The 72,089-nt window shown below is 45.8% G+C and overlaps 1 long non-coding RNA gene across 1 annotated transcript; it reads right to left on the bottom strand.

Moving 5' to 3' along the window:
• Nucleotides 1-13,276: 13,276 nt before the first annotated feature.
• Nucleotides 13,277-58,966, bottom strand: LOC140216487 (uncharacterized). Its single transcript, XR_011893175.1, has 2 exons — nt 58,806-58,966; nt 13,277-13,504 (listed from the first exon to the last, which is right to left on the bottom strand). It is a non-coding gene; the product is annotated as an uncharacterized lncRNA (long non-coding RNA).
• Nucleotides 58,967-72,089: the final 13,123 nt, after the last annotated feature.

Below are 72,089 nucleotides of genomic sequence, written 5' to 3'. Positions count from 1 at the left end.
ATACCAAGAGCCTCCAGCTTTTTGGCACATGTGTTTTTGGGAGCCCTAGCTGCCCTGATGATGGAGCTCACTTTAGACATTTCAGCCTTATTTAGTTTTTGAAAGGGGAGGCTATAGGCCACCCTGCTAATAATTAATGCTCGCACAAGTCTGACTGCCTCCGCTTCTTTGAAGCCTCTTTTTTGTTTTGTGACTCTGTGGATCATTTGTGCCACATTCCTTGTTCTTTGTCTTAATGTTTCTAGCATGTGTGATGCCCTGCTGTTGTCTTGGTACAAAAACTCAGAATACATTCAGGTATGTGGACACCAAGGGCAAGAAACAAGGAAGGAAATTGAGATTGGCTGGGTGGTTTCTTTTGATGCAGTGAAACGTAACTAAATCCAAGTATGCATTCACACGACATCTGCACATGAACACGTTACTAAAATACATAAAAGCCTGACCAAGCAAACAAATTCGCAGGCCTATTTGAATTTATTCCATTTGTCCTTTTCAGCACTGGTCAAACTTGCAATACATATGACTATGAAAACACATGTAGTTAGTGTCTGTATACAAAAAAAAGAAATTGTAGGCTGTAACTGCCTGAAACTGTGATTTCTAATGCACAAACCTTTGTGCATAGACAACTTGATACAAGGAAGTGCTGGTACAGATTTCCCAGTGAAAATGCATGCAGTTTGAAGCTTATTTCACAAAACTGACAAAATGAACATAATTGTGTGCACACACTGCGTGAATCCATTTAACACAGAAACAGGCTGGCTGTTCGCATTGTTCATGCTGCATAACAGTAATTTGCCGCCTTAAAAATAATGTTGCTGTGACGCAAATCGCTCCCAGTTGAAAAAGACAACAGGAATTCCTGTCGCAACTACGGAAATTTCTGTTGTACGACAGAAGTTCCTGATGTTTCTGTAGTTGCGACAGACATTTCTGACATTAATCCTGATGTCCCAGTAGAATCATCCTGTCGTGAAGACCAAGAGTTCTGAAGTCGCAACAACTTTCTATCGCAACAGCGATTCTGACGTCGCAACAGGAACTCTCTGTCGGGACTACACATTTTCGGTCGTGGCGTTAGAAATGTGCCACTTTCTGTCGCAGCGACATAATTTCTGATGCCGCGACAGAAGCGCTTTCAGTCGCGACGCTTTAAAATTGTATGTCAATTTCGCATCGGTGGTGTACCCTGTACTTTTCTCTTGCGCGGTATTCAATCGTGCTTCTCTGAAGCCGGCAATGCTGATAGCACGGACACCGGTATTAAAGTCGACGTGGCCAATTGTTATAATTGCGCCGTGACGACGAAGCACCATAAATGCCCTACCGGCCTCCTCAAAATCGGCCGCTGATGAAAATCATATCATCTGCGGGAATGGCTGCGTATCCGTTTTGTGTTACTTGGTAAGATGTGGCACACAGGCCTGTGGACTTGCATGTGCCGCTACACTGACACAGTTAACTTCCCAGAAATATTGCATAAGCTTTTACAAAGCGAAAAAGAAGTTTTGGGTTGTTCCACAAAGTTGCGTGAAAAGCTGTCTCGCTCGGGTCTCATTATTCTGGTACAGCGCTGCCGAGAGATGCCAGTATGCTGTCAGAATGAACAATCATCCACGAATGTTTATGCAGCTATCTTGCATTGAACACAGAATTATATGCGCGCTCAAAAGTGCAGAGCGAGAGACAACTGTCGAAATTAGCAGTAACAACCTAACAGTGTCCCCGGTCACCGTTGTCTATTTCTGTATTTCTTATTTAATATGGATATCCTACAGCAAAATCGATGTTCTAGCACTACACAATGTACCTGTCGATGGTAAGAACACTTTTACTTTTCTAGAGATGTGGCAGTTGACGCGGTGGAATAAAAGCGCATGTCGACTCTTAAAATGCAAATATAAACATAAACGCAAAGTGTTTGTATAGCTAAAATAAGCACCAAGACGCATATTCGGCGTGGCGTAGTGGTAAGATGCTGGGCTCGGCATACCTCGGTCCGAAGTTCGAATCCCGTGCGGGGAGATCTTTCTTCCCTCTATTTTTTCTTTTTTTCTACAAACAAATTTACATAGCCTTAAAGAGGTCTCTGTCAGTTTTTAATTGAATATTGATCAAGAACTACAGGACGTCACACTACGGACAACAGAACGACAGACTAAAATTTCCTGTTCTGTTTTTCACGTGGGCTGTCACAACCTATATCGACACTTAAGGCGAAGTGGTTATCAAACACACCTGATGACGAAACTCCAATACTCTTTGACCCGCCGTGGTTGCTACAAGCGTCCTTGGAGTTGTGCTTAGTATTAAGCACGAGGTCACAGGAACAGATCATGGTTCTGACACGTAAAACACGACAATTAAATTGAAAAAGAGAAAGAAAAAAGTTGAAACGTCTCTTTTTTGTGCGGCACTGGCTTCTTGAGTTTTATTGAGAGGACCGGTAAGTCTCAACACCGCGACATAAAAGGTGTGAGCATTATGCGCATAGCGCAATGCTTCCGCGCCGTACTCATCACCGCAGCTTGAAAAGGCCGCGTCAAACATGAGGCAACTGGGCAAGCGGTAATCTGAAACGCGCCGTTTCCAAAGCAGTCGACACCGTACGCGGTCCCATTTTGTGAGGACTGTGGGTGAGGTTTCACTAGCCGCTGTCACATCGTGGCACAGGAGGGAATACCCGAGCACGGCCGCGCGAACCACAAAAGTGTATTGTAGTACACAGATCACGTCAAAGCGATGACTACGCGGTGGCCGATCACAGCCGAGCTGCGCAGTGGGGCATGTAGCTTTCTTGTGAGGTTCCACACTACACGAAACACTCTCCGACGGCCGCCAAAATTACCTCGTAAGCACGCATATAGACACACACGCAGAACTACGATGAGCAAAACAGGTGCCGTCACCGGCGCCGACGACAGTGGCGCTTTGCGGGCTTTGCCTTCAGTTTCACTTTTAGTTGATGGGAAGACGAACAGAAGCGAGGACATTCTGCGGCCTAAGCCGTCGAAGTTTTGCATGGTCTCGCTTCCGAAGACAGCTCGTCAGATGCCGACCGGGGGTTCTGGCAGCGCGACAGGAGATTGTGGTCGACGAGACGAACAAAGCGTCTATTATATCGCCCTAAATAAGTTGGCTTGCACTCCGGAAATGTATAAATTTGCAGAAAGAAAAAAAAAAGAAACAGAACCACTTGGACAATATATCTCTCCTTTCTCGTTTCCTTCTCACAGATGTGTAAAAGAAAAGAAAATAACGCATAAAATAAGAAACAGAACTCCGTTTACGCTAAAGGGAGGCCTGTATCTTCTAAACTCCCTCTTAAAAAGGATGTAGAATTGAGGTACTGTCTCCTTCTTTCATCCGCATTTTGCGAGGGAGAGAAATGGAGGACGCTGAGCATTTCTACACCACTCTAAGGGAGCACGGTTTTCAGGCACGTAGCCTCAAGGGAGGTCACATCCCTTAAGATGCCTTTTTCGGCTCATTTCCGTTTACAGTGTAGCGCTACACGGTAGCTACAGAAGTTTTGAGGAAGATAACAAGATTAAAGGCATGTATAAAAAAGTAACAACAAAAAGTATGCATAGTATGCCTGATGAACTCGAGCAGCCTAGATGAACGTTTGTCAGCAATCCGTCTCAAAGGAGATGCCAATAAGTCATTAGCATCATCATGATGAAATGCGAAAGGAGAGCGTGGCTGCCCCATGACGCATTTCGTAGCCTTCTCACGCACCGGCACAGAATGCACGTTCGAGGCCACGCGCAGCTTTCGTGGTGGTGGCGCTAGATGACGCCAAGTGCCCTCAAGGAAGTAACAAAAAGAACGGTCACTCCAGTTCACTCATCATACATAACTCCTTTCGACGGTGGTAATACGCTGTGTCGCTATATTGATTGAATGTTAGTCATTACCGTCGCCAGTGGTCGTGAGATTGGTTCCGCCGATTCTTTTTCCACGTAAAGAAATAACGAGACAAGCGTCTGGCCATAGTTTATACCTTCACAATAACCCCAATATCGTGAACTAAAAAATCCTACTGAAAATGATTTTGCAGTACCCCATAGGCGGTAATTTAGCGCCGCCATCCGACCGAGTTTCTCCATCAGAGAGGTAAGCGCATTTTGCATACAAGTATCTCAATATTGTAGTGCTGTTGTGCCCTATGCCCAGCAAATTGATGAAGTTCTGTGATGTTCCAGAGGCTAGCACATTTAAATAAATCCTACACAATGCAAGTACATTTATTGCGATATTTTCACTTAAAAACACGTTTGACGAAATCTGCGTAAATCTGGTGGCAAAATGCCGCTGCTTGATTCTTTGAAATTATTTCCATCTTGGACCATTCACGAGGGACGCTGTGATTTATCCCTGGTCTAAGCAACACACATTGTGCTGGCAGCACGACATATTCGTAATACAGTGTTTTAGAGATTCTGTAGGAAGTATAGAAGAGCATTGGACGTTTATTGCGACATCACTCTCGCTAATCATCTAACCAGTGCCAGCAGTGCATGTTATACGGAAATTGTTTGAGAAGGAATGGGCAGCGGCACGTTACAGGGACTGACAACTGTACAGAATGTGCTGTGAGACGTCGAACCAAGCGGTCTGCACGCACCAAACATTCTTAAGCAGATGCCCGATTTCATTTCTTTCATCATTTCCGCACTTCCATGACAAAAAGAAGCTACAACCAAACTTGCCTTTATTATGTGTAGGCTTTATAATGGTTGTGGTCAACAAAAACAACAAAAAAGGCACCTTTCGATTCTTCTCGTCTGCACTCGTGGGCACGCAACAAATCGCGAGCGGCAACGATAGCAGCCACGTTTACACTGCTACATTAGAAGTGCACCCTATTCATACGCCGACGTTTGTAACACAGCTAAGATATTCACCCGCCCTTACCGGAAACGTGCCGTATTAGGATAGCAGTGAAGACAAATGCCGCAGTTTCCGCAGCATGCCCGCCATGTGTTCCTATATCACTGGCAGCTCAGCGCGCCCATCTCTTTCTGTCCCCTCAAAGTGGACATGACTATGTTATTGCCGCAAACTTGCCGATATTATTCATTACTGACAAGGAAGAAACTGTTTGAATGCCCGTAATGTACTCACGAGAAGAAAAAAAAATCGCGTTCGGCTTGCTCCCCCGGCCGCCATATCTTTTGGTGTCCCACACTGCATACAGCGGCAGCCGCCTATTTGTTGGCCTGTTGTCAGCCCGTAGCAAATGCCAGATATTTTTTTTCTTTTTGCAGAAAACTTAACCCACGCAATGATCGCACCCCTGAATTTGAGTCTTTTTTTTTTACAAAAAGTGCGATCATTATGCGAGTAAATAGGGTAATACACAGAATGTCTAGCCTATAAAGCGGTTGTATACAAATGGGGGCAGCCAACTCTAGTGTGACAATAAACAAATATTTGTTCTCGCAATAATAAAACGAGTCATAAAATATATCCTCACAAATCTGGAAATTATTGCACAAAGAACCTTGCTAATTGTCACATTAGTGTCCTAAACAAGATCTTTTGATGTTTATAATTTCTAGTTTAATTCACTTCCTCTAGTAAATGGGCTCTGACCTAGAATACTCAGTGTAGGAGACTAACCCAGACCTGGATCATCATCATCATCATCATCATCATCATCATCATCATCATCATCATCAGCCTGGTTACGCCCACTGCAGGGCAAAGGCCTCTCCCATACTTCTCCAACTGCCCCGGTCATGTGCTAATTGTGGCCCTGTTGACCCTCCAGACCTGGATGCCAATATTTAAATCTGGTATAAAGACATTCATCCCATAACCATGTCAATGCTATGTCATCAGAAGCGTGCATCCATGGACATATAGTTTGTAAAATTATTTTTACATTATGTGTACCGTTACTCTTGCACTAATAAATTAGGAAATGCATTTTCTATTTAAAGCACTGCTGTAAACCTTTGTGTTTGAGAAATGCAATACTCAAAAGTGTAACGCAACCGATGTGTGCATGAAACCTACGATGCCTTTGACATTCGTCAGTTTGGCAAAGAGGCACTGAGAACTGCCAAGGGCATCATAGCTTTCATGTCTCAAACCTTGTATGCGAGTACCACCGGTATCTTTGCAGTGAAAGGAAGTCACATTATTATCACACTGATGAGGGAAACTCATGTTTCTCTAGTTTAATATTTTCTTTTTTGTGCTCCTATATTCTTCACTCTTAAATTTATCCTACACCAGAGCCCATGTTAGGTTACATTCCTTGAACACTTTGCAGTGCTGTAGATTATCAAAAGGAAGAAAAAAATGCCCTATGTTTGCATTTTAGCCTTCTGTATAACAAGAATTATGAACCTATCAATTACATACACAAGTACAAAAGAACTACGAAGAACTGGGCATAAAGACGGACATACTTCATAATAGCAGGAATCGATGGCGAGAATTCTAATAGAAAGGAACCATTAAAAACTAGGCACTAAAGACACATATTAATTATAATAACAAAAGCATTTGCCAGGAAATTGAAGACACAAATAGAATGCCTATTCAAATCACTCCACCCCAAGATTCATCCATGGTTCGATAAGTGACCACAGCTGGTGATGCTGTGGGATAGATGGGAGCTGAGGTACAGCTGTGCAATAGGCGGAACATGTAGAGGGGTCACCAAAGGTTGCGCGCTGGTTGCACAGCAGGTTGCCTTGGTCTCAGGACTCGCTCGACACTCATGCGTTGAGCCTGGTTATACGTCGTTTGCAGGAGGCCTGGCCAGAGTGTGTGGCATGGCTTGGGTAAAATTTCGTGGCAACCTCAAAAACACAGATCCATATCTATAAGCACCAAAATATTCTTCACCATAGGGCAAACCTGAAGTGCCATCTGCACATAGCAGATAATGAAAACAGACACAAGTCACCAGACTCGAGGTATACAAATGTGCGAAGGTGTAAATGAATGTGAAGAGCTGCTTATAGGATGGGATGTTTCATTTTTATCTTTTGTCGATCAATGATAATATCTGAACATAAAGGCAAGTGTACACGGCCCTCCCTATTTGTGTAAGTAGGCTATTCCATGCGAGCTGTCCTAACCTGGCACACGACCACTTGGAATTTATTTTTGAAAAACTGGAGGCCCTTCAACATAGGACAAATGGTAATTTCAAGAAATACATAACTCAAAAAGTTTTTTTACTGGCGCAAGCACTAAGTGAGACTTTGTGTAAAGCGCCAAACTATGCCTTATAAAAGGCATAGCGAAAAAATTGGTTCCTTCATCAAGAGGGCCAAAATTTTCAGGACAATAAAGAGAGGCCTTACACCAAAAATTGACCTGCTTATTAGCCACTGCTCAGTTTATTATGGGTAATTAAAGATGGACAAAATGGCCTATTAACTTTATTTTCATAGAACTGGCTTACAGCAAATGCTGCAAATTTTTGTAATCTATGTGTTTAGGACATGTGCTGTATGCAAAAACTGGTTTCAGAAAGATAAATTATGCATCAGTGCACAGATGAGCATGAACTTGCAAAAAAAGTCAATATTGGTGTATGTTAATCAGCATACTTACTACTGAGACAGTCCTAGTAAATTTATGCCCACTACCATGTATGAGACTACATCGAATTGTTTAAATTGCTAAAGCTTTATCAAAGCAGTTTTTGTGTTAAGCAAGAAAAAAAATTGTACAAGTGGTCTCCCACTAGTTTCAAAATTTGCATCGCGTTTCATCTAATCCACATAGCCTCTTGGCGGCTAAGACAAAATGCATGGACTTGAGCATTCCTGCACCGATAGCAGAGAGTCTAAACTGCTTCGAAGTTCATTCTTTCATTGCTGAGTGGCTACAAGCCACTTCACTCAAAAAGTTGCCACTTAATTACATGTACTTACCTTAATCTTTCTGTCGGCTCCAGCCTGCTTGGCATCATCACTAAGGCTGCCTACTCCCTAGTGGACGTAGTCGGGACACGCTGGTGGCAGGACGCAGTGGCAGGAGCCGCCAAAGGCTTCGAACTCCCTAGTGGACGTAGTCAGGACACGGTGGTGGTAGGACGCAGGGGCGGGAGCCACCAAAGTGTACCTGCAGCAAATTTGCACAAATGTTCTTAGTCCTACCTTGTCACAATTTACAAGAAAAATTCAGCTGTCTGTGTAACATGGATACGAATACGAATAAAGGTAAACAGTTAGGTCCTACAACACAAGTAGAAGGTCGACAAAGAAGAAATGGTACTTATGTTTATGGAAATCCAAGCAATGACAAAAAAGAATGCATCCGATTTGTGCATGGAAACCTGAGCTCACACCATCAAGTGATCTGCTAGTGAACCGCAAGCCTCTTAAAATGTCATTGTATATTTTTTACATGCATTATGTTAAGCTGCTATAAAACAAGTTCAAGATGTCTAAACATCAGTAAATCACGAAGCTAATTCAATTAACGACTTCCAGTGGTCGTTAATGCAACAAAGTGCAAGCTCTGAATGAAGCTGGCCAAACTGGGTAGTGAAAAATAACAATGTGCTTCTCTACATCTTGTTTTTCTGGCTTTCGCTGTAGCATTAGAATACACAAGAAATTTCACATTCCTGACATTTCACCCTTCTAATTTTTATTCATATAATGCATATGCTTCAGCAAGAGCAATAATGCTGTATTTTAATCGTAAATATTGATAGAACAAGAAATTTTACTGGAGCCAACGTGTTGACAAGAAAACTTATCTTCTTCTCTTTCTTTGAAACATTGGCTCCAGCGATGCTCCTTGTTCTATGGCTCTTCATCGTTTCAAGTCTCTGTCTTCCTGTGTACCCCTGTACTTTCAATGTTGTATCAATGAAATTGTAATAACGGTGAATTAGTAAATGTAGCTGATGAAGAACTTGGGCTTGTTGGTAGATAACGACAGAGTAACTGCACAAAATTGAGATACGCACAAAGGAGGCTTATGTGTGTCGTCTACTCCAGCCATGTCTCGCCTTTGGGCAATTACTCTATCTCGATGTAAAACCCTTTGCACAATAATGCTAAAATCAATATAGGCGCAGAAAGTGGACACGAAAATTACAACAAATAGCATCACATGATAATGAGATAGGCGAAAGTGCCTGCTACGATCTGTCTCACCCATAACGTGCTGGATAAGACGGCGACTTCTTCTGGCTTTTGCCATTTCTTGAATACCTAAAATAAGGTAAATTTCAAAATTACAAAAATACACAGAACAACAGCAGTAGCAGAGGGGATAACGCATTGTTTAGCAAAAGAAAGTAATCTAATCTCTGATACACGGCAGACGAAATTTCCTTTATTACATTAGTAGAAAAATACACCACACTTCATTTCATTCAATGCTGTGAGCATTTCCTGGTACAAGAAGAAAGGTATTTCTGCATGAAAACAGTAAAATAATCATAGCCTTCGACTTTTACAAAATACGCTACAGCGACTAAGCCAACTACAGCTGTATATACCTAATATTGTTATATGCACATTACAATAGCCAAGACAGGATAGACTTGGGTTCATATGCAGCTCACTGGGAGGTATAACTTTGCAATCAACTCATTTGTGCTTGCCAAATACAAGCACTAACATAAGACTACAACTAAAAAGGCCCTTTTTTTTCATAAAACGCCGGACTCAAAATCGAAAATCCACTAGCAATACTACAAATTCTCCACATAACACAGCCAGGTTTTTAAGCCTAGTAGGATTTACTATACAAAGGTTGCAGCAAATTCATGCTTTTAAATATTTACAACTGTGAAAATAAAGATTACATAATAAATAATAACATTGTACATCGGCTTAGAATGTGAGCTAATGTGTTTCCTACTTGCAGCCAAATGCACAATAAATTTGTTCTGTTTCAGCGCTTTTAAAGCGTTGTGTCTGTTCGCTTTTGCATGCAGCCGCCTTACTGCTACGAACATATCTGTGCTGCCACGTCACCAGACGCTCAATAGAGCATTGCAGCACTTTTATTATTCGCGGTAACATACCTAAAGCGCTAGTAAATCTTCAGAATACACAAGCTGTCTTCAATGTTTTCGACGACCTGTCTTCGCCAGCGAAAGCCACACTGGTGCTACTATTGTATCTAGACTTCAAGCTACGCAGTACTTGATATGCTATGGATTTTTCGATGCGACAGGCCACTCGTCACTAGAGTCGTTAAGAACGGTGTCTCTCCTGGCAGTACAGCTTTGCAATAATTTCAGAAGCTCTCCTGAGGCTTCCGTCTGCCAGTAGTATTTTCGCATGCATACGCGCACGCATGCCTACGAAACGTCTGTGAACTGACAAGATACACATGGCGCAAAATGTAGCCATGCCGGAAGGGCCGAGTACGCGCCGTTTGTAAACTCGGAACAAAAGCTGATATGCTTACCTGAGAGGTGAAGAGAAATATCGACCAGGTCACTCCCCGCTGGTAGTCTTTCCTATGCATCTGGCCCTCTATGTGCGTTGCGATCTCTCATATCACAATGAAAGACGCAGTGCAAACCGCAACACTTGGGTGCTTGTGACGCCCCGCAAGCTCCACTTGCTCGATGTCGGCAAAGACGAAATCGACGACACGCCGCTGCTGGCGACGGTCCTCTTCGTCGCAATCACACAGCACAGACAGAAGTTCACACCGTAACTTGCCGCAACGCCTGGTTGCAGTCGCCCCTAACGCAGCGATTTCAGAACCACTCAAATACAACGTACTCGCGCGTGATGCAGTGCAACTGCAAAATGGCATCATGCTATTGACGGCTTCGGCTTTGGATCATTTTGTATCTGCACAACTGAGCAAAACAGTTGCGCTAGTTTCGGTTTTCTTCCCTCGCGTTGAAATAAAAACTGTTTTGCTCCCTAATAATTTTACGTCACTTAAGTAATGTTCACGAATGAAACAGACATGAATTTAACACGCGTCTTGAAATACTCGCTACGTTCACTTCGCAGAAGCAAAATTTGCTCGTCCGAGTGTGGTTACGTTTGAAATATCTATCTTTGGGCTGTCGGAGCGTGCTCAAAGTGCGAAGACGCGGCGTAATTGTGCTCAATTTGCTTAGCTATAAGGGTGCGGCTGCCCTTGATCTCTGTCGAGTGCAGTTTGCTCTGATGTAAGGTGGAACTATAAAGCCGCCGATGTTACTGAATAATCTAGTGCACCTGAAGCTGCCAGAACTCCGGTATTTCCTCGACAATTTCTTGCGACTGTGTGCCGCTGTCGCCAAATGCGAGCGTAGTCATTTGGCGGAGATTTAGCAACACATTTTCCAGAAATATCGTTCACCGCTGTATCACGACATGGAGAAGCAGCGTTGTTCGTCCTTCATAAAATTTCCTGTTTGTTGCGAATTTTGCGATAGCTATTATATGGACACAACCGTCGATATATATCTGTCGGTGTTGCCGTGAGCTAACCTATAAAGTCCGATAAGATCCTGTCCGGCGCCGTTGGCTGTGAGCGTTAAAATAAGTGTTCGAGGGTGAGCCGGGCTGGATGGGCGCCCCAAGTCAAGCATGTATGAGATAAAATGCGCGCAAGTCAGGGAAGGGAGGGGCTAGTTTAGCGCGCTTCTCCTCTGGCCGTTGCTCTAGCCCGGTCTTGCGCCACCCTCGCTCTGTCTTGGAGATAATTTCCGGTGGATGCATAGCTGGGGGGCGCTCAGATTTGAAGGAAGAGGCAGCAGAGGCGTTCGGTCCGCTGTTAGCGCCCTTCATCACGCCAACCCTGTGACAGCGAGTGTTCGCGGTCATTGAGTGAGATCTGTTCATGTTTGCACGTGCGCGCGTGACACAGTGCTTGCTAATTTAAGGAGTAAGCGAATGTTTACTGCAGTTTATTCAGCCGACGAAACTACGAACCTTGGTTAGTGCAATTGTTCGTGCAGTGGTTCATGCAGCATTGGAGTGAAACTGCTATATTTTTGTTTTTATATTTCTAGGGGGTTCCAAAGCAGTGTTGCGGACGCTAATATCTGTTTCTGGTCACGGAACGAAACGCACTGCGGTAGCCCAGTGGCTTTGGTGTTAAGCTGCTGAGCTCGAGGTAACGGGTCCAATCACAACCACGGCAGTCGCATGCAACGGGGTCAGAATGCCAAAACGCGCGTATACCGTGCATTCCGTACACGTTAAATAGCCCGAGCTGCTGAAAATAAATCTGCAGCTTTCCATTACCATGCGCCTCATAACAAGATCTTGATTTTGATACTGAAATCTTCAAGATTTAATTTTACGTCGCGGAATTACATTTACAATCGACACTGTTAAGTGCGCCTACTGAACTTGTTATCTCGTTGCTGTGTTTTCTTTAGTAGCCAGTACTTTCTTTTAGATTTACTTATGGTCAGAATCCAGTGTGACAAGTCCAGGTATTCCTCAGCATAGGAAACTAGCTATCGCTTAAGCGTGTGGGGTATCAACAAACATGGTCAAGGGAAATTAATATATAGAGTTCGAAGTAATTGCAGAACATGACAAGGATGAAAGAATGAAACACCGCATTACAACCTGGACAGGAACCCGAGGGCCTGCCTAAAACAGAAGACGTTATTTGGTGTTTCTTCTCCTGCATTATAATCTTTCTCTCGCCAGACTCATCTCGAATATCTGAGGATTCGCGATCTTCCACGACGACTCTTCGCGTGCCATTGAGAGTCAAACGACCCACGCGCAAATGTTGACTCTTGTTTTGTTACTCTACTCGCGCAATAGTGGGTCTTCGGAAGAAAAAAAGAGTCAAGTTGCCGTGACTCACTTTTTACTCTCTTTTTTTCTTAGAGTGTATGTCGCTCACATGCATTGCCTGCAAGATTCTCGAGCACCTTATTTACTCGCAGGCTGCCGATCACCTTGAAAGTAATTGCTTCTTCTTTAAGAATCAACACGGCTGCCTACCGGGTTTGTCTTGTGAGACAGCTTTTCGATTTCATCGCTGACCTCCAACTAAACTTAGACTCCTCGTTTCAAACTGACGTCATACACATAGATATCTCAAAAGCCTATCACCGCGTTGCACACAAACGCATATTAAATAAACTCTTGTCTTAATCTTTGGCCTTCAACTCTGTCATGCAATAAATCCTAGTAAAGCTAGTTTTTACATCTTGTGCATAGCTATTTGCTGGGCTATTAATTTTAAGGTCCGTTTGAAGGTACTTGTAGGTAGTCCACCTCAAGCTAGAACATGCTATTATTGCGCGAGATTGATGTTTGCAGATTTTACATGCAAAATTCGTTACCATAAAAAGTAAAAGAATGAATTTTGATGTTTATTTCTTTCATGTACATTCTTATTGTGTGCTTTATACTACGAAGGTAATCTTTTATTTCAGTACCTTGCTTTCTTTTTTACCGACAATATCAATCTTTCTCCGGTTCCACCAAATCCGGCCCGCCTCGTGCAATACTTCGTATTCGTCCATCGCTCAGGCTCTCCCGTTTTCTTTTTGCGAGGCCAGCCTGGCGTTGCCGATTCACTGCAAGGAAAGCCGGAAATAATGAACCCTTTCAGCTAGATACTGTTGACTTTCGAGACATCAAAACCTTTGTCACATTTATTGTCATCACCAAGTTCTGAAACTCTCGGTTATGGAAGAACTGCACCAGTCACTGACAAGTACAAGTATCAGCACTGTAATCGCACGCAGCAGCCGCTTTCTGTTGTCCCCGTCTCGCCTCAGGGATGGAACGTCATTTCCAAACAGTGCGCATTCAATGGAATGGCTGCGCGTACCATAGGAGTATATTTCAAAGCAGTTGTGAAACCAGGAAGCATAGTCGGAGAAGGCGTACACGCTCTTCATACATTAAATCAGGAATAAAATAGTCGAAAGTCAGAGATACAATATATACCGTAATAATGACAATACACATCAGATAAACAATTGCTCGAGTGAAAGCTTAAAAAAATGAACGCTGAGTAGGCCTCGAGCCAAGTTTTTAAAATATCCCACACATTCAGCGTTGCGATTTGCGCCAGAGTGCATGTCATCTGCCTAAGTGCCTACATGGTTGTCTCGTGTCTCCTTCCTTCGTCTGTTGTTTTATTTGGCGCCTTCTTGGTAATCATGTCATCACGAGGACTTTTTGTTGTAGCACGATTAGCACAATGACTCATAAAGACAACAATAGCACTTTGTGTGTGTCTTGTTTTTATAACTGAGTACGGTATTGGTTTGGAGGAGTTGATATGTGTATAGCATGATACCAGATTTTGCGCAGAAAGCAGGTGACGAGTGGTGGTACAGACACAAGCGCGAACTTCTAACAGAAGTTTTATTGCCATGCAAGGTGAAGTTTATACAACGGCAAGACAGTGAGAAAGAACGATGCTAATAGGAGTTATTATTGGTTAATTATGCGGATAATTATTCCGTCGCATACGTAGGCGTCTATTTACTACTTTGCATAGAGAAGGGGATCAGGAACAGAAACGCTGAGGATGTTGAAGTTAAGAAAGGAAGAAGGGTAGAATTTTTATGACCACGGTACTTGCAGGGGAGGCAAAGGGGATGGTATTCATCTAAACAACTGGAACTTGCTAATTAAGCCTATGCCTTCACGGAATATGCAAAATTCTAAACATTGCCATTGCTTTAAAGGATAACGCATAGAACCCAGTATTTTCCCTATATATTGTGTTTCGTACGGAGCAGAGCCAATCCTTCTGAAATAGCAGGATTTCTCCTCTCTGTGGCCCGGACAGACCCAACAAAATGTATTCTATAGTTTCTCAGGCACCAGATTCATCACGATAAGTTTTGGTGGACAGTCCAAGGCGGAGCCGGTATAGGCGTTGAATGCTGCGAGCAGATGAAGTCGATGATGTATCGCCTGAAGGTGACGCGAAAACTGATCTAAAAGTCTTGATATTAGGACAAAGACAAGGTATGACGTGCATCCAGTTAATGACAAAACAAAAAGAACCTATGACGCTTGACCAAAGAATTCAGTTTTAGGCAAAAGTGACATGTGCAGCACGCACTTGGAAACCTTGCGACGGCCAACACGACAAGCCGAGGGTTACCAGCATGTATCCGCAGACCTGGTGATAGATAATCTAGCTCATTTCGTCTTAACCCTGTGTTGATTCTGCAAACACACATTTCATCCCGAAGCGATTAATCTCTTTCGCCTCAATGACCTTCGGTGATTTCTGATTAGAATGCCTAGCGGCAGCCACAGCACCCTCATACACAGGTTTGCAACTGTAATGCTGCCAGTAAACTTCTAGGTGCCCTTGTACTGTATTATGAACATTGTATTCCCGTTCGCGGACTCTTATTTAGGTGGCTTCCTGCATGTCTTACGTACCCTTTGCCAAGCAAAAACAGAATAACGTATAGAGGCTTCTTGGCTCATGGCGCATGCTGCTTTATGTGCTTTCGGTGCGCACTTTTTAACCTCTTTATCACCATTCCTGCGTATATTTCATAAAGATACCAGCTTGTGAGGCGATGAAAAAAAAATTAAATTATGGGGTTTTACGTTGCAAAAACACTTTCTGATTATGAGGCACACCGTAGTGGAGGATTCCGGAAATTTTGACCACCTGGGGTTCTTTACCGTGCACCTAAATCTAAGTACACGGGTGTTTACGTCCCCATCGAAATGCGGCCGCCGTGACCGGGATACGATCCCGCTACCTCGTGCTCAGCAGCCCAACACCATAGCCACTGAGAAACCACGGCGACTGAAAGAAAGAGAAGCTGCGGACCAAACTGTATCCGGTAATTACTCAACAGAGCTCGCCTGAAATGTTTGTGCACCTAGTAGAAGAAACATTACTCTGGCTAAACCCACAATAAATATTTTTCCTGATATGACGTCCTTTTTGTATTGATAACTTTTATCAGTGTGTACTGTTACATATTATTCTGCATGTATATTAAGCGCCTAATTCTACCACTTGTGTTATGTACGTACGTTGATACGCAATAAGAATTCTACTGCTTGCCTATGTTTGTGTGAGTATCCTCGGACTTGCACTGTAAATATTTTGAGCACTTGATTGTGGCCCTCTGTCTCCTGGTATATCTGTTTGATCCAAACTCTCTGCTAACACGTTATAGTAGCCACCCCTGTTACAATCCCATCAGGGATTCACAGTACCTTGAAATAAACAAAATAAAAATAAATGAATTTTTATGGTTGATATGTGAAGACGGCGATGCATAGAAAATAAAGTGCTTTGTTGTGTGCTCGGAACCAGTTTACGCCATTTTACTTTGCTTGTCAAGTGTAATCTCGGTGCTTCTGCTTTTCTAGTCCATTAAACTTCAAATCTTGTTTGTCTACATATTCACAACAAGGCTTTTTTGATGTCTGCAATGCTACGTCGCTAAAGTGCAAAGTGAAATTGGCGAAGAAAAATTTCTCAACTGATTACGTAGTGACCTTGAGAACTTGTCTTTAAAAATACGCCCGCTTTTCCATCTCGGAAGGCTATCTTCCTTATAGGTGCGCGAATTTTCGAAGTCTAGATATGAATTAAGTAGTCTTTGTTATTCTTTTAGTGCTCGATTTCAGAATTCGCTTTTTGATGCATTCGATTATTTGTTTCGTTTGCTCCCGGACGCACATTTCCTGCTGTCCTCAGCGAGAAATAGTGAGGACAGCCAATGCATACTGGTGGGAATGCTGTGGTTTGGCAGGATCTTTGTGCAGATGATGGAGTTCCTGAACAAACGCATTATGCGCAGTAGTTAACAGACATTGCATATGCACGTCTTGTCTTGGGCAGCCAATAAATTTGGTGTGTCTATTTAGCCAAGCCAATTTCTTATGTAACCAATCTCACAACGTTTGGATTACTGCAAAGCGTTACGCATTGCTGTGGACTTACTCTTAGCTCTTTCAACAAGCGCTACACTCTATTACTCGCATGGTGAGCGTGTCTATTGCTGTCCTTTTATTACTTTCGTTCTCATTGTGCACCAGCTGGGATCGTACTGTCACGGTGAACACGTATCGAATAATTAAAAAAAACATGTTTCTGAACAGACCCCAAAATTTATAATTTGAATTTTCTATAAAATAGAACTATTTGATACTGGTTTCATTACTCAACGCTAGTTTTTCTCTGACACTTCTATTTCATTCGATTCAGAAAAGTAGCAACTCGAGCACGAATATAAATTTCTACTGCATCGCTCATATTCAGTATGGACGAAAAAAAAAAGACGATACACGTGAAAATGAAAGCACAGGAATAGAAGTGTCAAGGTGCAGCACCGCACAGTATTTTACGACACTAAGTTGGCACACTTAATGTTTATGGCTGTTGTACCAGTGCAACATAAATTTTATCGATATTGTGACACGCTGACAAAGATGTTTTAATCATCGTCGGAAGAACACGATGTTCTGGGCTTCGCGCGCTGGCTACCATCTTGTCAGCTGATATAATTATTGTAAATATTCTGTAAATACACGTCTGACTGTTTTTAATCCCGTAACACTTTTGGTGGAGGTTACGGGATCATTATCAAGATGGATTTACGCAGCGGGCGCTGCTTGGCTGCATCTACAATGCCAGCTCAAGGCGAGGAAGCTTCGGGCCCGTCGGCACACACGATCACCGTCATTCTAGCACAACCCCGCGACCCAGGAAACGTTTCTGGTACCGATGGCACTGATGTTGAAGACTGGCTTCAACTATATGAGCGGGTGAGCACCAGCAACCACTGGGACCAGACCATCATGCTCGTGAATCTGATATTTTACCTCGTGGGCACGGCACGCGACTGGTTTCAGACCCACGAGGAGGAACTTACCAGCAGGGACATCTTTAAACAGAAACTCAAAGATTTGTTTGGCAAGCCAGTTGGACGTCAGCGCGCCACCCAAAAAGACCTCGCTGCGCGTGTCCAGACGTGCACAGTCTCACTGCCATCCAGGACGTGCTCGCTCTGTGCCGCAAAGTGGATCCGAAGATGTCCGAACCAGATAAGGTTGCAAATGTCATTAAGGGCATAGCAGATGATGCCTTCCATCTCCTTCCTTGTCTTCAAGAATTATTCCACTGTGCAAGCCATCATTACCGAATACAGGCGGCTTGAAGAAGCCAAGAGTCGCCGCATTGCCCAGTCATTTGCCCACCTTCCCAACAAGGCTGCTACGTCCACCTGCGAAGACCTCCGCAGTCCGCCCACACCTAATCGCTCTGATGACATCCTCTATGTCATCTGACGTGAAATACAAGCCGCATCTCCTGTCACGACCCCAACCCATGGTCCCGACAACTGCCAGGCGACCGTCTCATTGATACAATCCGTCGTGCGCAAAGAATTGGCCAACGTTAGCTTGACCAGCGTCTGCTCAGTTAATCGGCCTGCCTACACTCCGTCCAACACTGTCATACGCAGCCGCAGCCTGAATGCCCCAACGCGGTATCGCAACCCGGCCCAATGGCGTACTCCAGACGACAGGCCTGTATGCTTCACTTGTGGCCGTATCGGCCATATTTCCCGTCACTGCCGGTCTTCGTGGATTTCGACCCCCTGGTCCTACCACCCATCCCACGGCCCTCATGCTGCTCCCCGGTTCACCCCGCAAACGCAGCAAGTTCTGGCGACACTTCTCGTCCTACCCGCTCTAGCCACTCTCCTTCGCCACGTCGCCGCTTCTCCCGATCTCCCCCATCTCGCCGATCACCGTCCCCTAGTTCCTTCCGGCGCACCCTTTCGGAAAACTAATGGGTACAGCACCTGGCGATGATGCTGCCAAACCGACCCGACGCAAAAATCCTCTTTTGACCTTGCCCACACATGGGAACCTCATTACCATTAACGTGGATGGCGTACCTGTTACGGTTCTGATTGACACTGGCGCACACGTATCTGTGATGAATGCTCAGCTTCGGAATCGTCTCAAGAAAGTCCTCACTCCTGCCCCTTCGCCTGTGGTCCAAGTTGCCGACGGTGGAACATCAGCCGTTATTGCCATGTGTCCGGCTCGCGTGAGTGTCGCCGGACATCATACTTCTGTTTTATTTTATGTACTAGAGCACTGCCCTCACGGCCTCATCCCGGGCCTTGACTTTCTGTCTACACATTCCGCTTTGATAGACTGTTTAGCTGGTGTTGTGCAACTCGCGCTACCTTCTGCTATCGACCCGCCCGATAGTGCTCCGATACGGCTATGTTCCACAGAGCATATTCGCCTCCCTCACCGTGTCGTTACCTATATAGGTGTCTCCCCCATTCCACCTGTCCCAGACGGTGACTACATCGTATCTCCTAATTCGGATGTCCTGCTCTCGCATAACGTCGCTTTCCCTCACACCGTCGTTACCATTTCAGACAACACATCCTGCCTTCCGCTTCTGAACTTAGGACTCTGTACACAAGTACTTCCGCGCGCAATATCCCTGGCCCAAATAACGCCAGCCAGAGACTCACATTTTAGCTTTGACTTGCGAGAGCTCCTCGTGTTCAACGCTTGCTTCGCCCCCTGTCTCTTCAGATTTGAATGCCTGTACTGAAGGCACTGGGCAGTGGGCATGGTGCTAGTTAATGCGAAGAAGACGGCGAGGAGTGCTTGCTTCCCCGTTTCGATATAGCACCGACCTATTTAAGCCTACCGCTGCAACCTAGAACTAGTGCTGCTAGGCGAACACCCCCGTTGCATTTGGTGGAGCTGCTCGCTTTCTCTTAAACACCCTGAAACTCCGCAGTCGGACGCTACCACCAGCTGTCCCAATGGATGAACCGGGACCGTCCCAGGCTGCTGCTCCTGTGCCCCCGGCCATCGTCTGCTCTGGCGTTATCCGCCAGCGCGATCCGGCTATATTTAGCGGCACAGACGACCACGACGTGGAAGACTGGCTCGCCGAATATGACCGTGTAAGCGCCTATAATAAGTGTGACGACCGCGCCAAGCTCACAAATGTCATGTTTTACTTGATTGATGTGGCCAACCTATGGTTCCGCAATCATGAAGCCGATTTTACCACCTGGTCGGCTTTCACGACGACCTTGGGTGAGGTCTTTGGCCGTCCCGCTGTTCGCCGGCTTCGCGCTGAGCAGCGCTTGCGTGGTCGAGCTCAACGCCAGGACGAAACCTTCACCAGTTGTATTGAAGATGTGCTCTCGCTTTGCAAGCGCGTCAATTCATCTATGGACGAAGCTATGGACAATTCATCTATGGACAAGATCAAACACGTCATGAAAGGCATCGATGACCATGCCTTCCAGATGCTCGTCGCGAAGAGTCCCCGGACGATTGCCGAGGTCATACAGCTTTGCCAGCAGTACGACGAGCTGCGCAAGCAACGCGCACTGCTCTGCAGGAGACTGCGGATCTATCCCCATTGAATTTCAGACGCGACGCTACCGACATCTCTGCTTTAGTGCCGGAGATAAAGCAGTTCATCCGCCAGGAAGTCGCACGCCAACTCTCTCTGGCGAATAGAGCACCCGAGCCGTCGACAACTCTGGCTCCTTCTCTTCGTCACGTCTTTCAGACGCAAGTTGCCGCAGCGCTGCCATCTGCCCCTCCTCCGCAGCCTGCAGCTGGATGGCTAACGTATGCTGACGTTGTCGCCCGGTCTTACGCTCCTCCGGCACCTGATGCCTACCGGGCCACCGTCACCTTCCATGTACCGCCGCCACCTTCGCGTCCGATTTTCGTTCCTTACTCGGCTGCTGGAGCCCCTGTAGTCAACCCGTGGCGAACACCTGATAACCGGCCAATAGGTTATTCCTGCCATTTTCCGGGCCACATAGCACGATTCTGCCGCCGTCGCAGCCCCCGTTTACCTGACAGGGGGGGTGCCTCATGCTACAGGCCTGCTCGACTTCCGCGTCAGGACCAATCTAACCTTCCTCCGGACTCGTCTTACAGTCGCCTCCCCTTCGATTCACGCCGGTCGCCTTCCCCACGTCACCGATCCATTTCCCCGATGGTTCGCCGACCCAGCCCAGCCTTAGAGGAGAACTAACAGTCGCAGTTCCAGAGGAAAGAACTGCGTTTACGTCGAACATTTCAAGGCCTCATTCTGCACCGGCGAACGAAATTGAACTGTCCGTAGACGGCGTCACCGTACACGAACTTATCGACACCGGAGCCGCCGTTTCTATTATTAGTGAGCAGCTCTGCCGCAATTTGAACAAAGTGACCATTCCCCTTACCTCTCTTTCTCTGCGTACAGCAACCTCGCATTGCCTTCAGCCTTCAGCGTCGTGCACAGCCCGGGTTGTCATTCAAAGCGTTATGCATGCTATCAAATTTGTCGTCCTACCTCGTTCCTCGCACGACGTTATTCTTGGATGGAATTTCCTATCTGTCAATCAAGCTCTTATCGACTGCGCTCGTTGCGAACTTACGTTATCAGTACCGTGTTTTGACCCTGACAACCATTATTCTCCCAAAATTGTTGCCGCCTCTGACATCTATATCGCACCTTTCTCCGCCGCTCTGGTCCCTGTGCTATGTAGCTCTGCTGCGAACTCATCTGTTCTGTTTACGCTGTCGGCCACTTGTGCGCGCCGCCGGAACTTGCTGCTTCCGTTTGCTGCCGTCACGTTTTGCGAAGGTTCTGCTGCCCTTTACCTGTGGAATGCGTTCGCCTGCCCATCATTCCATCTCCGCGGCGAGTGTCTGGGTACCGCTGAAGCTTTCGATAGCATTCTCCCGGCCATCATGTTTGGTGATACGGCATCACTTCCGATTTGTGCCGTAACTCTTCCCGCCGCGACCGACGCCCCTGTAGACGTCTTCGCTCGTGCCGTCGATGCAGAACTCACACCTGCGCAGCAAACTGAAATCATCAAGCTCCTCCAGCGTTTTCGTGCCTCATTTTTCATTGGCCAACCATCCTTGGGCCGGGCGTCCGCAGTCGTTCACCGTATCGGCACCGGCCAACAAACACCATTGCGCCAGCGTCCGTATCGTGTGTCGGCCGCTGAACGCCGTGTCATCGACCAGCACGTTGACGACATGCTGGAGCGTGGCATCATCCAGCCCTCTAACAGTCCCTGGGCCTCTCCGGTTGTCCTTAAAAAAAAAGATGGCTCCATTCGGCTCTGCGTCGACTATGGCCGCCTTAACCGAATAACTCGCAAAGATGTCTATCCTCTGCCGCACATCGACGATGCCTTGGACAGTCTGTAGGGAGCGGAATTCTTTTCCTCGCTGGATCTACGCTCCGGGTACTGGCAAGTGCCAATGGCAGAGGCCGAACGCCAAAAGACCGCCTTTGTCACTCCTGATGGGCTATATGAATTCACCGTCATGCCGTTCGGCCTCTGCAACGCGCCTGACACTTTCGAGCGAATGATGGATAGCATTGTTCGAGGGCTGTAGTGGAAAATGTGCCTTTGTTATTTTGATCACATTGTGGTTTCTTTCCACCGACTTTGCGTCGCACCTCAGCCGCCTCAAGCAAGTCCTTGCGTGCCTCTCCACTGCAGGACTGCAACTAAATTTGAAGAAATGCCACTTCGGCGCTCGCACGCTTACTATTCTCGGCCATGTAGTTTCCAAAGACGGTATCCTCCCCGACCCCACGAAACTTAGCGCCGTAACCGAGTTCCCTAAACCAACCACCATGAAAGAGCTTCGCAGTTTCATCGGCTTGTGCTCATATTTCCGGCACTTCATCCGTAACTTTGCCTCTATCATCGCCCCCTTGACGCAGCTTCTCACCGGCAGTTCCGACCTATCAGCCTGGTCCCCGGCGTGCGACGACACATTCCAAGAACTGCGACGCGTTGTCACCTCTCCTCCAGTACTGCGACACTTCGATCCCTCTGCACCAACTGAGATCCATACGGACGCTACCGGTGTCGGGCTCGGCGCTGTTCTTGCACAAGGCAAGGATGGCTTCGAAGAGTACGTCGTCGCGCATGCCAGCCGCACCCTTACCAAAGTCGAGGCGAACTACTCGGTTACTGACAAGGAATGTCTGGCCATCATTTGGGCAATCGGAAAATTTCTTCCTTATGTGTACGGGCGTCCATTTGACATCGTGACCGACCATCATGCCCTATGCTGGTTATCTTCATTAAAAGATCCAACTGGTCGGCTCGCCCGTTGGGCATTGTGCCTAGAAGAGTACGACATCCGCGTTGTTTATCGCTCCGGCCGAAAACATTCAGACGCAGACGCTCTATCCCGGTCACCCCTACCCTCCGGTCCTGTCCACTCGTCTATTTCCACATATGGAGCCTTCGCCCTGAACATTACCGACATGCCATCAGAGCAGCGCAAGGACCCATGGATCACTTCGCTTATTGACTTCCTTTCTAGCCAGTCGCCAGCGCTAATTTTTCGGACGCTCCGTCGTCAAGCCACGCACTTCCTCATTCGAGATAACCTGCTGTACCTCCGCAACTACAATTCGAGCGGTCGCAAGTGGTCGCAAGTACCCCGACACCTGCGCACTGACATCTGCGCCACGTTCCACGAAGATCCCCAATGCGGCCACGCTGGTGTCTTAAAGACATACTCTCACCTCCAGCTTCGGTACTACTGGCGCGGTATGTACCGCTTCGTTAGCCAGTACGTCCAGTCCTGCCTCATATTCCAACCACGCAAGACGCCACCTCAACATGCCACCGGCCCCTTGCAACCTTTACCATGCCCCGCGCGCGTTCGACAGCGTCGGCATTGACCTATACGGTCCGCTTCCCAACAGTCCAAGCGGCAACCGCTGGGTTATTGTTGCTATCGACCACCTCCCTAGGTACGCCGAAACTTCAGCCCTAGCATCTGCCACAGCAAAATACGTCACCAGTTTTATCCTTAAAAACCAGATTTTACACCATGGAGCATCTCGAGAATTACTGAGCGACCGCGGTCGCGTTTTTCTCTCAGACGTCATTACAGCATTGCTAAAGGAGTGTCGCATCATTCACCGCACTACCACGGCATATCATCCGCAAACTAATGGGATGACAGAGCGTTTTAACCGCACCCTTGGCGACATGTTGGCCATGTATGTTTCCTCTGACCACTTGAATTGGGATCGCATTCTGCCTTTCGTCACCTATGCTTACAATACCGCCACGCAAAGCACCACTGGGTTCTCCCCTTTCTCCTTTACGGACACGAACCTTCATGCACTATGGACACGATTCTGCCCTACCGACCAGATGCTTCGTAGTGCACGACTGTTTCTAGAGCAGTTGCTTACGCCGAAGAATGTCGCCAGCTCGCTCGTTCGTTGACATCCCAGGATCAGTGGCTCCAAAAGCATTGCGACGATTTACCTACTGCGGCTACGTGCTTTGCTCCTGGCTCGCTGGTCTGGTTGTGGGTGCCCTCTACTCCTCCAGGCCTTTCCTCTAAGCTGCTCTCCAAGTACGACGGTCCTTATCGGGTACTGAAACAAACACCCGCGGTCAACTACCTCATCGAGCCAACGAAAGCGCCTTCCGACCAGCGTCGTCGCGGCCAGGAAATTGTCAGCGTCTCCCGGCTCAAGCAGTGCCATGACCCCCCTGTGTTTTCCTGTCCTTAGGTCGCCAGGATGGCTACTCTTTCGGAGGGGAGTGATTGTACTGAAGGCACTGGGCAGTGAGCATGGTGCTAGTGAATGAGAAGAAGACGACGAGGAGTGCTAGCTTCCCCGTTTCGATATAGCACCGACCTGTTTAAGCCTACCGCTGCAACCTAGAACTAGTGCTGCTAGGCGAACACCCCCGTTGCAGCCCTAACAAAAATGATTGCTCCCGACCTTCCTCCCCAGCGTGCTCAAGAACTACGTTGCCTCTTTGCCCCATACTGGGACATATTCGAACTTGGAAAACGCGCTCTAGGGCAAATATCTGTCGTAAAACATCGAATAAACACCGGTGATGCGAGCCCGATCAATCGGCGACCCTACCGCGTCTCGCCTACTGAGCAATATATCATCCAACATGAAGTTGACAAGATGCTTTCACGAGACATCATCGAACCTTCTTGCAGCCCATGGCCATCCCCTGTTGTACCAGTTAAAAAGAAAGACAACAGTTGGCGATTTTGCGTCGATTATCGACACCTCAACAAGGTAACAATGAAAGACGTCTATGCGCTACCATGCATTGACGATGCCCTGGATTGCCTGCATGGAGCACAATATTTTTCGTCCATCGACCTTCGCTCCGGCTATTGACAAATTGCCGTCGATGACATGGACCGCGAGAAGACAGCTTTTATTACTCCCGATGGCCTGTATCAGTTCAAAGTGATGCCTTTCGGTTTATGTAATGCCCCGGCCACATTTGAACGAATGATGGACGCCTTCCTAGACGGTTTCAAGTGGTCCATCTGCCTCTGTTACGTGGACGACGTGATCGTTTTTTCTTCGACTTTTGCGACACACCCCGAGCGCCTGTCGACAATCCTATCTGTTTTCCGCCAGGCGGGGATACAACTACATTCGTCCAAGTGCCACTTCGGTCGACGTGAAATTTCTGTGCTTGGGCATCTCGTTGATTCTTCTGGTGACGAAGCCTGCTTCGTCGAACTCGGCTCCAGTGACGGAGAGTTGAGTAGTGGTTTGCGGCGACGTTCTAGGAAAAGTTGTCGCCCGCGGTCGCAACTGGTTGGCAAAACTTGCACGTCAGCGGGCCGTTCATAACAACGGGCAGTCAAAGACTTTCCCGTGCCAACATATCCCAAGGATGTTCGCAGCTTCTTGGGCCTTTGCCCCTACTACCATCGGTTTTTCCAAAATATTGCGAACGTTGCGCGCCCTCTCAATCAGCTTCTCAAGAAAGACGCTGCATTCATTTGGGGCCCTGAGCAAGCGGGTGCTTTCACCGAGCTGTTTGGGCTGCTTACGTCCTCGCCCATTCTCGCTCACTTTGACGCGTCAGCACCAACAGAAGTTCGTACCGATACCAGTGGACACGGTTTTGGAGCTATCTTGGCCCAGAAACAACAAGGGCGAGAACGTGCTTTTGCCTACGCCAGGCGCCTTCTTTCCTCTGCGGAGAGCAATTATTCTATCACCGAGCGCGAGTGTCTGGCTCTCGTTTGGCAAGTGGGTAAATTCCGTCCCTATTTGTACGGCCGCCAATTCACAGTCATCACTGATCACCACGCTCCCTGTTGGCTTTCGTCCCTCAAAGATCCTTCAGGGCGCCTTGGCCGCTGGGCTCTGTGCCTCCAAGAATACAACTATTCCGTTGTATACGTCAGACTTTTCTCGCCCAGCTTCACGATGTACCGAATGCAGGTCACCTTAGCGTGTAACGGACTTATGACCATGTTGGTCGGCACTTCTTTTGGCCTGGTCTATAGCGTGACGTCTGCCGTTATGTCGCTGCGTGTGATCTCTATCAATGACGCAAAAAGGCGACCACACTTCCTGCTGGTCGCCTTCAACCACTTGACGTACCATCAGAACCATTCTTCCGTGTAGGTGTTGATCTGTTAGGCCCTTTCCCTACGTCTGCTTCGGGAAACAAGTGGATTGCTGTAGCAACAGACTACGCCACCCGATATGCGATCACACGGGCTCTTCCAACATGCTGTGCAACCGATGTCGCCGACTTCCTCCTAGAAAACGTCATCCTTCACCACGGCGCCCCTCGACAGCTCCTCACCGACCGAGGCCGCTACTTTCTTTCTGAAGTTGTCAGTGACATTCTACACTCGTGCGCGACTAAACAGAAACTTGCTACTGCTTACCATCCACAAACGAATGGTCTAAGTGAGCGCCTTTACCACACCCTTACTGACATGCTGTCCATGTATGTCTCAGATGACCATCGCGATTGGGACGTTGCGCTGCCGTTCGTTACTTTCGCCTATAATTCGTCTCGCCATGATACCGCAGGCTTCTCTCCATTCTTCCTCTTGTTTGGCCGTGATCCTACGTTACCTTTCGACACCGTTCTGCCTGCTAGTCTGAATTCCACATCCGAGTACGCTAGTGAAGCCATGCTGAAAGCACAAGAAGCACGCCATATTGCTCGACGTTGACTTGTGGAGTCTCAGGACAATCAGCGGCGCTTAGATGACGCCCGCCATCGTGACGGCCATTACACACCGGGCGCCATGGTTCTCCTTTGGTCACAGTGGCGACGCGTTGGCTTCTCGGAGAAATTACTTTCACGCTACTCCGGCCCTTAGCGTGTCTTCCGTCAAGTAACTGCCGTCACGCACCAAATCGCCCCTCTTGAGCCAACCGTGGCTCAGCATCACTCCGACGTGGTCCACGTCGCGCGTCTTAAGTTGTATCACTCGCCCGCCTCCTAACCAGCACCGAGCCGGTGCTTCAGCCGCCTGGGGTCATGTGACACGCTGACGAAGATGTTTTAATCATCGTCGGACGAAGACGATGTTCTGGGCTTCGCGCGCTGTCTACCATCTTGCCAGCTGATATATTTATTGTAAATATTCTGTAAATACACGTCTGGCTGTTTTCAACCCAGTAACAATATTCTTGTAAATAAAATTAATCCCTGTCTCACATGTGCAACGGAACACATTTCTGCCACTTCCTGAGAAACCTTGTGCATGCACCATTCGGACAAGTCAATAACAGAGTGTAGCATGTCGTCATAGAGCAACAAAAGCTTCACTGTACTCAATTGAATCCCGAAACAGTTCAGAGTTGCGACCCGGTTGACGAACCATGATAATTATTTAGTTCTCCGAACGGGAAGTAAAGCTGACCGAAAAGTGGACCGAGGCGGTATATTTGTACGTTTAACGCGCACTGAAGCAGTCAATGGAAAAGAACATGGCGAACCCTTTTAGGATAAGAAGAAAGTTCTTCTGGCGGAATACATTACAAGGGGTCAAGCTAGCAATGCAGAGTATTACTGTGGTATATTGACAAAGTGGATCAAAAACGTCAAGGAATGTTCTCCAAATGTGTCGTGCAGTTGCATGGCAGTGACTCGTTAGACACTGGTGTTGAAATAATTGTGGAACTTACCGCCTTAGGCTTTCCAGTGATGTCCTATTGTTTCTATTTTCCCAAACTAGCTATGACTACCATCTTATCACGAATATCAGAAAACACTAGAAGAAACAACAATGTTTTAGTGTTCTGAAGGCTACTAATGCTGCAAATGAGTGGATATACAAGCAGACAGAAGAATTTTAATTGCAGTCTCTTCAGAAGCTGAATGGCAGATGTTGCGAGTGCATTGATTTCTGGCGGGAATATGAAGAGAAATTTAATTGTTAGAGATAACTCGCTAAATTTGTCTACGTAATGCTGAATATGTATCCGCATCGCTCATAATATTTGTCCGTTTTCACGATCTCTTTCCAGTGAACAAAGTACCAAACATGATGCACGTGTAAATGTAACGCTGATTCATTCACTCCATGTTCAACTATTGAAAACGCTCACGGCATCCTTCGACAGTGTATTAAAACCTACAGAGTAGCTTTTTTTTAAGCTTCACAGTCAATAGCTGCTATCAGATGAAGTAGGCCGATGTCACTCAAAGCTTCGCTTGTCGTGCAAAGGCTAAGCGAGAAATTCCGTTTACTCCGGGGCCATTGTTCAAGTGGCTATGTGCTCCAAACGTTGCAGAATTTTGTCCGAATCTTCAAGTATGTCCCTAAACGGCGTTATCCTTTTATGTGGACGCTACAATGCCGCGCCAATCTCGTGGAGAGCAACTTAGGAACAGTCTGCCGTTGTCGGTGGGCCCATGGTCAAACGCTCTTGCAAATGTATACGCAGATGGAATGAGCTCCTTTGGCTGCTTATATCAGGCAGCCTTCTTTATCTGTTTCCTTAAAGACTTCGCCCTTATACAGGCGCTTGTCTCGCTGCCGCAGGCATTCATCTCAGTGTGGCGCGCATTGAATGATCACTCAATCTTCTAATTCTTACCTTAAAAGAACAAGCTCCATCCCGAGCGAACCAAGTTTTTCTAAGTTGATATTTCGGTCTCCATTATGCACAATCAGCAAAACGAAATGTGTGCGAATACTGGCGGGCTTATCAACCTTCTTTAGTTTGACTATGGTAAACTAGGTGAATGTAGAAGACCAACGAAGCTGTAGCACATCACACAGAGTTAGACAAGGGTACATGTATTTATTTCCATCATTTGCTAAGTGGTAGTGACGATACCTTTGTGATCACTGTGATAGATACTGGTTGCTTCGTTTACAACTTAGACATAATCTTGGCCAAAGCTAAATCTGTACCTCACCATTGTTTGCTATTTGAGGGACTTAGATTGGTGTGGCACTGTAAACCAAACTCTTCTAGCACAAGCTGAGTGAACAATTTCTTGTCTGGATTTGGAATGTCCAGATTGAAGCCTCCAAGGTTGAGCGCAGGGGTAGTGTCATCACGGCTAACCCTAAAACTCGACTAAGCGCCTAGTTTTTTGACCATGAACTTGCCGATATCACACTTGAGTTGCCTGGAGGTATATACACAGTGAATATCATAATTCTGTCTTTCGTCTACAGTGAGTGGCATGGTCCTGTGGTGAGTCAAGTCATCTGTTTTGTACTTTTCGCATATGGCCTCCTGCTCGTGAGTCTATGTGCTATTCAGAAACGATTTCAGTATACTAATAGACTTCAAAAAATGCATCTTGATTTAGTTTTACTGTTTTGTAATATAATTTATCACTATTATTATTAGAGACGGAGTGCTTGAAGCCAGCTTCATCTCCGCCGCGGGGCGGCCCGGTATTGCAGTATCCCCGATATCGGCACACGCGCACCTTTCATTATTGTTGATGCATGGACACGAAAAATACATGGAAGCCTAGCCATATACAGCTTTGCTGTAAAACGCAGGCGACAAGTACTGTAGGCAGGCGACTGATAGTATATGTTGACAAGGACGCAGTTGGCATGCTGTCCGTAGGGATTTCAAAATAAAGAAAGAAAAATTTACCGGGAAGATATAGTGTAGCATAGAAATGCCGTGTACACAAACATTAGAGATGTACATGCCTGCTAAAAAAAGGCGTCAAAGGACTTCTTCTTGCGTACTTAAGAAAAATGAAAACGTGTTGATTATTTGAGGCTATGACGGAGTTCTTGGCGAATAAATTTGCGTGCAGAAGGTGTGCAATGTACGTGTTCGTTGCCGGTACTGAATGCCAGGTCGAAGGAACATTGAACAGATTTCAGCAGTCTGTTATAATTATCACTTCAAGTAGTTGAGGCGAACGCAAATATCAAGGAAATACAGATATTTACAATAAGCAAAGATTATGCGAAAATGAGAAATAAGTATCTGGAAATAGCATTATTCGTGAGATCGTGCCACAGTTAATTAAAGGCTGTTAAGGCTAGAAGAAAACCGATGTTATCCGAATGTTGTTTCGTGGCCAGTAGACATCCATGTATGCATGATTCGTAACGCGCGTCGCAGTGTTTGCCACGCGCCTACGGCGTCACTGGTATGGATAATTCATCAATGTACATGTCCTTCCAAAAGTTCGTAAATCCATCGCTTAACCTTTCAGAGCACCGCCAGCCTCCAACAGTAGATAGCAAACTCAAAAATTATATTTACTCTGAGGCAAGTTGTGCTATAACCAACGAGATGGTTATAGGTGCTCAAGAAAAACAAATTGCTTAGGTGAAACGGGCGTAAAGGTAACGTAGCGCACGTTGGGACACAACACGCATGTCACATCCATTTAACTTCTGAACACGGTAGCAAGGGCTGACTGAACAGACCACTGCGGTGCAAAAATGAATAATGAGCTCAACTATACTAGCCCAAAGATGCGTTTTGACCACGCTTTTGTGGGCCACAAGTGTCATTGGAAATTCATGCAGAATTTTTGCCTGCTTCCCTATAAAATGCGAGTTCCAAACCAAAAATGTTAGCACGTCCAAGCCTTATTAGCATGTGTCAAGCATGTGGAGCGGTACGTTATTGTCTGCAGAAGGATCGAGCTTTGCTAAAATTGCCGTAAATTGCTCCGCCCGAGCGCTACCTGTCAGCAGAATTAAAAAGAAGCATAAGATCTACGTAATTCACTGCATTTTCATTGAAAAGCTCGTGCTACACCGGAGAACTTGGTGGCACCCACAATGACCCAGCGATCCAACGCACGATGCTGTGCTAGCCCGCCCAACCCCCAACACAATGCCCCGAAATGAGTCTGCTGCTCGTTAGCAAATGCAATATAAGTCCGCAACACTAATGAACTTCAGTAGGAACCGGAAATGCTCCCGCCTGGATGTCCAGTATCCTCGTTGATAGTGGACATCCTAGCTTTTTTTCTAGTCGTACTCAATATGGTAACTATTAATGACAATGACTCACCAGAGGCAGCAGTAGAATAGGGTCTACCTCAAGTCTCTTTTTGAGCCTTTATTTTTCCTCATTTCTATTATTCACCTGCCTATTCATGTCATCAGTTGTGTTTCTTTATTTACCGATGATTGTGTAATTAACCTGAATGTAACTAACGATTCTGACAAGGGTACATTACAATCAGGTTTCCATAACGTTACAACCTGGTGCTCCCGCTGGCACATGAATCTGAACGCCTGAAAATGTAAAGAAACAGAGAGAGAGAGAGAGATTTATTTACAGAAAAGCAGAGAGGTCGGCCTGAGCTCTAACTTGCTCTGGCCTTCTATTCTATACTGGGGAAAAGGGACGGGGAGGAAAAGGGCTGATGAATAGTGATGATGGTATGAGGAAGAGATGCATATATACAAGTTCACGGGAGTTGTCGCATCTCTAATGCCATGCGTCTAGCCCAGTGGCTTGGAGAAAGGCTGTAGCGGCACTTGTTATAAGGGCTGCGCTGTTTGCATTAGGCGAAGGACCTAAAGAAAACTCGTCTGATAGCAGCCTCATATCGACGTTTGCAATGAAAGACACCAGTTGCTGTCGTTTTTGTGCGTACGCGGGAGGCATGCAAAATACATGATCAACTGTTTCTGGTACCTCGCAGTATTCACAGTTTGGCCGAGCATCACTGCAACCTATGAAATACCTATAACGCTTGGCGAATGCGGCACCAAGGTGAATCCGGCGCGCATGCTCGTTTGGCTTCTTTTGAGCTTCCAATTTGAGGTCGTATTTGTGTAAAAAATGTAAATTGTAAATGTAAATTGATGAAAACGTAACCTAGTAACTTTTCCTAATTACTACCTTAACAACGCCAGTATCATGTAATAAGTACCTGGGAGTGCACCTTACAAATGATCTCTCATGGAAGCGACATATTGAACACAATACATGCAAAGCTAATCGCATGTTGGGCTACCTGAAGCTCAATCTTCCGCTGGCACCTGGTTTAAAGCAACAGCTATATGTCACCTACATTCGACCTAATCTGGAATAAGCATTTTTAATATGGGATCTTCATCAATTACCATTAATTAACGCCTTCTAAACTGTCAGGAATCGTTCCGTTCTTTGTATTCTTAATTACCAGCACACAGCCAGCGTAATAAGCATGAAACTTTCCCTCAGCATATATGCCCTTACCAAACGCAGAGAAATTGCTCGCCTTTGTTTGTTCTATAAAATATACCATGCTGTTCCCATGCTCAAACCAACCTCTTTTACTTGTGCTCGCTGGAACTATCTTCATAAAGTGAACATTCCTTTCCATAGAACGTCTACCTATGGTAATTCGATTCATCCAAAAACGAGCCAGGAATGGAATCACCTACCGGATTCACTAGTCTGTATTACTAACACTGATGACTTCCGTAAGGCACTGAATAACGTTATCTAGTGTAACTTGACTTCCATATATTGACACGCGTACAGCAGCTACGTTTTCTTCTGACCAGTAATATTTGTAAGTTATTTCCCTTGTACTACCTACATAATCTACAAACAGTATGCTTGCAATAATATTTATTTTCTGTCAATATGTGCTTACATTCTCCCTCTAACTTTCACTATATCTATGCCACGCATTTATATTTCGTCTGTATTGCACGTCTGTATTATTATGATATGATTATTGTGTCGTACTAAGTTTCGCCATTTGCACATTGGACTATGCACTGTTACCTGATTATTTTGTTTTTTGTATGATTATCTCCATCTGTTAGCCCCTCCCCTCTGTAATGCTTATCCTAAGCCCTGAGGGTGCTATAAATAAATAAATAAATAAATAAATAAATAAATATATATATATATATATATATAAATAAATAAATCATACACTTAATCATGGCAGGAAGGGGTCGGGGGAGGTGCCTAGGCGCAACGCGCTTCAATTGCGCTCCGTAGCGAGGTTAGAACACTGCAAAATGTAACATTCAACATCTCCTTGAGTATAACAGGTCACACACAAGATCGATGCAGACAGTGCGATGTTTGTCCATGCACAATGAGGCGCTGACCCCATTCGGAGGCCCAGATGGGAGGCTTCTGGACTGCTCAGTGCCTTCGTCGCACGGGAGTGGTGAGGTGCTGACAATAAAGGCTGTAAATGACTGGTGGTTGGCTTGTTTTAGAAGATGTCGAGTGCCTCTAAGAGCCATCCTTGTTGGCTTGACTTCTCATGCATAGCAAGTAAGTCTATCAACAGTTTCGTTTCCCGCTAAGCCTACATGCGGAGGGAGGAGGTACTAATGACTTTTACTGTTAATTTAGGAGCTGCGGGGCTTTCCCATTTCGTGCGGGACTAAAAGAAGCGTGCATAACTTCCATTAGATTGCCAATGGAAGACCCGACGTTCGCAATTGGAGTTTCTGCAGCGCCTTGATGGACAAATTTTAGGTAAGTAAAACACACACAAGCACGCCAGAGGCTCGAAATTTCCTGATCGCTAGGGAAATGCGTTCTCTTTGGCGATACTCTAGAATTATGTTCGAGTGTGCTTTGCCAGCTCATCGCAGCGTATTTCTGCAGTCTTTCACTTTAGCTTCGAACTTAGCCTATAAAAAATGACTTTAGAGCAAATTTATTAACTCTACTTCTCGAAGCAGTCTTCCGCGACTCATTCTCTGCACAAGCACCCTCTCTTTACAAGATCGGTGGCCTGAAGTGAAAGACGCTCGCAATATTTAAGGATCCTTCTTGCACACACGTGCACTCATGATAGTAGTGTGTCTGGGTATGAAGACTGCTTAGTTGCATTTTTGATTGAGACAGGAGAAATATAATCTTTGAAGCCACGTAACCTGGCCAAACCTGCTACTTCGCACCAAAAGAAACTATCATCAGCCAAGCTATTAAATGCAGTATGCAACAGCAATGTTTCTTCGTTGCCTTCTCTTATTGAACATGCTATATCAACTCGCATGGATCGTTGTTCACTTGTGTGACATTGTCATTTTCGAAACGGCACCGTTGAGCGCGCCTGTCAGTTTCGTACGCAGGGCGAACACTTCAGCTGTCAGGAGCACCTGCTTTGTAGTTAACGTCGGTGCAAGCGGACTCTAAACTGGTCTGAAACCACCGATAACATGAGCGGACTGCAGATCGTTTATTGCAGTACGGGTGGTAGAGAGGTTGCAGTATTTCTTGTTCGAAACCGCTGCTGGGGCTAGAAAACGTTTACGTTTAAACTCGCCTCTGGGCTTTTGCCTTTTGGCGCTTTCCTCTGCAAGAAAACTCTTGTTTGTCTGTATGGTCTGTACAATAAGCAGTTCTTCAACAAGAAAAATACAAGGAAAGCAATGCAGCGGCGTAAGTGTACTTAGGAAGTTGGACACATTACACCCATAATCATTCCCAAGAAAATGAATGTTATGCCGATGTGAAAAGGCTTACTTCATAAGTGGCTTCGTTCTTACCCTTTCCTCACGTTTGTGCGTCTCCTTTTGCTCGTGAAACGGGTTAAGATGCACGAAATAGCTGACATTCAAATCACAGGGCTCCTAATTTTCCGTTCACTGGAAATTTTTCTTTATTTTCTTGGTTCTGGTAGACTGCGCCAAAAGTTGTGAGCCTTGGAGTCTTTATGATCACTAACACCCGTATTCTAGAACGATACTCCACCGACGCTTGTCCTCGACTGGATAATGATGTTGGTTTATGGGCACCCCCATAGAAGCGAGGTGGCGACAAATATTCACCTAGCCTGTTTGAGCTACTCACGTTTGCCATACGTTATTTTTCATCTAGCGTTTTGTCTACATCTCCGTTATATTTGTGGCGACACACTCCACGCATATTTCCGCACAGCCTGCGCCTTGTTATCATCCGGCCCAGCGTAACACGGCTACACGCTGCCCTGCGTTACCGATAAAGCACAGCGCCACCGCTGCGTCACCCGAGGTATGCGTCACCGACGGTGGCTACAAAAACAGGCTGCCCGGCTGGGAAGAGTTGCATTTTTCCTTCCGCTACCGCGACGAGCGTAGCACTGGTATGCTCGCCCACTGCCATCGCTAATCGAATAAACAGTTGTTACGTTTTTATGTTGGGATTCGTCCTTCAGCAGGCAAGACATTCCACATCTGGTGACTCGGACACCGGACAGTAATGCATCTCCATGGACGAGCGAGACGCCCTTTAACGAGAGCTGTAGCTTCTCCAGAGGCATCTTCACACGCAGCAGGAGGTGATCCAGAAGGAAGAAGAGCAGCTTCAGGAACGGCACGGCCAACTCAATCGTTGCGTGTAGCAGCATCCTGCCGGCTCCGCCGAGGACGTCAGAACCCCGGCAGACGGCATCCCGCATGTTGCCCCGCACGGCGTCTGGCGTGTCAAGCTTCCACCGTTTTGGGCCGACTCGCCCGAGGATGGTTCGCGCAAGTCGAGTCCCAGTTCTCCCTCGCGCATATCACACAACACCGGACCCGCTAAGATTACGTCGTCACCCACCTCGATGTCAGATACGCCAACGAGATCCGGGATATCCTTCCCTACCCACCAACGGCCAAGCTTTACGAACACATGAAGACTGAACTCATCCGCCACCTTTCACTCTCGGAAGACCAGAAGGTGCGACAACTTCAGTCCGCGGAACTTGCCGAGCGCAAGCCTTCGCAACTCCTCCGCCACACGCGTGCTCTCGCAGGCAACATGGAAGTCCAGGATTCCTTACGGCGAGCACTTTGGCTTCAACGACTTCCACCGCACGTCCAGGCAATTCTGCAGTCTCAGCTTACGCTACCTCTCGACCAACTTGCCGGGATCACTGATCGCATCATGGGGGTCTCTTTGCCGCAGTTGTGGCCCACCGTCCAGGCTGTCGTCGCCCCGCTGAACACCACAGAGCTTGCGCGCCGTGTCGACGATATCAATCGACGGTTCAGCTCCATTCAACGACTGGTGGATCAACACTTGCCGACGCGCCACTCGCAAAGCCGTGACCGTAACACCACCCCGTCGCAGCAGCCTGGTGACGACGACCGGTGCTACTACCATCGACGTTTCGGGGATAGAGCACGACAATGTCGATCACCGTGCTCCACTGGACATAAGGTAAACGCCAACGGCACCTCGTAGACACGGCTGCGAGCTGCCAACTGGAGGCCGTCGCATCTTCGTCACCGACCAGATTACAAAGCAGAGGTTCCTTGTCGACAGCAGTTCCGACAGTCGCTGCTAGCCACGAGCCCACCTTCAAGGTACCCGTACTCCTACGTCTTTCGAGCACAGCGCGGCATACTAGTCCACAATCAAGACTTACGGCTCGCTCCGCCTGCACGTCCAGCTTAAAAACCTACACCGTGGCCTTCACTGGAATTTTGTTACCGACGTCATCGAGCCAATCATCGACTCAAGTTTTCTGGTGCACTACAACCCCCTTCAGGACTGTCACCACGACCGTCCCATCGACGCGACAACGGGACATTCTTCGCCAGGACAGCGAACGACTGACCACCAGTCAAGCATCGAAGTACTCAGTGTTGAAAATCATTCACCGTACCTCGCCGCATTTCCCGGTTTGACGCGCTCTAGCGGGTTGCCCTTTGATGTGCAGCACAACACTGTGCACTACATCCGGACAGCCCCCCCCCCCCCCCCCCCCCCCCCGGTTTTCTGCCGCGCCCGTCACCTTGCCCCGGACCGCATGCGCATAGCCAAATCAGAGTTCAAAGGCACGCTCAGTGAGAGAATCGGCCGCCGCTCCGACGGCCCATGGGCCTCGCCACTTCTTGTCTCGAAGAAGACCGAAGGCTGGCGGCCCTGCGGTGACTACCGTGCCCTCAACGACCGCAACATTCCGCAATCCTCCGTATTAAAATTAATTGCAATAGTTGTATTTGAATTGCCACATATATTCGCAAGTCCCAATATCTCCTTTCCATTGTCCGTAAGCCTTATGATGCATAATTTGCCTATTATGGATGTAAGATAAATGAAACCCTAATTCACTGATTCTCACTCATCTTTCTGTGCCCATGACCTCAAGCATTAACAACAATGGAGACGCAGGGAATCCTTACTTCAGTCTACCATGAATTTCCATCACTTTATTGCATTTACAGTCTTTAAAATACAGTTGGTACTCAGTTGTCCCGTAAGATGAACGACAGCGCCACATTTCGCGAGAAGTGGTCACTTCGCTTCGTGGAGAGTCTCCCGCAATTCTTGACACGCGTAGCTTCTTTTTTACACAAGGGTTGTACGCTGCGCTCAACTGTTTGGAGTACAGCACCAAAGCAGCCCTTTGTTTCCGCGGTTGTTTATGATGTACTTGCTAAAGATGGAAAGGGTGGACAAGGAATGAATATTCGTTTTACTGTCTTATAGAAACAGGTGGGTACGATATTCTAGCAGCAGCAGCATCATTTGTTTCATGTGGACAATATTGCTATTCGCCAACAGGCAAAGTGTTGTGCAGTGTCTTGCTAATATCTGTGGACTGGAAGATGAGAATTTATGATTGAAGTTTTTCAGTAGAATTCAGGTCTTACGGTACTCAATGAAAGCGGTGAACAGTAAGTGTCAATAAAGGGCCTCGCAGTACATCGAGTAAACAATATAAACATCATGGCAAATTGGTAAACGAGCGCAATAGATACTTGGAACATGAAAAAGCTATAATGCCATTTTACTGCGGGAAAGTGGGTGATGCGAAAGCGTATGGGTGCTGTTCCGGAGTTTCTAAGTTATGCCGTCTAGCCTGACCCAATCGCGTTGTCGCAAGCTGCCTAGAACATTCTTCGGGAGTCTCCTGGGCACGCTAAGCCTGCGTCTTTTGCCGATGTTTAACTCGAGCCCAGCGCTTGCTGACGACTTCGGAGTCAGTCAACTCACGCTCGGCGTGCCGCCGCTTGCGTTGCTTCTACGTACTAGCTCGGCCTCTCCATTGCCAAACGAACCCACTAAATCCATAGCGCACACGAAGTACATAGCCATTGTTCAGGAGGTGAACCCTGCGCGCCTCCGCCTACCGTCCTCCAACGCAATGCTCCGCCTGCTTCCCCCTCATCCTCTGCCACACGCTCCTCTTCTCCGCCTCCAAGCACCCTCGTCCTCGAGCGCTCAATTGCCTCTCCGAGCTCGACGGCCTCCGACATAATCTTGTCAGTTTCACAGACAGGTCATGTACGCTTGCGCGTGAAAACAATAAGAGCAAACGGGAAGACAAACGCGGCCATAATGAAACACAGAGCGCTGTGGTGATGCAATATACTTGAGATACTCCGGGGTATGTGGAAAGTATGTGGTAAGTAATGATTCCAGAACTTACATTTGGAAATGTTCTTTTCTTGAAGTCATAGGTACAATCAGGACGTAATGGCAACCATAGGTCAGCGAGACGCCTCCCACGGGGCGCTCACGGGAAGATCACAAATGAAGCCGTATTGGCTGGACAAGTTTTGTAGTGGGGGAAGCTAAGAGTAAATTTGATTTCGAAGAATGCCTGAAGAATATGAAAGGAACTACATAGGTTGTAAAGGTGTTCAAGTGTTAGTTGCGGAAAAATAACCACTGACAGTCAGGGAAAAGAACTCTGAAGCTTAACAGCAAGTATGCAACCCGCATTGTAAGCAACATGGCAACAAAGAATGTTAAACGCAAATTCAGAGAGACTAAGTGAATATGCCAGTTGGCAGCAGTTGAAAAGGAACCAGCTATGGGTATGTGCCTAAGAGGTAAAAACGAATTCTGGAGAGCAACAGTTTATGATAACTCAAAGGAAAGCTCTTTAATATTCGAAGCGAGGTCAGGATGGCGGTGAACGCATAGCTATACACCGAGGTACAACAAAAATGAAGCATGTGCTTGCAGCAATAAAGCTAGGGAAACGATCAAACGTGTGTAATTAGAACGAGAAGATTTATTTATTTATTGTTATACCTACATTTCGCCCATGCGGGCATTTTTGTAAGGGCGGAATCACAAAATAAAGAAACATGAAGTATTCGCCATATGCACAAGTGAGCATTAGAAAGAAAACTGTACAATTAACACAGGTAGCACAATTAGCAGTCGAAGAAAACGCGGAACCTATACAATTCAGTGACTGGTAAAGACAAGTACTTGTCTACCAGTCTTAACAGTCAATAGAGATCTCAAACGTATCCTAGAGTTACCCAACCAGCTAAATGAAAACACATTAAAGTAAGCTGCTAAGCGAAAACGCGCCATACACTGAGAATGGAAAGAAAAAAACTGGCATACATAGGATTTGCATGGGAATAAATGAAAAAAGACAAAGAACGAGAACTCTATAGGCTAAACTGTAACCTACAAATGGCGAAGCAGAAGATCCAAAAATGTGTTTTCTGGTGCTACGTGCACGGCGCCGGTGGGCAGCGAATTCGGCAAAGTGAGGGGGTGCAGTAAAAAAAAAGAATTGCCGGTTGTGTTGTTGTGCGTGCAAAATTTTATTTGATATTGAAGTCTTTGAGGTCGGAGAAGTAAGCTGGTAGGTACAGATATTTATCTTTATCGAAGACTGATTGATTCCGTCAAATACTTCTAATGAACAGGACGCGAAAACGCTTTCGACGTGTGCCGAGCTCATCCCACTTCAGGATACGTATACTGTCAGTGCTTGGCATCGAATATATTCTATTCACAAGGCGCGCCGCACACTTTTTAATGGCTTCGATTCTGCTAATGAGTGTTTGGTTATGGGGGTCCCACATAGTGCAAGTGTATTCCAGTATAGGGCGGATGTTGGTAACGGAAAGCAACCGCCTCACCGTAAGAGGTGCGTGCTTGAAATTTCTTTTGGTAATATTAACAGCGCACCCTGCTTTCGGTGTTATGCTATCAACGTGTTCATTCCAGTTTATACTTGACGATAAATGATACCTAAGTACTTGGTTTTGTTCGCTTCTTCGATGACTTGCTTGTTTAGGCAAAACAAAAAGTGCGAAGTGGTGCGCGTTTGCGATAAACCTGGTATGTTTACATTTGCTAATATTTAAGGGCATTTTCAATTTTTCTTGTCGAGAAAGAAAGATTTAATTCAAACCATTTTTAATACTGACTGTACCCAGTGTTCAGAGAATTTCCTGCATAAAACCGTATCGCCTGCTTCAAGGTTACTTTTAGATGTGATGCCGGTACCTATGTCATTCATAAAAAAATGAAAACAAAGGCAGACTGAGGAAGGATCTCCATGATACTCCAGAGGTAACTGGAGCCATGAATGATTCTATCCCAGTTATTAATTACCTTTTGTGTACGGCCGGCTCAATAGCGGTGAAACTAACAAAAATGGCATCGGGCAAACGGAGCAAGGACAGTCTGTAGGGAAGATCGTGCCGTACATTGTCGAAGTCATGTAGTCATGTAGTAAATAGCCATGTAGTAGATAGTCGACTTGAAATCGCTTGTGGAATAAATTGCATTAGTCGCGGGTAAACTCGATTTCCTGAGTTACAAATTAAGGAATGACCAGAGCGAGAACCATGCGGAAAACAAAACCTTGTAATCCTCAAGGTAACGAAATTTATTGCAGTATAGAACATCTCCTTGGGTCCTGCAACAAACACTAGTTAGTTAAAGAACTTCTCCCGTAGCCCTGATTTATGAATGGGAACAATATTACCCCTTTTCTGGTCCTGAGCGACTCAGGGTCCTTCAAAGATTTAGGGAACAGTAATGTTAAGTATATAGAAAGGATGCAACGCAAGATTGGAGGATACATTTGGGACCCTGCGCAAAGTTTGTTTTTAATTTTGTAAGAGTGTTCATAATGCCACTGTCGTTGATAGTAATGCTTGGTATGGGATTAAACACGCCTAAACTTTTCAGGCACACTGGTGCGTGACTGAGCGCTGAGTGAGAAAAAAACGGACGCAGAATAATTGTTGAAGCAATTTGCTTTTTCACCATCGTCGCTTATAGTTACGTTCTCAAGCCTTGAGGGTCTGATCCCAACATCATCTTTACTGTTTGTGTTAACAAGTTCCATAATTTTGGAGCTGCCTTTGATACGTGACTCTAAGGTTTCAAGGTAGCTGACCTTCGCCATTGCAATTTTCCAATTGATTACACTGCCCTACTGCTTTAGATTGTCTAGGATAAGTGGTTCTCAGCTGTGTTTGAGACGCTGCTATAAGAGCATTTTATGTTTATAAGGGTTTTAATTACATTGGCAAACCACTGATAATTGTGCCTTTGTTTATGGGATAGAACCCTGAATGGAAAATGTAGATCAGTAAGCGTCAAGAAATTTTGCTTCAATATCGTCCATAGCTCGATGCTTAAGGCTAAGCATAAAGAAACTACCAAAATGTCGTTCAAGTGCTTAACATAATTCGATGAAATCCTTTTTTTCAAAAACATACACATTCCTAAGCCTTCCAACTGCTACTTACGGTCTAGGACTTGACAATGACGCGACAACGCATTTCTGGTCGCTCATATTGGGAACTGTATGAACTGAGTGTAGCAGACTAAAGCAATTTGTGAAGAAATTATTGCATGTGAAAGCTGTGTTTTTGTGTCAACAAGTAGGCAAAGCAACAACCTGAAGAAGACTGCGAGTAGCAACGCGATAAAATGCAGTGTATTGTGATGTCTGCGAGGAAGGCACTGGTAACTCTTTTGACTGACCATTGCACTTAAGCTAAATTGAAATCACTGCCTATTGCAAAAAATCACGACTTTTTCAATAACATGTCAGAAAACACACGAAAATTTGACGAACCGCTATCATTAGCCGGGCGATAAAATTACCCAGTCATGTAATGATAACTTATAAGGTCTATATTACACCAAATGGGTTCCCATTGTGTATCACCAAAGTGAAGTAAAAAGCTAGACAAAGCTTGTTTTAAGAGTAAAAACGCGCCTCCTCCGTGTGTATTTCTGCCTTCGATAGAAGCTGCACCCTGCAGGGAGCACTTCTGAACTGAGGATCGCGCTGTGTGACCGTGATTCCGTCGCCATTACGATATCTAAATAAAGAGAGGACAAAATGGGCTTCAAGTGTGTCAGTTTCATTTTTTCACGGTACGCAGGTAATAAGAATTAATTTAACAATATTATAACATATTGCATGTCGTGGCAAAGGATGAGCTTCGTTTGATGACTAGTTATTTTTTTTTTTTGCAGCACAGAATACGAAATGCTATCATAAACGTAGCAACTTCATGCAATGAGTAGCTTGTCAAATAGTTTCAGGTTTGAGTTCTGATTTTTTCACGAAGTGAGTGAGCTTTCGACCAGTTAGGGCGAACTGATTAAAAAAATATCCCCGCGGATAGAAAAACTAGTCTCCTTCAACTTTTAGCGGGATCCCAAAATAGCTTCTTTGTCAAACGGAGCGACACGCGCTATAATCGGGCGGCTTTTGTTCCGTTGAAAGCAACGGAGTCGGTGGGCGTGGTCGACAGTGGTTCAAGCCAAATACCAAGCTTTTCCGAAGAAAATGGGATAACTGTTTCCTCTGTTTGCTTCCATGTTTCTGAAAGACTATCTCGGAAAACGAAGAAGAGGAAATAATTCCTTCTAAGTATATTGTCTGGGTCGTCGGAGTAAGCTCTGAGTGGTATTATGTCCGCAGACATGGTATAGGAGGTGGACGCGCTACCAATGGATAAAGGTTGGTTTTGCTCCGAAGGGTGCACCCTTTTAGAAGAGTTTTCAATTTTTGTTGCAATAGTTAGTACTGGTTGCGCATGTCAGCTAGGTCACACATAACAATGGCCTGCCCTGACTCGAGTCGCTGCAAGATAGCGTCGAAAGAAGCCCTGCTAGGGCCGTGGTTTTCTCGACATCCCCTCGCAACATTAAACTTGCTGCGACAACGCAATATTGCGCACTGCAGTCGTGCAGAAATATACACACCCATATAGCCATCTTCGAGCGACATAGCGGCACGACACTGCCCTGATCCTCTGCTGCTGGAGTAGCTTAAAAAACTAATCTGGGCGAAAAATACGACTCAGCATGGCATGGTGCGCCGAACAGTGTCCTGCCCCGCGGATAGCAGAATTAGTGAGCGTTTACATACACCGGCTGTAGTGTCAGGTTGCCAGGCTTCAAGTTTGCTGTGGTCCAGCGTCCTGTCGAAGCGGATACTGAAGAAGGCGGCGGCTATCGTAACAGCGTCGCGTCCAAACAGTTGACAGCGCGTCTGTGAAAGAAAGGGCTTTGTGAAAGGTCGGCTGTCACGTTTAGCATACAGCCAGGGTCCCCTGGACGAAAGATCAAGGCATGATGCGTTGAGTTGTGCCGTGCGCCCAGATATTCACCCGACTGTCGGTTTGGGCTTCAGTATCCTTGAAGGTGTGGGCTTCAGGGATAGCAGGAGGAAAGTAAACACGCCCGAAACAAGTATTAGGAAAATGCGATTGGACGTTGGGACGCAGTAAAGTAGGGAGACAACAAACAATGGAGACTTGCAAAATCAAAGTGCTCAATAATGGTCACAGAATGTTTGATGCTGGAAATTTTTCATCTGTAAAAAAATAAAAAATAACATAGCTAGATCATTAGTGAAAATAAGGAAACAGCTTGGTGGCGCAACCCACAACCGCCCCAATTCGAATCTGACATCATAGGAACCAGCATCCATCCATCTATCCATTGAGCGGAGTAAGAGTTTCTTGTCGAGAATGAGTTTCTTGTCTTGTCGAGTCGCTGTTCTGGTTTTTCAAATTTTGTGTTGCTCCTAATCCACAAGTTGACATCTTTGATATTTTGTTTCCTTGTTGTCAGCTTGAGCACGCAACGTTCGAACATTACACGCTCCCCACGTTCTGCCAACATTCCGCCAGAGGTGACACGGAAAAACATTTCTAGTTGCGGCTCTTTTCTTTCCTCTCACCACAAAAAAGTGTTTTCTAGATTCCCTGTTGGCTTGAAGTTTTATAGACGAGATAGGTAACCTGACGTGGGCTCCTTGGATCGAGGCTCATTTTTCAATGAAATGGTGTGTCCGGGTCCGGGTGGTATATCTACTATCCTGGAGCGATGCCGAACATATTTTTTTTTCACTTTGTGGCAATTTCTTGTTTGCTCTGCGAAAATGACCTTGCCGCCTTTGTTATTTGATGCGATGAGCGATAATAAATGGATTCCGGGGAACAATTTTTTATTAGTCAAAACCATTCTAAGAAACTATCTGGCTTCATTGTTTATTTCTACAACCATGCAAAGAGATAATAAAACCAGACTGCTTGATGACGTGGCTGCGAACAGCGAAAATTTTCACATCAAATGCTTCTGTTCTTTTCGCTCATTGCATATTGATGACGTCGAATACGGCACTCTTTGTCCCATGAGGTAGCGTACGATGTCCCATTCGCCGGTCGCCTGTTCTCAAGATCATGTATTACCGCAGTTGAAAAACACAACAGGAAATTTCAGTTTGCCGTATTTAGGGACGTTCTGTTGTCTGACGTCTTCAGTCTGTGGTCCGAAGTCCTGTACTCTGACGTTTTGTAGCTCTTGATCGGATAGCTTTCACCGGAAGGTGAAAACTAGTACTGAGACGTGAATAATTAAATAAACACGCTACAGAGGTATGCAGCAGACTGCGAAAAGTGGGAAACATGTGTGTAAGTCGGGCGAAAAACATATCCTGGGCAGATATTAAAGATGCTCGCTAAGTGCAAAAAAAAAAAGAAAAGCAAGGGATGCCTTTTGAAAGTTGAATTTCTTTGCTTATAATAAAAAGAAAACAGCAGTTATTGAAACTATGAAAACGTATATGTGTTTTATTCTCGTGTTCGAAAAAAGCGGCTCCTACATGCGTTGTTTTTGCACTCTTCTGACATTTCAACAAGAGTGCAGAACATCTCTGAGCTTTGCTCTGTTAGCTTGCTTGCGTCACCCTTTGTCTAAGCATAAAATTATGTGGTAGCGAATGAGACAAAATAAATACGATAACAACCAAAAAATACAGTGCCTGCGTCAACATATAACAATAACCTTATAAATCAATAGAGTTGTCAATATAGTCATCCCCGTACAATTTCGCTGGTTATCCTTCAGAGAGTGGAAGGGAACTTTTTTTAAATAAAACGAACTTCTAAAGAGCTTTTAAGTGTTTATGATATTTTGTGTTCAGCAGTCTGAAGTTGACGTTATTTTACTAATGGCAGCATTTTCGTTAAGGTGTATTTAGCCGTGTAATTTTTGTATCTGCTGCATAAACCACACTATTGCCCATTCTCCTTGCCACAGCACGGTAATAAAATGTGGTTTGCAAAAAAGGCAAGAAAATACAATATAGAAATGCTTAGCGTATGGCTACATAATAGGAGGCACTAAACGCCTTATATATTGGTAAAAAAGTCCTCAGTGTCGGCGAGGCAATTTTTTGTTTCTTTTAATTTTTGTTTTACAGTTGTACCTTTTGCTAAGAATCTCTTTTTAGATTTCATAAGCCTTTGGATACGCTCACGAGGTATATGCAGTTTATTTTTTACAAGTTTACACAGCAGGTGTGCATCTTCAGCTTGTCTTTTGTGAGCGCGCAAGCCTTGACGCTTTGTGAAAACTAGGCCCGCCCTAAACTATTGGGCTGATAGCGGGAGCACACTTATTATTCGTTCATACACGTTCTGCCTGCAAGAAAATGTGACTTGAAAGCTGTGTTTAATCTTTTGAGACACTACCGCTGCCAATAAATCCGTTATGTACCCAGAATATTAAAAATCGCATGAGAAGAAGGCTACCATTATCTCCTTGCTGAATTTTTGAGCTACTTATAGGTAATTTCACACTGCCATCTAGTTACTTCTACTCGGCGACATTTCTCAAAACTGGACGCATGCTAGCAAGCGCTGGCGCGGCTCAGAAGGAAGAATGTCAAGTATGTACAATGCGGACAGAATTTCCGTGGCTTAAGTAGGAGGCAATGGCATCGTCATTTGTTACATTTGTAGCGCAGCGGAGCGTTACACGTTATTGCAATTCAGGAATAAAAAATGAATCGAATGATGACACCGCGGCTGCTGTAGCTACATTTCTTTCGGAGTATGAAGTATGTGTCAGTCACGCGATTGGTGTCTCTGCAGGATGTAGGCTATTTGTGAAAAAAAAAAACGCGGCAACGCAAACGTTTCGGGACTGTGCACTGATAGGGAAGGGTGCCTTGTATAGGGTCATATCAATATCGAAAGTTAGGTTTGGAGGTTTCTTTGTGTGTATGCACCAAGTAGAGCACTTGACAGGGAGGACTACTTTCTCTCATAGACCGAGCACTTACGTGCTGACCGTGTATTGGTAGTATTAGGTGACATTAACTGTGTGTGCAGTGCACAGGATCGCTCGTTTACGAGACGTCAAGATTCAGACCAGAGTTGACTTTTGAAGGCCACAACATGTGACTACCAGCATGCTGATGTAGGGGAACACGAAGAAGCCCCATTTCGCTACACACACTTTCAAGGCACATCTCACGCAAGGCTCGATCGGAGTTGTGTATCACTACATATCCTGCCTAGACTATACGGCTACAATGTGCGCCCTGCGTTCTTCATCGGTCATTGCTTGGTGTCGGCTCGTTTTGGCAGTAGGCCCTTTCAAAGTTTGATGATGAGTTGGAATTTATGGAAAATTGTTAATATGTTCGTCTCACATAAGCCTTTTCTAAAGCGGGTCGCACAAATTCTTATTGAAGTATCAAGTTGCAGTTCTTGATCTCTCTTTGCACAGTGGGAAATATTTAAGCATGAAGTTAAAATGACAGCTGCTGAAGGAGCTTCTATATTGTCTTTTGATAAAAAACGAAAATGTAAAGAGTTGTGCAAGTTGCTATACTAAGCTACACAAACTTGAATGCCTGCATCCTGGCAAGTACATTGAATACATTTACAACATTAAGGAAATAGACACTGAGATACAGAGATGCACTAGTTAGAGCGAGTACTAGTCGGTATTTGGAGCAACAGCCTTGTAATCGTTCGCTTGGTGAAGAGCGTGGGCATGCTCTATCGACGCAAGGGCTCGAGATAGAGTATACCAGAGCGATTGTTATTGACCAAGCTAACACAATGAACGCGTTCACGGTTCATTACGAAAATAATGGTCAGCGTCAATAAGTTATTAATAGTTCAGCTGTAACGGAAGAAGTTGTTTCGTTGCTGCCACAGTTCAGTCAAGAATGTGATGATGTTGATAGCGATATATGTACCACAAGAGCTAAACCAGCCATTGGTTCGCTAGCTAAAGTCAAAACGCCTGGGCCTGGCGGCTTGAGTGCGGAATTTTATAAGTGCTTTTGCTCTAGATTGGCTGACTTACAGTTTAAAGTGTATGAAGAAGCTTACCGGATTGTATACCCATATGCCACGCTCTATCAAAGGCCCACCGTACTTATTGCAAGAAGTAGTGAAGCAACTAAATTATAGTGAGTCGACGGATATCGCCCCATATCACTTTGCAACTTGCATTATCAGATATTTGTGAAGATGTCAGCTAGTCACCTTCAAGACGTAAATCAATCAGTGGAGAGAGACCATCAAACATGTGGCATTAGAGGAAGATCAATCCAGACAAATATCCACGCTGCGCGGTCTGTTCTAGAGTGTGTAGCAAAAAGTCCAGGCCAGGTAACAATTGTTCAGGTGGATTTGGCAAAATCATTTGCTAAAGTTAATCACTACTTCTTGGTTCGTGCGCTAGAGCTCATAAACCGTGGGTCTCTTCATTTTAATGACATCACTACATGTTATGCTAATGGCCCAACGAGGCAAATAGTTAATGGTGGTTTTCTATCCAAACCAAAATACCTGAGGGCATCGGTAACGCAAGGTTGTCCCTTGTCCCCTCTGATATTGGCTTTGTACTGAGAACCGCTTTGCGCAAGAATTCAGAAGGATCATGCCGTTCACAGGATCAAATTGTTATCCAATGAGACCTGCGTTTTTGCCTATGCAGATGACATGGCCTTCTTTTGTGCTGACAAGAAAAGTGTAGAAAATGGCCTTACCAAAGCGCAAGTTGTGCTCAGCTTCTGGCCCACACTGGTCAGCGAAAGTTGCAGATGTACAACGCAAGGTTAACAACTGACAGGGGCAGTAATTAATAATAGTGTTACGTGTGGAAAGGCACATACGAAAGATGCTATTTACACGCTATTTACACTGGAGCCAGGCAGCCAGGCTAACACTCGCTCGTGCCAAGGGCACCGACCAACTTCTTCGGCGTTCTCGCGGCGGCTCGTCTCTTGAGCATCGCTCCATGATATCGTAATATTACCCCCCGGCGGCAAAAGCACCGTGACGGTGCTGTTAAATATCCAAGGTGCATGGAGAGTTGTAGGGCTTGAGTCGGGCAACGTGGACAACGTCACTGGTTGTCACAGTGGAGGACATGGTGGGCGTGGCTAGAGCGATTTCGTAAGTGACATCGGTCACTTTGCATATCACGCGATATGGGCCTCTGTAACAGGAAAGCAGTTTTTCACAAAGGCCGACTTTACGCGATGGTGACCAAAGCAACACGAGGGCGCCGGGTACAATATGGACATCACCGTAACGGAGGTCGTAGTTCTGTTTCTGCTTGTCTTGAGACACTTGTAGACGAGCACGCGCAAGTTGGCGAGCATGGTCAGCATGAGCGATTGCATCACGGGCATAATCGCTAGTTGAAGCTGTGCCGGACGGAAGCACAGTGTCCAGTAGTAGCGTTGGTTCGCAGCCATACAATAGCTAAAACGGGAAAAGGCCAGCAGTTTCGATACGGGAAGATTTGTATGCAAAGGTAATGTAAGGTAGAGCCAGGTCCCAGTCACGGTGGTTGTCTGAAACGTATTTGGATAGCATGTCTTAAGGGTGCGGTTCAAACGCTCAATGAGGCCGTTCATTTGAGGGTGGTAGGAGGTAGTAAATTTATGCTGTATTGAGCAGGCGCGCTTGATGTCGCCAATGACTTTGGCCAAAAAGGTGCGGCCGCGGTCTGTAAGCAATTGACGCGGAGCACCATGCATCAAAATGATATCATGTAGGAGGAAGTCCGCAACATCAGTTGCGCAACTGGCCGGAAGAGCATGGGTTACGGCGTAGCGGGTCGCGTACTCCGCCGCGACTGGAACCCATTTGTTTCCTGATGTGGATTCCGGAAATGGGCCGAGAAAGTACAAGCCGACATGATGGAAGGGCTCGGCAGGGATGTCGAGCGGCTGCAGATAACCAGCAGGGAGCTGACAAGGTTTCTTGCATCGCTGGCAAAGTTCACAAGCGCCGACGTAACGTCGTACGGAACCGGCAAGGCCCGGCCAGAAAAACCGGCGAAGTACATGGTCATAGGTTCGAGATACGCCGAGGTGTCCTGCCGTTGGTGCGCCGTGAAGCTCTGCTAAAACGGTTGAGCGGAGGTGTTTATGTATTACAAGCAGGAACTCAGAGCCGTCCGGATGAAGGTTACGACGGTACAGAGTACCGTCGCGGAGGACGAAGAGGCGTAGAGCAGCATCGGCCGGAGAGTGTTGAAAACGGTCTGTGAGTGCTATGATGTAGGCGTCACGGCGTTGCCCGTCGGCGAAATGAAGCCGCTGGCATACATAGAATACGCAAGACGAACTAGCAGTATTGGAGGAGTCAGAGTCGTCAACCGGGTAACGCGACAAACTGTCAGCGTCTTGGTGCAGGCGGTCAGACTTGTACAGCACGGATTATGAAAATTCCTGTAGCCTCAAAGCCCTTCGACCAAGCCGGCATGTAGGATCCTTTAGCGATGAGAGCCAGAAGAGAGCATGATGGTCAGTGACTACGGAAAAAGGGCGACCGTAAAGGTAAGGGCGGAACTTCGCAACCGCCCAGACAACAGCAAGGCATTCGCGTTCCGTAATGGAATAGTTCCGCTCCGATGGTACTAGGAGGCGGCTCGCATAAGCAATAACGTGATCCTTGCCAAGCTGACGCTGGGCTAAGACGGCACCTACGCCATGACCGCTGGCATCTGTACGTAATTCTGTAGGGCCATCAGGGTCGAAGTGGGCGAGAATGGGTGGTGAGGTTAGAAGAGTGACGAGACGAGAGAAGGCGGCGGCTTCTGCAGTACCCCACGAGAATTGTACGCCTTTCTTCAAAATATTAGAGGCCTAGCAATTGTCGCAAAATCTCGAACAAAACGACGAAAGTACGAGCACAGCCCTACAAAACTTCGAACGTCTGCGGCTGTCTTCGGGACCGGAAACTCTCGGACAGCGCGAGTTTTTTCGGGATCAGGCTGTACTCCAGAAGAATCAAGGAGATGGCCCAGAAGAGTAATTTGCCGGTGGCCAAAACGACATTTGGACGAGTTAAGTTGCAGCTTCGCCTTTCGAAATACATCAAGTACAGTTGTGAGACGCTCAAGGTGAGTGTCGAACGTTGGCGAGAAGACGATGACGTCGTCGAGGTAGCAGAGGCACGTGGACCATTTGCAACCTTGGAGCAAGGAGTCCATCATACGCTCAAAGGTGGCAGGGGCGTTGCATAATCCAAACGGCATTACTTTAATTTGGTATAGGCCATCAGGTGTGATGAACGCGGTTTTTTCACTGTCCATATCGTCAACAACAATCTGCCAATATCCCGAACGAAGATCAATAGACGAGAAATTGGTGGAACCGTGCAGGCAGTCAAGGGCGTCGTCTATACGTGGGAGCGGGCAGACTTCCTTCTTTGTACTGCTGCTCAGATGAAGGTAGTCTACACAGAAGCGCCACGTGCCGTCCTTCTTAACGAACACCACAGGTGACGTCCAGGGACTCGATGAAGGCTCAATGATGTTTTTATCGAGCATTTTGTTCACTTCATCTTGAATTACTCGGCGTTCCGACGCAGAAACTCGATACGGTCGTCGGTGAATAGGCGCAGCATCGCCAGTAAGAATCCGATGCTTGACCGCGAGCGTCTGGCCGAAAGGGCGATCGTCGAAGTCGAAAATATCGCGGTAGGACGATAATACTTCGCAAAGGTCTTCATCCTGCATGATGAGAGGTCCGTCGCAACCATTTTCTTTATGTTGAGATCAACGCCCGAGGCTGGCGCGAGGGGCATGCTAAGCTCGCGAGAACCATCGGGCGATAACGCTGCCACGTATTGGTCGCTGAGACAATCAATGGTGGCAAGGCAAATACCTTGCGGTAAAATTTGCTTTGCCAATCCAAAGTTATAGACAAGCATGCGAGTGTGGTTCGCAGTAACTGTAAGTATAATGTGAGGCACGGTGACGTCATACTGTATTGGGATGTCGGGCAGAGGAGTGACGAGGCACTCGCCATCAGGAACTGGGGGGAAAGACAACAGTTCAATGTAAGCTATGGACTTAGGCGGCCGGCGAAGAAAGCCGGTGGAGCGTAAGCGGAAGTGGGGTGCATCAGAAGGTTCTGCGAGCATTGGCAACTCAAGGCGAAGGGTACTGGAAGAGCAGTCAATAAGGGCAGAATGGGCGGAGAGAAAATCGAGGCCGAGAATGAGGTCGTGGGGGCAATGAGCAATTACGGTGAAGAGAACAGCAGTGCAGCGTCCGGCGATGTTGACACGTGCCGTACACATGCCGATGATAGGCAAAGTACCGCCATCCTCAACGCGGACGACGCATGCCGACTCTGGAGTGAGGGTTTTGTTCAGTCGTCGTCGGAAGGCAGCGCTCATAATAGAAAGATGTGCTACTGTATCGATGAGTGCCGTGACAGGATAGCCGTAAACGTCAACGTCAAGAACGTTTCGGTTCGTGGGTTACGTGAGCAGAGGATTTGAGGGCAGAGTCGACAACGCAGCTTCACCTCCAGAAGCTGCAGTGCCTAGTTTTCCTGCTGGGTCTGGGAGGCGATAGGCGGCGAAGAGAAGCGGTGGGGTTGGGGCGAACGAGACTGGTGGCGTCGAGGTGAGGGCGAGCGGCTGTAGCGAAGGTTCGGAGCAGGGGCATCAGCGGTAGTGGGTTCATGGCGGGTGGCATAGGGTACTGGAGGTCCAAAAGTGCGGGAATAAGCGGCGGCGTAAGTCCGAGGAGGTAGTGGCCATCGGTTTCGGCAGTGACGGGCGACGTGGCCGATGCGACAGCAGTGGAAGCAGATCGGCCTGTCATCATGGATACGCCATTCGCACGGGTTGCGGAGAGATGTGGCGAAAAGGACTGCCGGGGACGAGGGGGACCTTGCGGTCCCCCTCGGCTAACATAATAGTTAGCCGAGCTGAAGTTTCCAATGTGTTCCTAGGAGCTCGACTTGTGCATGTTCAGAAGGTATTACACTGCTCGCGGCTTAAGTTACAATCTTTCCATTGTGTGTTTGCTACCTATGTATGTAGCTCACGTGTTAAATCTATGCGACGGGATAACCCTTTTTCTCTTCAGTGGGGGAATCGAATGGCCTAGTTCACGTTCTTGTTAGGAAACTTGTCTCCCGGTTATAACTTCTTTTATCATGGAAACAGTCCATTTGTAGGAGAGATATTACAACTCCGATTAATCAGTTACCTTGCAGAAAGAGTTGTGTCGTCATCTGCCAGAGATGCGCCATGGGCTCCTTGGATCCTCTTGAAAGAGGTTCGAAGTCTTTAAATTTCTTAAGGCTTGCTTTAGATTGAATTATATTTTCACTTCCTCCCGCAAAAAAATTCTGCTACACTGATAGACATATTCTTTTCTTTTCCCCATTATCATGCACCCTATTTGTACTGCTATCACCTAGATGTACTTAAGCGTGCCCGTCGAATGAAGATTTCTGCAGTTATAACTCTTTTGTTTAAGATACATTCGGCAACCATTCCTGTCAAAACCTGGCTAGCAAAAAGGCACTGTTTCGTGCCGTGGTCGACAAATTGCCGCTTGTGTGCACACTTAAGCGATTCAGCACTGTTATGTAAATTGTAGGAATGCTGTGTTCGTATGGGACATTCTCTCAAGAACGCTTAAAAAGCATTTAGATGTCGTGTGAGCCGTCATACGACATGTTCATGGTACTTGGCCTACATATAGCTTTTGGCGTAGTAGAATGTGTGACAAGCACCCTGAACCGCCGCGAAGCTCTCGGTCGTTTCTTCAGGTATCTGTTGTCTACGTTGAATATGCGTACGCTGCACATGAAAGAGAGCCGGAGAGGATGCCTTTATTAGGCGCTTGCACGTGCTTACCTCACATTTGAATGTGTTTTCATTCACGTTTATTTTCTGTAGCGCTTCGATTTTTCTTATTTTGCTGGAGATTCTGCTTTCATGTAACAAAGAAGAAAGGTGCTGGCGTGGCTGAGTGGTAGAGTAGCTGACTCCTACGTAGTGGGCCCGGGTTCGATCCCGGCGGGAGATGCGTGTTTTTTTTTCTTATTCCCGGCAATAGCTCCTACGGACACCGTACATTGACGGCACAGGGGGCTGCGGTGAAGATCATTGCCAACCGAAATGGCTATTGGGATGAGCCCACAACAGCTCACTCTAGCATTCAGGTGTATGAATGTAGGTGGAGAGTGGTGTTTCATACGCTCTTTACAATCGGTTCTTTTGGTAAAACTTAGTTTTTATTGCGAACGTTACTGGATTTTCGAAGCTGGTCAATCTTCTCATAAAGACGGCGTGAAGGAACCAATCCCGCTGTCAAGACCAGATGCAGCAGCGAAAGTTCGAGTGCTTGCATATGGTATCTTACAATCGTTGTGGAACATACCTAGTTTCCAGCATACACGTCTACATTGACTGGACCCCTGTCTGCAACTTCAGCCTCCACCTGGGCTATCCCAACCCGAGACAACCGTCTTTTGCCGACTGTTGCTTGGCGTCGCATTTGCGATTTCGTTTGCTTTCCGCATCGGATGGGAGGATAGTGCTGCGTGTGCCCACTGTAGCAGCGATGAAAATATAGAACACGTTCTTTCTCAATGTTCCCGATTAAAACGGGCACAGGTAGTCAATCGCAACTACGCTGGCGCGTCTTGAGGACCAAGCACTCTCGGAGTAGACAGTCCAGGAACACCAATAGTCTTCGCACCACGAGACAGGCAAGGCAGTCTTGAAATTTTCACTTTCGAGTGGCCTATTGTGGAGACTAACGCTCATGGACGTTCACGACCCTCCCGATCCTTCTTTTTCGCTTGTTTGCTTTTTCTCTCCGCTGTTCTTTCCGCTTTTCATTTCCCCTTTCCTTTCCCACAGTGTAGGGCAGCTCACCAGAATCTTGTCCGGTTAACCTCCCTTTCTTTCATATTCTATTTATCTCTCTCTGTTACCGCACTTTCCTAGCCATGGATGCTTGTTGCTGCTGCGATCCTGCCAAATAGCTTATATTGAAAAAAAAAAAAAAAACAGGATTTGGTGCCCGATGGAGAGATCGACCTTTGGTCCCCTGGTACAGCAGCCCGACTCTCTAACCATCGCGACACAATCGCTTGTATACTGCTACCGTGCAAAGACCAAAAAATAGCTAATTGAGATGGTAGACGCACGGATCACATTGTATAGCATGGGTGTTCGAGAGCACATGCACGTCTTTTTTAGGCCAATGACCCAGGAATAAAATGGGCAAGTTTTAAGCATTTAATGAACCGTGTCACGAAACTTTTGTTGCACATAGATTCCTAGATGTTCATTTGGCTGCATCATTGTTTTATCATAGACTTTTCAAACTCGTTATTTCTTGTCTTTTTGCGCACACCTCAGAGCATTTGTGTAGGCACGCCATAGGTACGATCTAATCTTTCGTTTCACAACACTGCGCCCAATTGAGAAAAGGACCGAACTCGCAATAAAAAGGGCAACTCTATGTAAGGAACGCCCAGTCAACCTACGTTTTGCCACCTTTTCTTTTCTTTTTAAATGATCATGTATAGATATATTTAGTGTTCAGTGACAAGCATGATTTGCGATGGAGAAGTGGCTTTTGCTGAAGTGCGTCCAAAGTACCCTAACGGCGTGGAATACACCAGGCCACTAAAGTCAATTTATTTCATAGTCTCTATAATGATATCTAAATTCATCGCGTAGGGATTATTGCCTTCTGGCAAACTTTTGCTTCTGCTCACGACACGCATGGTGGACATGACGGTTCCCCTGGCACATTGAAACTGCTTGCCTTTACATTATTGGTTAAGGAGCCCTTATCTTTTTGTGTTTTTAAATAACTCAGCTCGACGATGCTCAGTATTCTATCACTCATTCATAGTTGCCGTCTAAATATTGTTCTTTTCTTTCAGAGGCCGCAGTAAAAGAAGATTATCCAGCAAATGAAGGTCGTGTAACATTGCTCTTCTACGATGTTGAAAAAGCAATTCAAAGAGAGCGACGTCTTTTAACTCCTTTCAGGAAGTGCGCAAGACGGACAGAAACGGATCGATCCGGCTCGCTCAAGGGGATCAGGATTTCCTTTCGCAAGGAGCAATGGAACGTGAGGGCGGCTCAATTTCAAGATAGTGAGCCCGGACCTAGGGAACGGGATCATTCGCTACGCTAGAGCACTCGCCTTAGAGCCACGGCAGACAGGTTGCCATGGGAGAGCTAAAAGCGCAACATTTCCGAGAAATCGATAACCTTTTAGGAAGCACGATTCACGGTCACGGACTGTACACTGTGGCTGAGCAGGGTTTGAAATATTTGTAGGTGAACAAGGAAGAAAGAAAGAAGCTAGGTACATGCGAGCAACACTATCCAACGTATTGAGGTGGTGCAGAATGCGTACTGCCAATGAATTAAACCGGTAGAAATTCTGTACGTAAACAACGAGCGTCCTTGGCCAGCTGCGAGTGCGTAGAAGGCGCGGCTTACGGCGGAGGGCGCCATTTTTCGCAATTATCTAGCCATAAAAGTGGGAAACCACAAACTACATCAGAAAATAAATTTTGTATGCGCAGCTATTTACCTGTAGAAGCCTCAACATCAAATTTTGAAAAGAGTGGTACAATGATGGATCTATGCATTTCAGTAAAAGCTTAAGTAGTTCTGCTACCTTCTGTACTTTTTGTCTGCGTGCACGTGCAATATACGGTTAAGACTTGCTTTATTAATGCAGTTATTGTTAATCTGGGATGGGCCAGGTAGCAGCAGCACCAATACGATGTTTCATCGTTGCTTGCTCTTCATGGAAACCTGCCGTGGTTGCTTAGTGGCTGTGGCGTTGCGCTGCGAAGCACGAGGTCAGGAGATCAAATCCCGGCCACTGCGGCTGCTTTAGATGGGGGCAAATGCAGAAACACCCGTGTACTTAGATTCAGGTGCACGATAAAGAACCCCAGATGGTCCATAATTCCGGATTCCTCCAGTGCGGCGTTCCTCATCATCAGTTCCTAGTTTTGGCACGTAAAACCCCATAATTTATTGCTCTTGATGCAGTGCCTGACAACTTCTGGGATGTCACGTGGGTTGGATCACCTTCGTCCGACCTTGCTGCTTTCTTTCTGGCCGGGCACATGAATGTCACCGAGTGCTTGCCCTGGCACTACCGTATCGTTCCGATATGTGATACCTCCAACGTGTCCCTCTTAATACTTCTACAAGTCAGTCATACCGGCAACCTGCCTCTTGATCAGCCAAACGCGGACAGTTGCCAGTCTTTGACGTAAGCCACCAAGACTATAAATGTCCAGAGCATAGATCCGTTATTCAGTGGGTCAGGTTGTAGCAGCACCAGTACGATGTTTAATGGTTGCTTGCTTTGCATGCAGGCAGGTTAGTAATGCAACGCTGTATGTATACGATCTGATGATCGCTTCTTGCTGTTGCTTATATTTAAACGTATTCTTAAAAAACTTCCAGACCAAATGTCTCTACTTTCTTTGTACTCCCCTCATGTTAATGGCATCACGGAGTCATGGCTACACAGTAATATTTATGACCCTGAATTTAGTCCACCCGGTTATATTGTCGTGCGCCTTGACAGGACTCAGGACACCAGCGGCGTCGTCGCACTACATATGTGACCGCATCTTCAGTTCTCAGTTTTCACTTCGCACCCAGTGACAGAATCTGTGCGTATGTAAAATATTCCTGAATAATCACTGTGTTGTATAGAGCGTTGCCCTGTTGAATTATTGTTTTTCTAGTGAAGGCAACCGACTTTTGAACTTGTGCAACGATTTCAACTTGTCCCAGCTTGTAATGCAGGCCATTCGAATTACGTCTACTACTAACATCCTCCATTTGGTACTGACCACTACGCCTGATCATTTTCATTCCATATTGTTCTTACCGAGGCTAAGCGATCACTTACTGTTTCATTTTTCTTTGACTTGCACCGTGCTTAACAAGAGTAACCACAAAAAAATATGTCCGTGCCTATAAACACGCTGATTATGATGGTAATAACCATGAGCCCTCTGTCTTTTTGCATGCTTACGTGCCTAATTTTCATGATCGCTCCCTGAATGCTAGCTGGAATTTATTTGAAGAAGACGTTTCATCACTCATCGAGAAATACGTTCCACACATAATCATTGCGTCAAACTGGCAGTTGCCATGGTTGCTTGAATTGTTAAAATGCATTTATCGCTCTGCAAAATTAACCGGTACTTAATAACGTCGGAATACTTATCAGACCATGGCTACCGAATACAATAAAATTTGGAAGCACGTCAATGATTCATTTTTCAATACTACGTTGCCATTTTTTCTAATTACTAACCCTAGGAAATTTTGGAGCGTAGTCAACAAAAGAGACCATTCACCTATCACCCTTAAAGACTCAAGTGATCAACTAATCCAACTTGATCAATGCAGAGATGTTCTGAGCTCTGTATTTGTATCTGCTTTTTCAAAGAAAAGTGTGTTCTGTAACGGCTGCCTATCGCGGTACTGACTTTTTACCAATGGGCCATATTGCCTTTTATATTGATGTCATAGAAATAATAATAGATAATTTAAATGTTTCTTCATCATGAGGCATTGGTAAAATAAATTTCATGTTTTTAATCAGGACTGAAGTGTACAGTGCTATAATACCTTCTAATCTGTTCCAGCATTCTCTTCAGACAGCCTGTTTTCTGGAAGACTAGAAGCATAGAGTAAGGAATACAACAAGAGCGGACACTCCCATAAAGCCCAGCGGCCCAATTGACTGCAGCGCACCAAGCCGTCGGCGTTAATACCTCAACCACACTTAAGTAAGATTCAGTACACGCCAAACTAACTTTTTCCCCACGGCCGAGCTACTTTTCGCTGAGTTACGACACGCGCGATGAGCGTGCCTCATAAGTAACAAAAAAAAAGTACCAAAAATAATTTTCAGCAATGTTGGGCGTCAGAGGAAGCGCCAGGAACTTGTCTACTCAGTGCATTAAAGCACTTAACTGCGCACCACGGCCGAGTTACAATAATTACCACCAATTAGTTACAATAATGCTGGGGTCAAAGAAAGCGCGAAAACGTGTCGCAGTAAGATTCAGTACACGCGAAACTGCGTCACCGCACCCTGTCCGACTAGCGTGCCCAAAAACTACCGCAATAAGTTAAAGTACTATTGCGGCTCATATAAAGCGTAGCAAAAATGTCCCAATACCATTCATTAATTCAAATTAACTGCGCCACGACAGCCGCGCTGCTTTTCGTTAACTGCGTCACTTACCTAGCCTAGGTGCCGGGCCCTAAGCCTAATTGCTTGAAATGCGTCGCAGACTGTCGAACAAAATTCCTCACCTTGCCACAGTCCAATAGTGCAGCGGTGGCATGTCGAAGTTCAGAAGGAACGCAAGAATTCGCCTGGAGCCCACCAAACCAAGCTAAATACAAAAATAGAAAAATAGGCAGACGGGCGAACCAACAGGCCAACACTAAGATACGTGGCCGGTCTCTCTCGCTTCGGCGGTGTGTCTGACGAATGGCGCAAGAATTTGGCTGATCATTCGCCGATTCGCCTGTCACTAGGCAACCGAAGTAAGCCGCAAAGTTTAGTTTAATTTCTGCGCAGTATTTTTACTTTTCCCGGGAAAGAATAAATAAAATAAAACAATTTCTGTTGATCTCATTTCACATTCTTTTTTTTTTTCGTTGCTCGCGGCACCAAACGGTCGGCGTTAATACTATAGCGTGACGTATTTCCTGTTTCTTGTTATATTCATTTCTCTAGGCTGGAAAGTGGGGAGGGTGATTCGCTTGCACAAGTCTGGGGAAAGCCACTCGCCATATAGTTATCGGCCCATTTCACTTACGTGCATTCCTGTAAAACAATGGAACACGTCATTTACTCTCACCTTGCATCATTGCTACTGTCAAACACCTTTTTTACAGATCACAAGCATGGATTTCGCCAGTCACTTTCATGTAAACTCAACTTTTATTGGTAACACATGATCTTTATTCTATACTTCACAGGGGTTCCATTGGTGACTGTATGTTCCTAGATATGTCGAAGGCGTCTGATAAAATTTCTGATACACAGATTTTTTAAACGCATGTAAACTTAACCTTGATCCTAACGTCCTGCAACGGCCGCGCTCTTTCGTTCGCCAATTTGTCAGAGCAAATAATACTTGCCCTGCCAATTATAGACTTGACTCAGATGTGCCACAAGGCTCTCTGCTGGGACCTTTGCTTTGTCTCATTTATACTAACGATTTACCCAATAGGTTATGCTCATCAATTAATATTTTTGCAGACGACTGTGTCATATACCGCGAATTTAACAGTGACTCCGAAAAGCAGGGTGTGTTTTTTAGCAGCACCAATTTTTTTTAATCATATAGATATAAATCCCGGTAACGTTATGTTTACCTTTGGAGCATACGGATTGGAAGCTTTTAGATACGGAGCAATTTCCGCACTCACGTGCGTAATTAGCGAAGTTACGGTAATTAACTTTCTAATTATCAACAATAGCTGGCTAGAGCAAATGATCACTTTGGGGCCAATCCTCGACACTACTTATCCCAACGACCGAATTTTGAATAGCGGATTATACATACACAAGTCATCAACTTCCAAGAAGACCATAATATCATTTTCAAGTACCAGCACGGTTTTAGCAGGGGTTATTCATGCGACACTCAGCTCGCCGGATTTACTAACGATATATTTTCCGCATTTAATGAAGGATTCCAAGTGGACGCCGTGTTTGTTGACTTCTCTAAAGCTTTTGATCGCGTTCCTCATCACAGGATTCTAATCAAATTAACACACTTAAATATTCACCCAAACGTTCTTGCATGGATTAAAGATTTTCTCTCCAACAGACAACAATTTACCTGTGCTAATGGTCGTAACTCTTCTTCTGTTCCTTTAAAATCTGGAGTCCCCCAGGGAAGCGTCCTCGGCCCCTACTTTTTTAAATTTTTATTAATGATCTACCCAAACGTGTCTCATCTCGAATTCGATTACTCGCAGATGATTGTGTTATTTATCGTAATATTAGTAATGACGCTGACCGACTTTCCTTACAAACTGATCTTGATGCGGTGACCTCTTGGTGCTCCTCGTGGTTAATGTCCTTAAATGCGTCTAAAACTAAGCTAATGTCATTTACCAACCATTCCACTCGACTTCCTACCACCTACTTTCTTAATAATGTTAGAGTAGAACTTGCACCAACTTACAAGTATCTTGGCCTTCATCTTCAGTCTGACTTAACTTGGCATTACCATATTAACACCGTTTTAGCATCAGCTAACCGAGCACTCAGTCTTCTTAAGCGCAACCTCAAGCACGCACCTTCACACTTAAAGAAACTTGCTTATATCACGCTGATCCGCCCAAAAATTTAATATGCTTCTGCCATATGGGATCCCGATCAAGCATGCATAGTCAACAACATTGAATCTCTGCAAAACCCTGCTGTTCGCTTCACCTTTTCCGGTTATTCACGCTTCACCAGCGTCACATCGTTAAAACAACGTGCGGAGTGGAATCACTATCACGTCGACGCCAGTTTGCTCGCCTAACCTTATTTCATAAACTTTATCACCATTCCACGCTTCACGATGACTTATTTTCACCACCCCCTGCAGTTTTTCCGCGCCGTGACCACGCTAACAAAGTAAAACGCATAATGTGCCGCATATCGCTCTGCGCAAAATCATTTAGTCCTCGCACAATAATAGAATGTAATAACCTACCATCACGCGTAGCTACGGAAGTTAACTTACCATCTTTCCAAACTTTGTTGCAAGAAAACGGTTAGTGGTAGCAGATTAGATATTACTTATTGTTATATGCACTTATTAACATATTATGTAAAATGTTCTTGTGTTTTCATGACTAAGTGCATATACCTCTTGTTCATATCTATTTATTTTATGTTCCTTGTGTGTATGTTTCTTTGATGTAGTTTTATTTCTTGTGTATATTTCATGTTTCTGCCCCTCCCCCGCCCCCTATGTAATACCCTCGCGTGAGGGCCCTTAGGGGTAATGTAAATAAAAAAATAAATAAGTGGGAGCTACGTCGAAGAATTTCTTCTTCATTGCAGGCTCCTTTAAACCGAAATTCGCTGGAAAAAGAGCGTCTGTGTCGTCGATGCCGCCGCCCCCGCGCCTTTCGTCACGTCTCCGAGTTCACCGCCGCCCTGCCACGCGAACAGCTTGCGTTATCTCCTTGCTGTTTGCGGCGTTGGCCTAACGCTTCAGTGCCGGCGGGCCGCCAAATTTACTTCATCATTCCGTTGGGCGCCAAATGTCCACTTGCGCCGACGATATGCCGTTTCAGGCTTTTGAATAAGAATTCCCTTTCTCGGCGAAAGCTGTCTCAAACGCGCACGTGCGAGCTGGGCAAAAAAATTGCGTAAGCTAAAACAGATAGGAACATAACTTGCCTAGTGAAGGAAGAAACAAAAAAAAAAAAAAAAAAAGAACGAGAAAGAAATACCATATGGTCGGCGCTACAGGCTGATATGACGCCGTGCCTGCGATATCTAAAGGCCCAAAGAACGGGGTTGGTGCTACAGCGCCTACATTGCGCCCAACGGAAGGAATAAGTAAATTTGGCGGCCCACCGGCATTCACGCGCTCGGCCAACGCCGCAGACAGCAAGAAGATAGCGCAAGCTGCACGCGGGGCCGGGCGTTGGTGAACTCGGAGGCGTCACGAAAGGCACCTCTGTCGTATGTGTCGACGACACATACACTCTTTTTACAGCCAATTTCGGTTTAAAGGAGCCTGCAATGAAGAAGAAATTGTTCGCGTAGCTCCCGCTTATACTCCGCTATTCAAAATTTGGTCGTTCGACTAGGTAGCACCGAAGATGGGCCCCCAAAGTACTCATTAGCTGTAGCCACCTATTGTTGATAATTTTATTCATTCACTAGTTCTCCAGTTTGCTTACAGAAAACCAGGAGGGTCAGGACTAAAGGCGCTAGAATGCGCCCGACTGAGGCCGTGAGTGCTGTGCAATCTGCGCTCCAGCGAAGCAATCAGGACAGCGTAAGAATAAGGCGAAAAGAAAGAAAAAGAAGTGGGGGATTTGAACAAGGAATTCATGAGGCAAGTTCGAGAAAAGAATTATACACTGCAAGCTAAGAAAAACAACCACACGATCTGCAACCATAAAAACAGCATGAGCAACACAGTTTAGGCGAATAATAAAAGTCGTAATTCACCATACTTGTAATACTGCTATTTCAGTTCTTAACGTCATGATTTGGAACCGTACGCATTCTGGAAGAAACATAGAAAGCCACAAACAAAAACAGACATAGTCCTTTACTGTGTCTTAAATATAAAAATGCTACAGTATTTACTGGGCTCAAACTGGCATGAATAAGCATTTAGAACTCACTTTGTAAAAACACACAGAATTCGCATGAAAACCGCATATCCCACCAACGAGCTATGTTCGGTTACATATATATTTTCTATAAAACATTAGTCAAGGTGATTGCGTTAGTAGGTCTAACATTTCCTTGTTTTTCTTTAAAAGCTTTGGAATCTTCTAAGTCCAGCTTTGCATACTATAATTAGTTCTAATCTTAGGTAGTTTACAGTTAATCACACGAAAGTTGCGGTCTGCGGTCGTTTGAAGATAGATAGACTCAAAATTTGACCAGTTTTCTTTAATTTGCGTGAACATATAAAGTGAGACCTTCTCTGTATAAAGAAGATTTCATAGAACAAATTTATGCCTCATTATATAAGGAGATGTGGTATTATTGAAGCGGACGCGTTCAGGAGCACGAACAGCTGTATTTTGTAAACCATCTAGTTTATTTAAATTTGTCGTCGCTGTAGAGCCCAATATCAGTAAGCAGTATTTTAGACGCGACTGACTTAATGCATGATATATAACCGGGTTTAATCTGTTTGGAATTAAAGAACCTATTTTCCATAGTGCGCCCATTGTTTGAGATAGCTTACTTTGGAGGTGGGATATGTGGTCATTTCACGATCAACATTCCTGAAAGAATTCACCTAGGAAATTAACACTGCTCGCCCTTTCAAGCACTGCGTCTCCGAAACGCAGGTTGAAACTGTTATTTATATGCGAGTTTCGAACTCTCAAGATGACATATTTCGTTTTACTTGTATTTAACTGTGCCTCGTTTGCATCTAACCATAGTGATAGTTCTCTTAGCCACATATTAACTTTTAATTCACCCGGTTCCAAATTTTACTATGAAAAAATACCTTTGTATCGTCGGCGACAAGTACTATCTCCTTAGTATGGGGTATGTTGCAGATGTCATTCACACATAAATGAAATAAAAGGGGGACAAAATATCGAGCCCTGTGGTACTACCGTTGTGATTAGGTTGTGTTCTTAAGAACAGCTGTCTAATATCACCTACTGTTAGAGATTTTCAAGATAACTTTTGATTAACTGACAAACCTGGCCCCTTAAGCCATAACAGGGTAGCTTATTTAATAATGTAGAGTGAGTTGCTGAGTCAAACGGTATTTTAATATCGAAAAATATTCTCACTCTAAACTGTTTGTTTTCAATATTTCCAATTAATTTTTCTTTAATGCCTAGTAGCACAAGCTCAGTGGACTTTTATTTTTTAAATCCATACTGCAGGGGTAATATCAATTTGTGTTCTCCTAGAATGTCAGTTATTCTTTTAAATGTAACGTGTTCAATTACTTTCGAGAATACATTCAAAACGGAGATAGGACGATTGTTTCCTGAGTCATCTTTTTTTCCACCATTGTATACAGGAGTTAAGCGTGCTACTTTAAATTCATCGGGAAGGTATCCGTGTTCTAGAATGCATTTACAAATATGTGCCAGTAAAACTGAAATCATTGACGCTACAGCTTTGATTGTATCAGCCTTAATCTTGCCGGGATCAGCTGCAGTTTTACCACTTATAGAATCAATTATGCTAATATTTTGAATTCGCTAGTAGGCATCAGGTATAAAGTATCTGAAGAATCTATGTTTATATAGTGGCTTGGGTCAACTTTTGTCAGTATTATTTAATTTCCTACCGCAAGTTAAAAAATGCTGATTAAATTTGTTGGAAAGGTCTCGACCAGTTACAGCGTCTTCCTCTCGAAAGTTATCGCCGACACTGTGCGTCCGTGCTCCACTCAACACAAGCTGACTACCTTCTACTATCCTCAAAGCAATGGCCTGAGAGAGCGGTTAAACCGTACTCTTACCGATACGCTCTCCAAGTATGTTTCTAAGGACCACCGCGACTGGGACATTGCCCTTCCGTACGTAACATTTGCGTACAATTCTTCCCGGTACGACGCCGCCGGATTTTCTCCATTTTACCTGCTGTACGGTCGGGAACCGACCATGCCCCTTGACACGGCACTTCCTCCTGCTGCGATCTCAACAAGCGAGTATGCGCGCGACGCCATCGCCCTCGCCGACCATGCACGCCAGCTTGCCCGTGCTCGACTGACGGCCTCACAAACCACTCAGCATTGTCAGTACAACGCCCGCCATCGTGACGTACAGTTTTCGCCTGGTGCTCTCGTGCTCCTGTGGTCGCCCTCTCGTCACGTCGGACTTTCAGAAAAGCTCCTTTCCCGATAAACAGGGCCCTACCGCGTGATGCGCCAGGTTACAGCTGTGACGTACGAAATTGCTCCTGTGGGTTCAGCCTCGTCCTCTACTCTGGCATCTAGTGATGTCGTGCACGTCAGTAAGCTCAAGGCCTACTACACTGCTTCCGAGTCCGGTCTTTAGTCGCTCCGGGACGGCGCTATTGCCGTCGGGGGTAGTGCTACGGAACAGTGTTTACACTGACGAAGAGGCGAGCAGTGAGAAGACGACGACGGCGATTGGAGGCTAGCGCGGGCTGTTGCGTCTTGGCCATGTGCGGCGTATTACCTTGTAAATATGCTTGCATATAGCTTTTCCTCTGCGTCTTTCTACGTGACAATATTATAGGGAAACCGGCAGGGAGAGAAAAAAGCAGCCTTTCAGGCTGTAATTGAGCAAGAATAAAATGAAATACAGATGTTGAAATTACACGTCTATACATGTTCATGCATTTAGTAGAAGCAACGCTTGAATACATGTGAGCTAATACTAGAATCTTAACAAATATAGGAGACAAATATTTCATACTGACTACTGTGTAGCAATCTAAAATAGTAAGATCATCACGCTTCAATTGTGGCACTTGTATGAACACACACACTCCGCCACAAATACCAAGTAGCACCTTAAATGAAATATAGGTCACTAGTTAACATTTGTAGGTATTTAAATTAAATGCTCATATTGCAAATACAAAATCATGGCTGCTTAGTTTGAACACGCTGTTTTATACATTTCTATTGCTGGTACCACAAGTAATCACTCTAAAAGTCTACTTTAAAGCACACTGATCGTGTTAAACAGGCTATCGTCTAAGCATGATAGAACATGTTCGCTGTGTTTTACTGAGATAATGCATCAGGATCACAGAAGGCCATGTGACACTAACAGGACACCTGCAGCATCTATAGATGCTATGTTAGTTTGCACGCGGACAGTTTGGGAACACAAGGTAGCGCTCTTTTTTTTTTCTTCACGGCCATGGAGCATTAATGAAAAACGCCTTAGCACAGCGTTGCGTGACAGCACACATGTATTGCTACAGCAGCACCAGGAATGATGAAATAGACATAAATGTTGAACGCTGGTGTACAATATGTATAAATACAGATATATATAAGTTTGAGACTATCACAAGAAAGACGATCTCAGCCCAGTTGAGATAACAGTCATGTGTGTTTGCGGCCCGCCTGTCAGTTGTTAATTGTCCGATCTCCAGTGGAGCCAACAAGAACAGAAAAGTTATATTAAAATATTATATTTACTTGTTTAAGTCGCACTGCAAACAGCTATCAACATGTAACGAAAGAGGAAAATAAATTAACCACAAACAGATAAAATATTGCGACAGAACATATAATTAAACACGCAAAATTTAAGTATGTTCTATCAAGGAAATTTTTGTAACAATGCAAACTGAAGGTTAAATATTTAAATATATATTAATGAATTCAAACTAATAATGCAAATTAATTCCCAAGTCAGTCCGTACTCCACTCCAGTACAAAAAACAGCACCGCAAATATGTGACAGCTTAACGGTAAAAACGCGATATCAAGTGATTACAAACTGAATTACTGAATTTATTATTCTTTAATTACGAATAGTTCACAATTCATTTGTAAGCATATTGTTACGCGATTGACGAGTCAGTAAGGCGAGCAACTATTTACAGGCTATATTTACAACAGCGGTTGCAGCGCCGACCGGTTAGATGATATATATGATATACGGGGCATACAAGTGAACAAAGGTACACTTCAAGGAAAAAAAACACAAGTAAAATTAACGTAAGGCACTAATACTACAAACTACAATACAGGCAGAATGAACAGATCAAGCAATACAATGCTACAAGGGATATTTTGGGAAGAAGACGCACGAAAGCAATGATATACACAGGGCATACAAGTGAACACGTGACGCAGCATAAAATCCGAATTCATGAGAGCGAGATAGCAATGCATCAATAGAAATAAAACATTTCCACAAGTTCGAAGCGTATTGGCATGTGCAAGAAACAAGATATAAAGTTATTTGTAAGTGCTATTATGAAAAATGCTCGTGTAGGAACGCTGTTGTTGATCACGGCTTCACCACTACAAAACGATCCTGCATATTTATAGCTGTGACACAATAAGACTGTCATATTATGAACACATGCAAGGAGCATGTAAAGACAGTAACGAAAACAATGCCTGTACTAGCGCAGGGTGGCAACCGAGCACAAAGTCAAAGTCATTGATGAATGTCGTGATAATAAGGACCCCTTCAAGAAAGCAAAATTTTGAACACGCATGCAGCAGCAGCAGCAGCAGCGCATTAGAAGAAATGGTTGTTTGCTTACCAATTCTAGAGTTTCTGGAACTCTACGTTGTTCAGTGTGTTTGTCTTTGTCGCCGTGCATCTAGAATAGACTTCTTAGGTCGTGTATCTGTTTGTTTCCCGCAGGAGTCATGAGTGCCTGAAATAAAAACAATGAAAAAAAAATCAGGGGTGTACAACAGGAGGTAGACAGCTCGCTTAGCTTGCGAGAGGTACTGGGATAGATACCAAGCAGCCCCATTGGGGCACTTTTTATTCCTCTTTATGCAGCATGGGGAAAAGGGATAAAGGTGGAGTTTAAAGGGAAGCTGAAACACTTTTCGAAAAGAAATCAGTTCTCTGCGGCATTCTACAGTTTTGAGTCCCCTGAACACGAATATCTGGTTCAAAAAGGGCGGAAACAAACGCAAGCGGCTGTTTTTCCAAGAAAACGCGCACCAGCGCCTCAGGGCATCGCGCGAACGCCGATGTTGCCCGTGATTGGTCGGGGCCGCTGTGACGTCTTTCGCGGCAGTCTCCGGTCGGCGCCGCCGTTTCAGAGCGTAACACGCTGTTCTGTTCTGGCTTCATAGCTGAGTTGTAAGCATTATGGAACGTTCTCGCTGTCTCGGACAGCTTGTATTTTCGCCGTACATGTTCGAACCGACAGCCGATACGGAAAACGATGGCGGCAACGGCGGCAGCGGCGGCAACAACGATCTTGAGTGGGCCAACAGCGAGAGCGATGTGTGCACCTTCTCGCGCGTTGGAAATCTTAGCTGGTACGCATGTTTTTTTCTTTTTTTCATGTAGCTGCAGGTTCCAATGCCGGGAGAAAAAATGCGCTAAAGTGTCACTGGGAACTTGCTGCTGGAAGAATGCCGAAGCACTAACTTCTCATTAGATTGTAAACACGGGTGCAATTCCGCGATGTCAAGCACCTTGCCGCTGCTTGTCTAAAGTAGTCCCGTGGTTTTTTGAGTGTTGATACCCGATCGCGAACATAAGTGCCGCGTTTCAAAGCGCGCACATACAGTGCTGCGGGGTAGTCATCGAAGTTGCTTATCATACAAATCCAGAGATGGCCAGAGGTATTATGTGTGCAATATTCATACTATGGTTCGACGACTTTGCGATTGTGGCTCGATAAAGAATCGGTATGCGTGCTCCATGCTAGTGTTGACATAAAGATATTAGGCAGTTTTAGCACCGCCATGTGGCAAACACAATAACTGCAGCCGTACGTCGAATGTCACTAGGCAAGCCTATACTCCATTTCATACCTCAGGTGCAACGCTGTGGAAGCTACGCACGAAGTCCGGTCACCAAAATTTATTACTGCGCGCGTTTCCGCCTATGCTTCGCAGCGTGCCAGCGGCGCTTGCTCGCGCGAGCATGCACGTGAAGCTGCCGCGACGGGCTGCAATTAAAAAATACCGAAAGGAAAATTGATTTAAAAAAACTTGTTAGCAGCCGTATAAGTACTCGGATTGTTTCTATGGGCTGTGGCTTAGCTAAGGTTAAGCCCAGGATGCGAAGCATACTAGCCTTTATTTTAGTTGTTGAACCACTGTTTAGCCTGGTGAAATGCTGTTGCTTGGCTATATTTGGTTCGGCTAGACGAAGAAACAACTCATGCGTTACTCTGCTTCGCCTTCAAGAGTGGAACGCGACAGCAGTTCCCGTCGACCCGCCAAGGGGTGTAAGACAATGGGCTACGGCGCAGCGACTACGCGCCCTGCATTGGACGCGGTGAGCGTCGAGCAACGCAGCGTTCGGCGCGGCAACGAAATGTGCGCCTGAGCAAGCGACGCACGCCTGAGCCTTAGAAACAGCTCGTTTCTAAGGCAACACCGCATTCACTAGAGGCGCTTTTGTACCGCTTTGAAGCATCGTACTCGTGGCTCAGTGGTAGCGTCTCCGTCTCACTCCGGAGACCCTGGTTCGATTCCCACCCAGCCCATCTTGCAAGAGTTGAGCTAAAGCCACCTAGAAACGAGCGCAGCTGCTTATATACCGCCGCGACGGCGCGAGTTGGAGCCCCGTTTCTCCTCTGTCGTGACGTCACGGTGTCACGTGGTATTGAAGGCGACACCGCCGCGCCTGAGGAGCTGGGTTGAGCTCTAGTAATATGCTTCGCATAAAATCGGGTCAAGAAACACCGAACTTTTTCTACGTGCGAACGCAGCCACTGCAAGAAGTATCTCAAGCCTCCACAGCGTTGCACCTGATGTATGAAACGGAGTATAGCAACGCTAGCAACAACGCGTTTCCGCATTTGTCGTAAGGCTATCCGGCTACGCTAAAACTGTGCTACCAGACGTTCATGGCTGCGAATGTTCGCATTTCTCGAGTGGATCAATGTGGGCCTAATCAGGCTTTCATTAAACTAGGTGCACCTGCATGCGCTGCGTATTGATGGAAGATGAAGAGCACATCACAGTTGATTTCATCGCCACGAACTTATCTTTCCTCACCGCACGGACCCACTGCGCTGCAAGCTTCTTGTCCTTCGGGAACCTGTGAAACACCACATCGTCTCGCCCGCCTGTGTTCGCGCAGCCGAATGCTGCACAGATCGAGGGCATGTTGGGCGCCCTTGGCTGTAGGCACTCACGCAGCACAGAAGGAAAGAACAGTTTACGAAACTCGCAAAAGAAAACAAACGTGAGCGGTGGCGGCGGCAGATCTCTCATAGCGTCGTTCAGTAAAGCGCAGGGCGGAAAGAAGCATGCCAGCACATGCCAGCACGCCGGTCCGGCAGCTCGGTCCCCGCCAGTGACGTCACTCTCGCCGGTTCTCTCCTCTGGCAACCACCTCACCCGGCGCTCCGGGAAGCGATGGGGGCGTGTCCGTGGGGGTGATTTAGAAAGCGATTTCCGCCCCTTATGTTAATAAAACGAAGAAAAAAAATTACGGAAACGCAAATTATTAGGTCTGTTCTTCCCAATCCCAGCAATTCATGGAAATTGAAAACCGTTTCAGCTTCCCTTTAATGCCCTCAAACTAGATAGCGGGTTCTGAGTGAAGTAGACAGTTCCGGAATAATTTTGACCAGCTAGGGTTGTTGCACTCGACTTCGACTACCACGAAATGGCGTGGGTTAAAGTGCCTTAATTACCTATACCTTAGTTAACTGTTCCTTAATTACACGAAGGTCGTGGGTTCGACAATCACCAAAGATTGTGGGTGCGAGTGCTTTATTTAACTCGACTTTATAGAACTATGTTTTAATTAACAGCAAACGCCGTAGGTTTGTCAAGCCAACGCCGAATTATATGCCTCCTGAGCGAAGTAAGGATCTCATCTTAAAAATTCATTACAATCCATCCTGCGATGACGGTCGATGGTAACGTGTTTATATCGAATTATTTTGGTGACAAAACGCATTACAATTACGACAAACGATTACGATTACGACAAATGAGTTATGTATCAGGCGCGCACAGCAGCGGCACTGCTCAATCGCGTTTCCCTGTAACAGTTCGCCTCTAGCACAAACGCTGCCGCCGCGAAATCACCACGTGGCCCCCGTAGTACACAAAACAAATAAAGCAACAAGCATGCACACATGCATGCTGTAAAGTAGATTACACGCCCTAAGAATGCTAATAGGCATTAAAAGAAAAGGGCGCAGTGGTTAAGTTGCTGAACCACCACAACAGACCACGTTGGGAACGTTTGCGTACAAACTTGGCCTGTGTGTCGCTGGCGGGGCTAGGGAGAACCAGCGAGCCAAATTATTTCGTTGTTGCGTGTGTTTTTTCTCAACCCCAAGTCTCTCCTGCCCATATTGATGCCACGCACCTTGTTCTGCCGAGATTCGACTCCGCAGCCGTAATCAAAGTGACACCGTGTCGAACAGCCTCCACTATTGTCAACTTCCTCCAGGGCTAGTTCGCCGTGCGGCTGAATAGGCGCCCCACGCAGAGAAGCCAAGTACAGCTGCACGTTATCACGGTTTCACCGGTAGTGGGTTCACAACATACACCACAAAGTGTTTGAACCCGCTACCTCCCATATTCGAAGGAAGAAGCGTTCATCGCATCTTGTCACGAAGCTGGTTATCACATCATAGCCCACGGAGGTATATGTGCCTGTCGGTGGTGTCATTGCGTGGCAGACTACGACACGGCGAATGCAGTAGTAGAAAAGATCTGTGAGCTTTGCAGGACAACCTGTACCGTTGCGCCTGTACAGTGATTGTAGAAGTGGGAGGGCCGGACAGAACGTGTTCCTTTTTCAATGCGAGTCAATGCCAACTTGGATCACTGGATAGTCTATGGTGTAGTGTTTGACAGCATCCCGCTTCTGTGTGATATCAGGGAATCGGATTCGAAGGGTAACGTCGGGCCAACTTGGATCACGGGAATCTGACATAGCATATGTGGCTTATTTCCGCCAACTTATGTTACTGAGCGTGTGCTACAACTTACGTGCCGCCGTTGAATGAACCTCGTTCATACCTACTTGGATTAGAGGGCACGTGTAACTAGGCACCTGCCCCACTTCCATGACACGCTTGGATTTCACTTGGGTCGACGGCTTCGTGCAACGGTGTGTGCACCGCGCCATTAATTTGGGCACTGAATGCTAGCGTACATTCTCCATCCGCGAGCCTGCGTTTATTGAATGTCTTATTCCCTTTGTTTTGAGCGGAAACTTTTGTGCTCCCCTGTCGCGTCTCAAAGTCGA

Source organism: Dermacentor andersoni, chromosome 3 (assembly GCF_023375885.2).
Source record: "Dermacentor andersoni chromosome 3, qqDerAnde1_hic_scaffold, whole genome shotgun sequence".
NCBI lineage: Eukaryota > Metazoa > Arthropoda > Arachnida > Ixodida > Ixodidae > Dermacentor > Dermacentor andersoni.
This window is presented reverse-complemented; position numbering and strand designations above follow the sequence as displayed.